This window comes from Populus nigra, chromosome 1 (genome assembly GCF_951802175.1).
Source record: "Populus nigra chromosome 1, ddPopNigr1.1, whole genome shotgun sequence".
Classification (NCBI taxonomy): Eukaryota; Viridiplantae; Streptophyta; class Magnoliopsida; order Malpighiales; family Salicaceae; genus Populus; species Populus nigra.
In genome coordinates this window covers 13137196-13209284 of record NC_084852.1, presented here as the reverse complement: position 1 = coordinate 13209284, position 72089 = coordinate 13137196, and the positions used below count along the sequence as shown (strand labels likewise).

The following is a 72089-nucleotide window of genomic DNA, read 5'->3' as shown; positions in this document are numbered from 1 at the left end:
ACCAAGCCAAACCAGAAAAAATCGAGCCAAGCCGGAAAAAATCGAGCGAAATTGGTTTGAACTGATTTTTTCCCAAAATAACCAAACCAAAACCGGTCAGTTTGAACCGGTTTCTGTTTTTTTTAAACCAATTTTGGTTATTTTTTATATAAAAATCGAACTGGACCGAAAATAATCACCCCTACTTGGAACATACAAGGGAGATAGTGTTTAGGAGGTTGATGAGGGTCTCTATTATAGTTTTCCAAGAGCATGTAAAAAGGGCGACGTTGACACATGATTTGATGATCTTCAAGGAATCAACATCCAATAATATGGATCAGGACTACATTAAAGGACTTGTTTGTTTTTGCGTTTTAAAAACGCTTTTGAAAAAAAAAATTTAATTTTTTTTCTTTACTTCAAATTAATATTTTTTGGTATTTTCAAATCATTTTGATGTGTTGATGTCAAAATTATTTTTAAAAAAATAAAAAAATATTATTTTGATGCATTTCTGAGTGAAAAAGCACTTTAAAAAGCAATCATCACCACAACCACACTCGCAAATACCCTCGTAACACCCTAACATTGTATGTAAAAATAATGTTACACTCTCACTCTTTCTCGATCATGACAAGAGGAGCCATTTCTCTTCTAAAGTATGAATGACATCCTATGTATATACAACACACACACACACACACTCACACAAACTCTCTTTTTCTTTGGTTTGTCCTATCACGTCATCTTATCAAGCTCCTTACACGAGATGAATTTCAAATTAAATTAATTATGAATTGAACTAATATAACCACATCAATCTAGGAGATTCTTTTGTGATATTATTGATCTGATCAAAACCTAATTTGACTTGAAAAAAAAATCAAGACAATGTCATTTTAATGTTGTTTTAATATTAAAATGATATTATTTTGCATTGATCCGGTTCAACCTGAATTAACTTGCTTAACCCATGACCCTAGTCATGGGCTCAACTAAGTTTTATAACTTTTTTTATTGAACCTATTTTTTATTTAATAATACGATAATAAAAACAAATATTTGCAGGAAAGACAATGAATAAAGTTATAGATGAGAAATATGTTTTTTACATCAAAATTGTCTTTTCTAGTTTTTTCTTTTTACAATAAACAACATAGCTCATTGAATATAAAGAAATAGCAATTAGAAAAAAATTGACAATTATATATTTTAATAAAAAACCTAATTTTTTTATTGACGCATTTCTTTTATTATTTTGATGAAACATGTTTTCTCTGTAAGAAACATTGTTTTGAGCAAAAACTTATCATGATTATGAAATCAAGTTTCAATAAAAAAATAATCATAAATTGATCATGTTTACGCACCTATATGAAAAAATGTGAGAATAATAAATTTGAAAAAAATTAAAAATATAAGAAAGTAAGAAAAAATAGATATTTTATTCTCATTCAATTTCAATAAGCAAGTTATTTAAAAAATGTGTATATTGAGCTATTACATAATTATCTGTAAAGCAATTAATAATATCATCATAAAAAAGTCTGAATTTTCTTTAAAGCAATGACATGATTTTTTTTATATGTAGCATGTTTTTTAAATAAAAAGATAGCAATAATTAAAAAAAAGGTTTGTTGAAAATTCAATCATTTGAAATAATTAGAAATTTTTTTTTTAATTTAATGCATCTCTTTATTGTTTAAACAAAAACATGTTTTTTAATCAGAAATAATGTTTTTTAAATATAAATGCATAATCTCAAAAGGAAGTTTTAATAAAAATAAAATATTAAAATAACATCTTAATATTTTGTACATGATTAAAGGGAAAGAAAATTAATTAAAGTGGAACCTAATATAAAATATATATTAAAAATAAGAAAAACAAAAATTTTTATTTTCATTGAATATTCATGAGCATATTTTTATTTTATTTTATTTTATTTGCATATTAGATATATAACAATTAAAAAATAAATTATTAATATTCCCATAAAAACCTATAACATTACTTAAGAATATGGAAAATGTCAAAAAATAATTTAAATATTATAGCATGTTTAACTAAAAATCTAAAAACAAATTGGAAGAATATATAAAAAGAGGATAGGTGCTTGGGCTAAGGAGGTTTGATCATTGAGCCTTATAGGTCCATGCAAGCCACCTTTTTTATTTTGTCAGCCCTTTTATGTTTTTAAAAAATAAAACAAAAAAGATGATATGTTTTTTTAGGAGCAAACAACGCGTTATTTACTGATTTATATTCTACTCACATGAGAAGTAGTTAGAAAATCAGACCCTGTAATTTTTTATAAGATCCCATCTCTTTTGTTTTCGATTTGATTAACGTACCTTATAAGATCTTGTCTTTTTTGTTTTTTGCTTAAAATAATTTTTTTTATGGTTTCAAATCGTTTTGATGTGCTGATATCAAAAAGAATTTTTTAAAAAATAAAAAAAAACTTAATTTTGATCCATTTTTATACAAAAAGCACTTTGAACCGCCATTATTACTACAATCATAAACACACACTTTAGAATCCACTCATATGAGAAGTAGTCAGAAAATCAGACCCTGTATTTTTTTATAAGATCTCGTCTTTTTTGTCTTCGATTTGATCAGCGTGCCTTATAAGATCCTGTCTCTTTTGTTTTTTTTGTTTAAAATGATTTTTTTTTGTTTCAAATTTGTTTAATGTGCTGATATCAAAAAGAATTTTTAAAAAATAAAAAAATTTCATTTTAATCCATTTCTATACGAAAAGCACTTTGAACCGTCACTATTACCACAATCTCAAACACATAGATTCCGCTCAAATGAGAAGTAGTTAGAAAATCAGACCCTGTATTTTTTATAAGATCTCGTCTCTTTTGTCTTTTATTAGGTCATGTTTGTTTTTGTATTTCAAAAATGTTTTTGAAAATTTTTTGAAATTTTGAAATTTTTTTCTTTGCTTTAAATTAATATTTTTTTGGTGCTTTCAGATCATTTTGATGTGCTGAAATAAAAAATAATTTAAAAAAATAAAAAAATTATTTTAATGTATTTACAAGTGAAAAACACTTTAAAAAGCAACCGTAAATCCGTAACCACACTGCCAACCGGGCTCTAAGTATATGAACAGGATTCTCTTTGCAAACAAAATCATCATCTGTCGAGGAAGCTGAACCAAGCAAAACTATATTGCTAGCTGACGATTCAAAACTTCCAGAGCTCACAAGTGAAAAGCCAGACTTGAAGTAGAAATTCAAAAACTAATCAAGAAGAAAGAATCTGTTCTTTCTTAAATAACAGGTGGATTGAAATAACATAACAAAGATTAACAAGTTAGGATTATTTCTAAATTTTAATTTGGGTTTTTTTAAAGTTTTTTAAAAATAACTAATTGTTTTTCAAGAAAACAAAGAGATAACAGAGAGAAATGCCACGTGAAGAAAGAGAAGATTAATACTTTATTTGGTTAATTTTTTTATTTAACATATGGGTAATTTAGTTATTATATTATATTTGAAAATTTATGATGATACAAATCATGATGGGTAAGTGAAAAAATAACCAAATTACAAGATGTTAAATGTACTTTTTTTTTATCCCAAAACTCATTTTTATCTATGAACACTTTAAATTTCAACGAATCAATTTCTAACCCCAAAACATTTTTAATTTTTTGTCAAAAAAAATTAAACCAAATAAAAAATTCTTCATTAATTTCAGTCTAGTTTTATCAACAAGATGGAAATTCAAAAACACCTAGATAACATTTATCCAGTCAAGAAGAATCCATTAACACTAATTTTTATTTATTTTTTGCTAGAATATGGCTAGTCAACTACTTCTTTTTTTTAATAACTTTCTCTTTCTTCTAAAATTTAAAAAACTAAAACATAAAATAAATGAAATATAAAACTAAAACATGAAATTCTCAAAACTCGGGGATCAAAAATGAAAAATATTAAAAATATTAGGGACAAATTGTATTTATGCACGCCTAATAAACAGTAAAAAAAAGGAAAAAGTATTGGTTTTTTGTTTCTATGTTAAATTTGATTTTTGTTGTTTTAGTATTTAACTAAAAAAATTAAATCTAATTATTGAAAAGCAAGCATTTATTAAAAGTATAATAATGTATCATTCGAACCAAAAGGAATAATCAATCTTTAAATCTTTAAATCGTATTAACATTACATGCAAGGATTAAATCAAAAATAAATTAATTGACTGCAACGAATAATTACCAACGAAAAAAAAAACTCAATCAGGCGCACTATAGTAGTCAACCCTACAATCCACCTGGTCTAGAGCAATAAAAAAAGAAGTAAAATGGTATCTTGTCTTGTTTTAATTTATACTAGATGACATGCCTGCACACTGCCGCAAACTTGTGATATGTATGTGCATTGCCGCGAGCTTATAAAAAAATCATAACAAAAAAAATAAAATTTTCAATCAGCTCAATATTAAAAAACTAAGACTGTTGCAATTCACAGTGTTTTCAAGAGAAAAAAAATACAAAACTAAATTCTCAACTAACTCATTATTAAAAAAATAAAATCGACAAAGATAATTTTGGAAAAAATCATAACAAAAAAAATGAAAGAAAAAAAAAACCATGTAGGGAAACTCTGTAGCAAACTATATTGTTTCATGAGGAAATCTACTGTTGTAATTCTCAACCAACTCAATATTAAAAAAATAAAATCAACAAAGACAATTTTGAAAAAAAATTCATAACAAAAAAAATCATATGGGGAAAAACTGTAGCAATCCACAGTGTTTTTTTTAAATACAAAACTAAATTCTCAATCAGCTCAATATGAAAAAGTAAAATCGAGAAAGGCCATTTTGAAAAAAAAAACAAAAAAAACACCATATGGGGAAACATTGTAGCAATCCATAATGTTTTAAAGAAAAAAACTGCAAAACTAAATTCTCAACCAGTTCAATATTAAAAAAATAAAATCGCCAAAGATAATTTTTGAAAAAACACACAAAAAAAACTAAAAAAAGAAGAAGATAATTTTGGAAGAAAACATGCAGGGAAAGCTGAAGTTAAATTCTCAACCAGCTCAATATTAATAAAATAAATTCAACAAAGATAATTTTGGAAAAAAAAAAACATGTGGGAAAACATTATAGTAAAACAAAGACCATGTGAGAAAACATTGTAGCAATTTATAGTGTTTTAAAGAAAAAACTACAAAGCTAAATTCTCAACCAACTCAATATGGAAAAAATAAAATTGACAAAGACCATTTTGGAAGAAAAAAATCATAAAAAAAGGAAAAAAAACCATATGGGGAAATATTATAGTAATCCACAATATTTTAAAGAAAAAAATTACAAAGCTAAATTCTCAACCAGTTTAAAATTAAAAAAATAAAATCAACAAAGATAATTTAAGGAAAAAAAAAGACAATCTTGAGGAAAAAAGAAAAAAGAAAAAAAACATGTGGGGAAAGCTAGAGTGCTTTCCCCACTTGTTTTAAAGTCTTACTTAATTATTATTATAGTGTGCCTGAGTATATCACAACAGTAAAATAAACGTTGAAATGGAACACACTACAATGCAATTACGTGTAGAGCAACAATAAAAAAAGAAGTCAAATAGCATCTTGTTTTAGTTTATACTGCTACGTATTCTGCCTAAAGCAACAATAAAAGGATATAAAAAATAAAAGTGAAATAACCTCTAGCACAGTTGAGAGAGTCACATATATTATTTAGGAAATACGAGTCAAGTCGCAGATGCCATATGTGACTCAACTATCACAAATACCATCTACGACTTGTGTGTCGCGAATGCTATCTATGACTCCTTTAATAAAGGCATCAAGTGGCAGTCTATTTTGCCATTAACTCCCTGTCAAAAAACAACAATTCGCATAATCACAAATAACTAGTTCTCCATTATTAAAACACAATTCACTAAGCAACATATAATATATTAAATCACAAATAACAAATGTACACTGACATTTAAAATAACAAAACATTTATTAAAAATTAAACTAATTATACATCCATCCACAATTATCATAATATATAATAATGTGTAATTATATCTAATAATTTCTCCATCTCATCCAACTCGAGGTCGATTCTATAATATCCATGTAGGTTTGAGGATGACTAATATCATCTCAACTTGTGGATGGACTTGGGACGCTCATGGATGGGCGACGAGCCAACATCCCTAACACTCCCATAATAAGCAATCTCATCTTTTGTTAATGCTGTTTCAAGACGCCTAACCTCTTCAATCTCTTGAAGTCCGTCACAACATAAATTGAGCGTGGTGTTGGCCACAATACATCTCATCTTATCGACACCTTCACAAATAGTCGTTGTTGTCCGAGCTTCTATATCTAGTAATTAATCTATATACATAGATTAAAAGCCAATTAGTAGTCATTATCCATAATAAATTTATTTTGGTATTTAATAAATATAAAACAATATTGCATATCAATCGATTCTGTCTCAGATACCAGTGGCACAAAACATCGGGTTGCATAGATATCTCAAGAAATGCTATCATGTCAGTGTAATGAAACAACACATAATAGACATATACCATGTTATGTATGTATCTATATCAATCGTAAGTTGTCACTCCTTAAAAACACGATCTCTCATAACATCTCAAAGATCAAAGTAAGATGCATGAATTACCTATTAATTCCCTTTGTGCTTACCCTAACAACTAACATTATGCAACTCCTCTCTGGTAGCAACATAATCAGGTATATGTTGAAATAGTTCAAATTGTTACATTATCCGATCTGGACAATGCATCTTAACAATGTTAAAGCAGTGTAGAGGGACTAATGCTAACCAAATATTAGATCTCTCATGGCATATATGCGAAGCTGAAAGTATCAAGTCCTTCGCATATGGCATCCATATAACCTATTATAACACACACACACACACAAACTAAATAATTAACTTTAAAATAACAAAAAATTAAATACATTTGTAATATATACTTGATACGACTGCTATGCATCCAACTCATCCTGATAAAAACTCGTGGACATGAGTGAGATTTACTGTAAAATGTTTAGTCCCACACCATTTGATAAGACAAGCCACAAAGTTAGTAGTACATTTTTTACATTCAATTTATAATTTAACCTAAATCAATAACAACATTTCAAACATATAATTTTGTTAATTCACAATCAACAACAATATAAAATAATTGATAATTAAACAAAATAACATAATTATATCTAATTTACAACTTCAATTACATCTAATTAACCTAATTCCTAATTCAAAACCTTAACATTCAATAAAATCAAATTAACACTAATCAAACATAAATTACATCAAATTAATTAAGGGGGAGTGTTTAATATACCTTTAAGAGTGAAATATGGGTGGTAAGGGTGATCAGCGGTGGTTGGTTTAGTCGAAAAACCCAACAACCGCTGCTGATAGAGAGAGAAAGTTTAGTTGCCGCGAGTTTTGCTAAAGATAGAGAGAGATGAGTGTTTTAGGGTTTTTAGAAGGTGTTTTTGGTGGTGGAGAGAGAGAGAGATCTTGGACGGTTGTCGCGAGGTGATGTTGGGATTGACACACTTTTAAGTTCCTTCTTGATAGGTATGTTGTTGGAAGGGAAAATGGTTTTTGTTTCATCATAAAATTATGATTAAGGTTTAGAAATTGCTACCTAATATCAAGGTTACTAGGAAACTTAATAATTTGTGAAAGTTCAGGTAAGGAACTGGTAGTGTAAGGAGAAGACACATTACCCAGTGCACCCTACCTAAGGTAAGATGCATTGTTGTTTGATTGTTTTTCTACGTCAAGTTTATATTCGTTGGTATTTTTCTAAGGTCCAAGGCAATTCTCCCTTCGTGAGGAAATCTCTTGCCTTATCGGGTTTAATTCTAATCATTCTAAAGTTAAAATTTTTGCATCGCATTTATTTTGCACTTTGTATTTTTAATACTTAAGGATATACTCTATTGCATACTTTTACATCCTTCAAATATTAAAGTCTATATCTAAACCCTAATATAAAATAAACAAAATGATTGGTAAAGAGTTTTTGATATTGTGGTCAAATCCTAACGGATAATCATAAACTGGTTACGATATCTATTGTTTTTTGCTTCTTTTAAAAAAATATTAGAAAGATGCACTTTTTTTATGAAAATATGTTTGGAAAACTTTTTATGATTTGGCCGTATGAATGAAAACAAAATATTTTTTTTGTTTTTTGAAAGGGAAAATTAATTTAAAAGTTTTGAGATTTTTTTAAAATTTTTTAATTTTTTAAAGAAATGTTTAGGAGAAAACCAGATATTTTAATACCGGATCTGTAACTTACAATGTAAAATTGGTAGAAAAACATGCGGAAAAATCAGAAATATTTTGAAATAACCCTTGAATTTTTTTGCATTTTTTAATATATATATATAATTATATTATTATTAAATATATTGGGCTGGGCCGACCCAGCCGGGTTGGGTCAATATTAGCCTAACGTGTCCGGTCTCTTTTTTTCATTTTTTATCTGGATGAGCATGGGTTCGGCCCAAACATGATGGAAAATTAACTGCTCCCCCCGATGTCCAGCATGCAGAATGAATTATCGTTCTACATGCAAAACGATGGTGGGGGGGCGAAGAAGAAGAGAAGGGAGGAAGGGATTACCTGACATGGGGAGCTGTTGGTGGCCTGTCTGATGTGTGACTGGTGGTGGTGATAGTGGAGGAGTTAATGGTCGCGGTTGGTTGTTGGAGGATGAAGAAGAAGGTTTGCAAAAGGGAGAGAGAGAGAGAGAAAGAAGCTTGACAACGCAATCACCACGTTAGGTGGTCAGGCGGTTGCTTGTGGTGGAGATGATGATGGTCAAACCAGTGATAAAGGTGCTGGTGTCTGAAGGCCACGATGGAGAGAGAAAAGAGCTTGACAACGCAGTCACCACGTGAGGTGGTCGGGTGGTTGCTTGTGGTGGAGATGATGGTGGTCAAACCGGTGATGAGGGTGCTAATGTCTGAAGGCCACGATGGAGAGAGAGATATGAGAGAAAGTTCATGGTGGTAGCAAAAATAGGGAGGGAGAGTGATTTTTTATTGACTTTGAACATGATTTTCTCCTCCCTCGAACCATGAAATCCACCCTTATTTATAGGAGGTGGAAGAGGAACATGTTGTCTTTTATGGTGCCAACTCTTGGCCCTAAATTCAGTTGGAAATGATCTTAATCATTGGCTTAAAGTAGGTACCAGGAACTGTCAAATTTGACAGTTAACGGCTGCCCGAGTTGACTTCTTTAGGGCGACATCACAACTATTGTGATGTCAATCGACCAGAAAGGGCTATAGCAGGGTATGGTTAGATGTCAGGTGATCATTTTCATGCAAGTTTTGTCAAATTTGATGGAGAAATGAAGCATTAAATGCCCCTGAAAAGTAGCCTCATAAACAGTCTTTTTAGTGGAAATTTTGAAGAAAAAGATGGACAGTAACCAAAATGACGCCATTTTAGTAAAGTTAATTTTAGTCCTTCAATTTATGATTTTTTTTAATTACACCCCTTACTGGTTTCAAACTTTTAATTTTATGCAATTTTCCCATTGACAAACTTTAATTTTAGTCCGAGATTTTAGCGCCTTTTTCATATTGGTCCTTAATTTTGAATTTCTTTAATTTAGGCCCTAATAGACCATTAAACTTTTAAATCTCTTCAATTTCACCGCAGATTTCATCTAATTGGGTCCTTATGGTTTGATACATTTTTCAGATTGGTCATTAACTGTGAATTTCTTCAATTTAACCCCTAATCAATCCCAAAACTTTGATTTTCTTGCGATTTTACACCTGATTTCGATCATTTAACTTGGTAAAAATTAAATTTGATCTTCTAAAATTTTAATTTTCTTAATTAAGCCCAAATTGAGCTCCCAAACTTAATGTTTCATCAATTAAACCTCTAATAAAATTAATTTGATCCATTTAAAATATAATTAACTCCTTGCATCTAATTAAATCCTTCAATTGGACTCAAATTAATTCTTAAACATAATTAAACTTTAATTTGACCTATGATAAAATCAAATTGAACTATTAAAAATGTAATTATGTCCTGAGACTTAATTTTAAGCAAATTTGTTCAAAAATCATTTAATTTAATCTTGAATCTGCATTGTCTCTCTATTTTTAGGTGTAATAAGGTACATTTAGGCTTGCAATTTGTCCAAAATTGTAGCTTGATCTTCCTATATGTTTGAAATCCTTCCTCAACTAACTTTTCTCACGTTGCCAGTCTTTTTTCTATTATTATTTTATTATTATTTTGGAAAGAAAAATGTGAATTTAGGGAATAAGTGATAAATGAGTTATGACAACGGTGTTGAGAGGGGTGAGAGGGGAGAGGGGGGGGGATTCATATATAACATCTACGATTCAATTAAGTATGCTATTTTTCCAAATATTTTTTTCAATTATGTTACTTTACTAATTTGTTTTACTGCTACATATTATGCCTAAAGCAACAGTAAAAAGGCATTGTGTTTTAGTTTATGGTGTAACGTAACTAGATTGGAGGCCCATAATGTTACGGTTGGGCTAAATTTTTCGTAGTGAAAAAAAATATAAGTAGGTGATGAAAGTGTTTCTAAATAAGCAAAAAAAATCTGGTGAAAAACAATGACTAATTGAAAAAAATAAATGCTTGTCATTATTATATATAAAAAATACCCTCTAAATATTCTTAAAATATCTCGAAGATCTCATTTAATAATAAAACAAAAACTGAATGAGAACGAGATAACCTCATAAAAAAAAGCTTAATTACCAGCAAATCAAACAGACTTGACTCAAATTGCAAAAGGACAAAAGGACTTGACTAAAGTTAGCATGTCAAATCCACGACTCGGTTATTAGGTCGAGATAACCTTGTACAAAAGAAATCGGATAAAATAATGGAGGTCAACTCTCAAGCAAATTAAATAAAGAAAGGAAAGATAGAGAAAAGTTGAAAAAAATCCAAGTTAACCCGGGTTAATTCGACTAACCCCAAGAATGAGATAACCCCTTAAAAAAGATGAAACCAGAAAAAAAAAGCAATTTAAACAAAAAAAAAACTAAAGTCAAATAAGGTTAATTTTTAAAACCCGTTACTTGGAGCATAATAATGGGTGATGTAGCCGAGCTTATAGAAACAAGAGGTTTCAAGCATTCATGAGACGATTTGACACTACTATGTGAAGGTCTGACCCAAACAAACTATGTGAATGACCTAACATATGTTTTTATGAACTGGTGAGATATGTTTAGGCCCAAGATAAGATTTGGTCGCTCCATACCAGGTTAGCACCTTAAAACAAAGATAATAAAAGATTCAACCATTGGATTAGGCTTAATTTTTTTTCATGTGATTCTACATGAATTTTTTCTTATAAAAAGCCACTATGTCACTTATTGAACCATTGAATCTCTCAAAATTAGGCCATAAGTTGCTGTTTGGGATAATTTTATTATGTTTCCTAGGTTTTTTTTTCATATTTATTGTTTTAATTTGGATTTTATTTTAATTTCTCTTATGCTTTTGAATTCCTATTTGTTTCCTAGTACGACTTTTTTGGTCAATTTAAAGGTCTTTGTAAACCTCCTAAGAAGGCAACCACCATACACTTAATTTTTAGAGAATAAAATTGTGAATTTAGGATTTATATTTGCAATCCTTTCTACTTTTTTTTTTTAATGTTTTTAATGTTATTTCTATCCTGTTAGTTTTCACCTATATCAATTGATATCAGAGCCCAACAATACCAAGTTATTTGCTTGTTATGTATCGTAATTCTATGAAAATTTATTGCTTGTTATGTGTTGCTACAAATAGGGATGAGCAAAAAAACCAAAAAATCTATTAAACTGAGAAAACCGGAAAAAAAATAACTGAAAAAACCAAATCGTGACAAAAAAACCGATTAAAATTTTGAAAAAATCGACCGATTCGGTTTTATAAGCCTGAAACCGAAAAAACCAAACCGAACCTAAACCGAAAAAACCGAGCCAAACCAAAAAACCGAAAAAACCAAGCCAAATCAGTTTGAACTGGTTTTTGTCCTAAAAAATTGAATCGAACCGAAACTAGTTGGTTTGACCCTGATATGGATATTTTTTAGGAGAGAAACATCCATGATTTCATTATCGAGAAAGGGGTGACCTTATATCCCTAGCCATTATTGAAAACAACAAAATGCATGATAAGAGGAGATATCTTTTAAAGCAAGAAGAGATTAAATTCATTTATTTTAGTTTAGTGTCAACATTCCAAATACTTTCTAGGTGGTTTTTTTTAATGGTTTTAATATGTAAAAAATAAATTAAAAATATAAAAAATATTATTTTAATATATTTTTAATTAAAATATTTTTTTGTAAAGCATCTTGAATTGTTTACCAAACACACACTAAGACTATTTGATATTGACAGAGCTTCTACTTTTTGCCTAACCATGGAGAAAAAGCAGTTTAGTTATTAAATAGTTTCTACATTTTGCATTGGGCTCGTCATATAATTGTATTTGATTTTACATAAACTAAAATAACATGCTTTTTATTCCTATAGATTTTTTTAATTTATTTTACATATAAAAATTTATCTTAGACTTCAGTTTTAACTTACTGTATATTTTTAAATATATTTTTCTTAAAATTACAATTTTTTTTATTTTTTTTTAAAATCAATACCGCTATGCAAAAACACACTAAGATATTATTGTAACTCTTACTTCCTGTGATAAATATTTATATAATTATTAACTTTAAAATTAGTGAAATTAATCCAGGAATATCTAAACCAACCAATACTCACGTTAATAATAATAAAAAAGATACATCAATTTTTATTTATCAAAAGGCTGACTCTTCATTCTCAAATTCCCTTTGAAGCTGTCTCATATTTTGATTTGTACTCCAGTTCAGATAAAGTCCGGATTTTTCCTCTTGATTTTTTTTATCCTCTTGACTTTTCCATGAAATCTGAGTAATATTTACGTTTCCTTGCTTCTCTTTAATTGTGTCGCATGCATTCTGGAGAGAGATCTGTATCTTTTCAGTTTGGAATTGGATCTCCATTAACCACCAAACTCGCTGACGAATACTAGATCGATCTTGGAAAGCGAAAGTGAAAATGGACAACGGAGATATTGAAGGTGGTGGTGGTTTAGAAGACGAATTCCACACCAACCAGAGTGGTCGCAAATACAGGCCTGTGGTGGCTCACGATCCCGCCGTCCTTGAGATGTCCTCCATTCCTCCCGGATCCTCCTCCTCCAATCACCAATCTATCCTCAAGTAAAAAAAAAATGAAACCCCTTGTTTATTATTAATTACTTTAAACAAATCATTATCGAAATCCCTTTGTTGTTCACTGACAGGAAAATCATACCAGGAGGTTCCACCCAAGCAAAAACAAACACGAATACTGATGGTGTGAATGATAATAGTACAAATGGGTCAGAGAGGGAGCACAAGTTGGAATTGTTTGGTTTTGATTCCCTTGTCAATATTCTTGGTCTTAAGAGGTACCATACCATAGCTACTGACTTCATTCTTTTTAAAAATCTATTGCATTGTCATCTTGTGTTTTTATTGTTTACTTGCTGCTGCTACTTTTTCCCCCCCAGTATGACAGGGGAGCAAGTAGCCGCACCGTCTAGTCCCAGGGATGGTGAAGATGGTTCTATCTCTTTTGATCGAGATCGCCCAAGGGTATATGCTACCTGCTTTTTATTACCAATTTCTTGAATTGCATTGCCTTGCAGGTGGACAACAACTATTAAGTTATGTGTTTCTCTTTAACTGCTTCATTTTCTGCTCATGTATCATGCAGCCCAATGACCTTAAACTGGGAACAATGATGGGTGTTTTCATCCCATGCTTGCAAAACATACTTGGAATTATCTACTACATTCGATTTTCTTGGTAACTCTCTTGCTCGATGCTGTCTTTTAGCTTTCTTTATCTTGTTTTGGTGTGACTTATTATAGGGCCTGTGCAGATGGACATCACCTTGTGTCTTGCTTTTAATTGTTAGCAATGAAGTTTTGAAATTTCAAGGAGAAATCTAGCTGAAATTCCTGTTGAATATTTTTGAATTTCACAAAGTGCTGTAATTATCAGCTCTCTCTTTCATATATTAGGTGCATCATTCAAGTTTCCTTGAGAAATATGCTTGAAATTTCCTTTTAATATATGCAATTCATTGTTTAACTAATGTCAATTTTTTTTTAAAGTTTGTCCATTTATTAAACATGCTAATAGTGCTATTAAAAAGTAGTAGTAACAAATTAAGGGCTCTGAAATGCTCTCATTTTATGATATACCCCCCTTTTTTTCCTTTTTCTGTATAAGCTGTGGTACTAACTGTCAATTGAATAAAGGCCTATGATGTCCGCTCATGAACGTGGTGCTGATTGTAAAGCTCAATGAACCCACGTCATGGACATTCATAAGTTGTGTGTTGGGGTGTTGTTAAGGGTGGGAAGCAATAAATGTGTTAAGAGACCCAAGTTCACAACTTTGTATAAAACTTAAACATCCAGAATGTTCAGTGTTGAAATTGGCTTGATGCTTGTAAAGGTTTGGCCATAAGATAGGGAAAGGGTTGATAAGAGACTACAATTAGCTGGTATTTGAATGGGGTTATTTAGCCAAGTGAGAAGAATTTTTGTTCTTTCTTCCCTATCTGTTTCTCTTTTCTTAGGAACATCTGTAATATCTGGAACAAGTTGCTGGTAGTGCTTCCATCAAATGTTCAACTTTATCTATTCAGTACTGACTGGATGTTGATGATGCACTTTTAGTTTCATGCCTTTGTGTTCTTAACCATACAATAGTGTTTGATTGCTTTCTGTTATTGCAAAAATGGCAGGATTGTTGGCATGGCTGGTATAGGTGAATCTCTAGTGCTGGTAGCTTTTTGTGGATTGTGTACTTTCCTAACAGGAATTTCATTGAGCGCTATTGCAACTAATGGTGCAATGAAGGTACATACAGCATTATTAGATCTCTTCTCACTTATGTTTTGAACAAAGTATTGATGGAGTCTAGTATCGACAAGACTATTTTTACAGCCTTTTCTAACACCAGCTTAATGGCTTGCAAAATGTTAAATAATCTTTTTTGAATGAGAATATGGGATATGTTTACTATGATTGCTCTTTAGCTCTGACTTTGAGCATTTGATGGACATTAGTGAAAGATGATTAATAAATTAGTTCTTGTCAGTAATTATTTTTGGTTTTTTAGGGACTGTTTGTTTCTGCGTTTCAAAAGCGTTTATGAAAAAATTTGAAATTTTTTTATTTTTTTATTTACTTCAAATTAATATATTTTTAGTGTTTTCAAATCATTTTGATGTGTTGGTGTCAAAAATGATTTTTAAAAAATGAAAAAACATCATTGGCATGCATTTTGGCACAAAAAACTATTTGAAAAGCAACCGCAGCTACACTGCCAAACAAAGGAGACCTATTTTAATAGATATTTTTGGTCTTTCCATGCTTTAACCATTTTGTTTTACCACTTTGGCAGTACTATTGTATCTACTAGATATTTGTATGACTATCCTAAATGTCCTTCCTCCTCAAAGGTTGATATAAGCTGTCTAATACTTGTTTGGTCCATAGAAGCATGGTAATATTGTGATTTTTAATTTATTTGGTTCATTTGAGGATTATTTCTGGACAATTTAGTTATGATAGTGAAAACTAAATATGAGTTTGCTCATAGATACACATGCAAGGATATTTAATGTGTGGAGCTAGGGGTGTTAAGAAGAATTGATGAGTCAACAAACTGTGTATTATTTAGTTAGCTGTTTATACTCTGTGACTAGTGGGTAGTTGAATCAAATTGAACTAAATGCTAGGTAATTGACCCCTTGGTTCTTTTCCATAATTTCTTGCTATTCTCCAATATTCCTTTTTGTTACATTCTCATATAGAATTATGTTTCATAATTTATAAACGTTTTAAATAAAAAGCACAAAAAATAATATTATATATCATGTATTCTCTCCATCCCACCCCACAGTTTTAGTTGCTGTTGACTTTCATCTAGATTAAGAATGAACAATTAATTGGATACCATGTCATGTATTCTCACATCATTTTTTTTACCCTTTTATTATATTTTAGAATCAAATACTCATAAGCTTAATGGAATTGGGCTAATGGTGAGAGGTTTGATATACAAGCTAGTTAAACAAGGTTCAAGTTTGTTGAACAATAGAACAAATGTTTTTTTTTAAAAAAAAAAACAGAGGTAAAACACAATTTTATAAGAAACAAAATTTTTGGATCTCACAATATTATTGCCGAGATAAAGAGTACAATTAATTCTTAAAATTTTCATTAAAATTCATGACATTTACTCCCAAAATTCTCATGGATTATATACGAAACTTTTATTTAAATATAAGTTAATAAGGGAGAAAATAGTCGGGTTAAAAGAATTAAAATGGGTTTCAATTAGGGGGTATAATAGGACAATCAAATAGTTAATACTTCGACTTTTTCACAATGGACAACAATTCTGGCCATCCTAAATTGGAGAGGGGGGGGGGGCATGAATAGATTAATTGGTAAGTAATAATAAAACCACCAATGCTATTTTATTTGGTTCAATAGGTTTGTGAAAAGTATCGAATCAAAGATTCATTTTGAATTGAAAATTCAGTTTGGTGCAAGATAGGAGGTCCTAGTTCAAGTAATCAAACAATGAACAACACTTGTGTGGAACACTTTGTGCTGATCAAAGTTGTCAGAATAACATTCGAGATATAAATAACATGTAGTTTTAAGTTAAAACGATACATTCATAACTTAGTTAGCTTGTTCAAGAGATAGGTAAAATTGAGAAGGGGAAGAATACAAAGAACTATCTTGTGACTTTGCCAATTTGCGCTTCAATGCTTAAGCTTCAAAGGCATGTGGTTTCCCTTCCGTAGCACCTGCTTGATCCAATTGTATTATAAGTCCTCCAACTTTTTAATTTTAATTTTTATGCCATTGAGTCGTAAGCCTTTGATTTTTAGGATGGACCAAATCCATGCTATGATATATCTTTGTTCAACTGACATAATCCTTGACTCTTGTGTCTTTAGGTTGTGGAAAGTGGATTCGATCTAATAATCTTATTCAATGTGGTGTCCTTGAATGAAAACACTAACTTAAAAATGCAGTGGTTTTTAATCAATTATGTGTTGTGTTTTTATCATAGTTGTCATACCCGACCCGAGGATTGACCTGGAAAAGGCTTAGTCCACCAGGTCATCTGGTCAAATCCTCAAGTCATTAGGACAACTCGGGTTAACCTTTTTTTTTTATTAAAATAATGTTCTTTGCTTTTTTAAAAAATCCTTGGTATTATTTGGCTCGGTTTTGTCAGGTCAACTAGGTCACGAGTCAAACCGCTTGGTCGAGCTGAGTTTAATAACTATGGTTTTCATTGGTCTTGTATGGTTTTGTTTTTTGTAATGATAAAAAGTAGTCTATTTCTTGTTTTATTTATGTATACTCTGTTTTTTTTTTATTTGAATGTTCTAATAGATGATCATGATATGTACATAAAATATTGGGGATATTTTCATGTGTAAGAGGTGTTTGGTAGAGCATTTGAAAACATCATAGACAATTGTTAGAAATTAGAGGTTTAGGACTAATTAGAAAAGGTACAACTACAATTAATAATACAATTATCTCTTCGATTTAACTAATGATTCAAAGGCAAGTGTCAATGAAGAAAAGCACGAGCTTAGTGTCCAAATTTAAATTTGGAAATCAGTCGCTCAAGTGCAAATGGGCCTAACTAAAGGGTACATTTTCGAATTTACCTAAATTAAGAATTATGCAAAAAGTTCAAGAATTATGCTACTATGTTGGATCACTGTTGTTAAAACCGTGCCATAGGCACATTTTAAAAGCATTCCTTAGGCATATTTGGGGCATAAGGCAGGAACGCTAAAGCCAATGCATTTATTCAACTTGGTGAAGATCCAAAGGCTCAAAGCCATGCCTCAAAAAGAAAAATCTTCTTCTTCTTCTTTTTTCCTGGGAAAAGGTTTCCTTTCTAAATATATCTTTAACTATTTATCCATTCTCTCTCTCCCCTTTCTATCTTTCTCCTCTCTATCTACCACATGTTTTCCTTGGGTGAGGTCCTTGACCATTTTTTGTCCTTTGCTATACCATTTGCGCTAATGCTCTAATTAAAATATTGTTGTACTTTTATACCCTCTCTATTTCTTAGAAATCTTTCCATGCAACTTATCATGCATTCTGTTAAAAAAAAATACATGCCTTTCCCAATCTCACACCTGCTCCATGTAGGCTCCAAGAGCCCTTGATGCATCGGTGCACTTAGCACTCTTAACAACTGATGCAGGACAACTTTGGCATCATGTCCTGCAAAGGGTTTGGTGAATTAGAGTTTGATAAATGTGGATTAGGGGATTGTTTTACAAGAATTAGGATTTGAATTGACGCTGTAAATATTACCTGAGGCACTATAGCAATAAGAAAGTGAAGAAGAAAATAGCACACAGAAAAAAGAGAAGAACACTAAGGCTGCAGCCCTCAAGCAAAACCAAAATACTCATAATCGTGTTATCAAAATTCTTCCTATTACACTGAATATGTGCTACTTTTATATGCACCAAAGCGCTAATAGTTCTAACTTAAATAGTAAATAGAAAACCAAAAAAGAAAAGGAAATCACACTTAATAAAGAACTCCTAATTATTATTCTAATATCCTAAGAGAACAATATTCTTAAATATTACTAATACATTTTTAAAATAGAACTCTGCAATGGACTAGTGCTACAAGAAAATATAAAATATTTGGGTTTTGAAGTTAAATGAAAATGAATTCTAAGCTTCTCTCTTGTTGATTGCATCAACAACACTTATTGAGGTACAGTTTGTTAAGCATGTTGTTTGCATTTAATTTGAGTGTGCTTAAATTACATGCTTGTTTCTTATCACAGGCTGACATTTGTTTGTTTCTCTAATTCTTAATTCTTTCAGAAGTCTATGATAGGTGTCTTTATGATTAGGAAAGCAATAATTAATAACCATTTTAACCTGCAACTTAGTTAATCTTTTAAATTATTTTATGATTATTTGTGTTGTTGCCATCCTGATGCCGGAGTAAGAAATTAAGCTATCTTCCATGGATTAGCAATTCTTGATTCTGAATTTTTTTTTTGTCTATGGTGATCTGCGCTTGAATTTTGTAATGCCATGTTTGCACTTGTGAATGAGTCTTTGATGCTTGAAGTGGTGTGTTGTGTGTATTATTCTTTAATTGCTCACCTTTATGCACTAAGATTGATGACGCAACTGATTTTTTCTCATATTCAGTGTCTTATAGTTATCTTCTGATGAGAAGTTCAGTTTTGCAATTTTGCAAATCACTTGTTGTATGAAATTATGAATGTAACGTACAGGGTGGGGGGCCATATTACCTCATTGGTCGTGCCCTTGGTCCAGAGATTGGAGTGAGTATTGGATTATGTTTCTTCCTTGGGAATGCGGTTGCTGGAGCTCTGTGAGTAAATCTTGTCTTTTTTTCTGATGCCACCATGATATATGTGGTTGATGCCCTTGACCTCAGGTTTTAGGAGTTGAGGCTCCAGTTAGTTTTTATCTTTATAACCTTAATGATGTGTTCTAAGTATTTGTGTAACTTTTTGTTTGCCTTTTCTCATTTGTTTTAGTTATGTACTGGGAGCCGTTGAAACCTTTTTAAAAGCTGTGCCTGCTGCTGGGATATTCAAAGGTAAAGATTCAGAATTTTCTGCTGGTATTATATATAATTGGTAGTTGGTAGCAATAGTCTAACCATAATCATCCCAAGATGTCAAAATGATTAATTGAACACTGCTAATTTATATCTTTGGCTGTTCATGTTTTCCCTGTAGAGACCATAACAAAAGTTAATGGCACAGACATTCCACATCCCATACAAAGTCCAAGTTCACATGACCTCCAAATTTATGGAATCGTTGTTACAATCATCCTATGCTTTATTGTGTTCGGTGGAGTGAAGATGATCAATCGAGTTGCACCTGCTTTCCTCATTCCTGTTCTGTTCTCGCTGCTCTGCATATTTATTGGGATATTTTTGACGAAGAAGGATTACCCTGCCGGTGAGTGTTTAGTTTTATATAGATCCTTCTTCTTCTTCTTCTTCTTCTTCTTCTTCTTTTTCAGAACATGGTCTCTCTCCCTGCAATGTTGTCCTATTACTTGTTATTTCCACTTGGGGTGATGTTATGAGCACTCAAATCTGATAGAAGTCTGGCACTGGAATGGTGTATTTTAGTACATGTTCCAAAATCCATGACACTGCTCTTTGGACTGAATTTAACGTTGATGAGTACATTCTTGGTGTTTTTTTAGATGACACATTTATCCGTTCTAACTTTGGAATAAAATAACTACATATGGTATTTTTTTTTTCAATTCACGGCTGTCTTTTTAAATCTAATTTTGATATATATTTGGCCCATTCAAACCCAAAATCAAAGCTTGGTACTATTAGAATGAGAAAAAAGACCTGCCATATCCATGATTTTTACCTAAATTGGTTTGAGTTTTGAATTGAACTGTTAAAGACATACCTAACAAGAAACTAAATTGGCCTGGGCAGACAGACCAATGAACCAGTCGAACTAGTGAACTATTGTTTTCCAAGTATTTTCAACTTAGCAATAATTCCGTGTTTATGTTTTTAATAATTTGTGAAAGTGAATTTGACAATATAATATTCCATGTTTAAATGTACATATGATCTCAGTTAGTAATAGAGGTGACAAATAGGCGGGTATGAGTTAGATCAAAATGGGTACGGGTAATGTTTTACCCATTGCCATTTAATGACCCATTTATTTTTAAGATGGGTACCCATAGACACTTAAACTCACCTTACCTTGCCCATCAACCCAATTAAATTGTTTAATCAAGTTTACTGTCTGATATGCAAGGACTTAATTATAATAAAAAAATATGGGACTAAATTGTATTTAGTATAGATTATGAGGACATAAAAACTTCCAAATAAGGACTTGTTAAAAAAATGAAATAAATAAAAATCAATAAATCCATGGACTAAATGAACATTAACGAAAATTTCATTTACTCTCACAATGCTTTGAGCTATATCTTTGAATGGGTCACTTGGGTAACCCTTACCCAACCCTTTTAACTTGGGGTATTTTTGGGTCAATCCATTAGTGACCCATTTAAATTATTTACTGACCCTTTTATGACCCATACCCCTTTAAAATAGACAGATACAGGTTGGTTAATGGGTATAGTTGGATTTTTCCACCCTTGGTTAGTAATTATGGAAAACATGTTAATAGTTCTACATGTACTTATGTGTTTTATCTGATTCACTGGTTCAAATAGTGACCTGTTATCTTGACGGCTTCACTATCGAGCTCAGTTTTGATAACTACGAATTGTGGTCCTCAAAATTATGTTTTGACATTAAAAACTTTCTTTAGAATTATCTACAGATACGTGAAAACACTTGATGATTATTGAAAGTGATGGCATGAGATAGGGCTTTAGATCTTACGTGCATCTTTCATAAGGAGGAAATTGAATGCTTTAGTTATCAGCTCTGTGATTACCATAATGTATTTTTCATTCACCAAGGAGCTTTGTTTTGCTGGGATGTTCCACAACATTTAGTTGTCCGTCCATCTTTTGGATGTTTTTTTTGTGTTTTCATGGGAGGAATGAATTTTGTCTTGCCTAAAGGGGATTTACTGTGTCGGTGAAGTTGAAAGCATTTCTTATTTGTTCAGTTGTGCATCTTAATTATCAATCTAGAGGGCTTTGTATGGTATTGATTAACTCACTTAGAATGTTTCCATTAACCATCCTATTGGATCTTTCTTAAGACTCCTCCTACCTTGGGGTTTACCTATGTCTGCGAACATGAGGAGGAGGCCATTTTCATATCTTTGTTTCTCATATAGGGTGGTTTGCAATGAATCTTTATATAATGGATGGTGCTGCATTGTCAAAGAGTTGGAGATTTCTTTAGTGTTTACTGAGCCTTCTTCATATATATATATATCGCTTAGATACATTTAGTCCATGAATAAATTTTTATACCGACTAACAAAATTGTTCAAACTTGCATGATGAATGTTAGTAGTGGTTTAGCTTTATAGGTTGGTGGCATTAGAGCTCTTTGGAACTTGATTATCCACTTGCATCTCTGCATAAAACATGGTGTAGCCAAGTAAAGTTGCAGATTAAAGCTATCAAGGCATACAGTTTCTTTGATTGGCACCTCAGGATTCACTTTTAATCTTAACCTATATGCTAATCACGGTCAATTTTAGTTGTACATGTGTGCATGATGTTTTTATGGCCTTGCTTTCATTCTTGTTCCTTGTTCTTTCTTATTGTTTGGTGGAGGAATAAAACCAATTGCTTCTCTTTCCATGATTATAACAGATGGAGTCACAGGCTTGAGTTTGGAAAGTTTTAAAGAAAACTGGAGTTCTGATTATCAATTTACTAATAATGCTGGAATACCTGATCCTGAAGGAAAGGTCTACTGGAATTTCAAGTAAGCCAGGGCAAGAATTTTCAATCTCATTAATACTTGTTTCTTGTTGAAGTTAATAACGTAAATGGATCTGATTGCAATATTATTAAGCGATATATTTCCCTTTTTATTGTCATACCAGAATACTAGGGGTCTCTGGTCCACATTAATTTCTAACTGTTGAATAAAGTTGCTGGAAGATGTTCCTTATAGTTTTGCAATCTGAACTTTGCTTTCTTTTGGGGGCACTTGCAACTGAATTTGAACAGATGATTTTTTTTGTACGTTGTTTGGATAGAGATATGCATGTTCCTTGTACAGTTCAAGGAATATAGAATAGAAAACCAAATTTGGAGCTTTATAACCATGGAGAAGAAGCTGGTACAATCGATTCTTCTACTTTACACTGGGTTTTTTTTTCCATGTTCAAGTAACTAAACACAAAGTGTGTTCCATCACTAGAAAAAGAGTAATGAACAACATCTAATGGTCCAGAAGTTGCCAATTAACAGATCATTTTTTTGTCTAGTTTGTATCGTCTTAGTTGCCATAGATAATGGATTTGAAAGTTCCTGGAATTAACTTTGAGCTTGATAGACTTTGCTTTTCTGCCACACCCACACCCTCCAAGTTAAACCCACCACTCTCTTTTTAATTACCATCATTGGAACCACTGGACATTATACAATCACGTAAGTTTTCATGTTTCTGTTAGATAATACTTTGTCTAGATCTCAGTTCCTTGCCGAGAACACTTCTATTTCCTACAATGTGTTCCTTTAAAGCATGTAATTGCATTTTCTTGAAATAGGGGGTGAGATGAAATCTTTTTTATGCTTTTTCTATCTTTTTTCTTTACTTCTTTCAGTGCATTGGTTGGCCTATTTTTCCCTGCTGTAACGGGAATTATGGCAGGCTCTAATAGATCAGCATCACTTAAAGACACGCAGCGTTCAATTCCCATTGGTACACTGGCTGCAACTCTTACAACTACCGTTCTATATTTAGTTTCTGTGTTATTCTTTGGAGCACTTGCAACTAGAGACAAGCTCTTGACAGACAGGTATCTATCTGCATGGCCTTCTAAAAAAGTTGCCTTCATACTTGTTGCAACATGTTACATTTTTTTTTCAACTATGGAATGAAATCTCTCAATATTTGCTTGAAACTGTATCACAAACTTCCTTTTTCCCTAGTACCTAACCATATTCATCCTTTAGTCAAGTGATAGGACATATACAAGGCCACCTATAGGTTATATACTAATACTAATAGCTGGCAAAGCATACCTGCAGAAATATATCATCACTTAACTGTCTACTGGAGTACTATTGTCATCTAGTTTCTGTTTATTATATCATTGACTCGCAGAGTGTTCTTCATTCATATGATGGGTTTTCTGACGGGATTGTAGGCTGTGTTCTCTATTTGTATTTTCTTTAGAGGCTTCCACCTATAGCCAGCTTGGATTGCATCTTTATGCTTTGACTCAGGATTCATTATATTCTTATGTGTTACATGCAATAAATGCTTCTACTAAATGCTCTTAATGAATTGTTTGATTTCTAAAGTGTTACTTATCATATTTTAGTTTTAACTGTTTAGGTTTGATGCATTAAATATAGAAAGTGTTTCTAGTCCTATTTACTTCTAAGCCTTTTATCACAAGTACATGCTGATTATTGGATTGTTCAAATAGTATTACTGTAGCATTAATCTCTGTTTTAAAAACTTTACTCATTTATAGAATTGGGGCTGTTGTGAAAATTTAGAGAAAGATGTTGTTACCAATGTCTTAATGCAGATTACCTTTCATTATAATCCATTTTTTCCCATACTTGTATGATTAATAAAAATTGTAAAATGATGCTTGAAATTAATGATTTTATGAAAAAATAAAGTTCATTTTTATAATTAAAGATTTTAAGAATTTTGAATCATACTGATTCATGGATTATGTTGTCATGCTAGAAAAAAAGAAGATATGATGTGAGAATGCATTGTTATGGTTTGGGAATTCCTCAATGCTTTCAAAATGACCAAGTAGCCTTTGTCTTCAATTGCGTTATTAGCAAGTCACTGTTGGTTCTTCTTGTACACTTCCAATAGCATCAATACACCCATGCATGTAGAACTTGTAATACCTTTTCCTTCATTTGGTGATGCTTTCATCCCAGTTCTTTACTGCCTCCTTTTTGCTTTGAATAAAGATTATGCATCATGGTCTACTCACACAATTGGGTGAAAATCTTGAATTAGATTGTGCTGATTTGAAATGCAGTGGTGTTTTTCATAGCAGTCCAAGGAGTTGGTTTGGACATGCCCCATTTGCCCTTCTCGCTGATGAATATGTGTAGCTAATATTCTGATTTGAGTTGTAGAGTTTGAAGGACTACTTCAAAACCCTCTACTATACTTCTGAACTGTACTTTTTATGCAGGCTACTTACAGCTACAATTGCCTGGCCTTTCCCTGCCATCATCTACATTGGTATCATTCTTTCAACCTTGGGTGCTGCTCTTCAAAGCTTGACAGGAGCCCCACGCCTGCTTGCAGCCATAGCCAATGATGACATTCTGCCTATTCTTAACTATTTCAAAGTTGCAGATGGACATGAGCCTCACATTGCTACTCTCTTTACTGCATTTCTCTGTGTTGGGTGTGTCGTTATTGGGAATTTAGATCTTGTCACGCCAACTGTAACTATGTTTTTACTTTTGTGTTATATGGGTGTGAACTTGTCTTGCTTCCTCCTGGATCTTCTAGATGCTCCCAGCTGGCGACCACGGTGGAAATTTCACCATTGGAGCCTTTCTCTTCTTGGAGCATTACTATGCATAGGTATGCCACTTATTTTTCCCTTTTAAGAAAATATATATATAAGGTCAATACTGGTCTTAGCAACAGAGGACTTGGTGTTGCTACACCTTATAGCTTCACCTTTATGAGTTCTTAATAGTGTCCTGAAAGAACAAATATACAGTAATAAGCCTGACATTAACACACTTATCTGATGCTTTTGGAAATGTGATATCCTTTCCAATAGGTGGAAAATGCAGAAAGAGTTCTTTTACAATCTTTTGGCTTTGTTTGTTAAAAGCTGAAATGCTGTCTGTATTAAATTCAGTTAATTTTCTGAAACGTCATGCTAATCAGTGTAGTGTGTGAGGTTAATGCCCACGTGTATTAAAAATGGATTGCTTTAGGTGTATGCGCATATAAATGAACCTCAACCTCAATCCATGCTTTTGGCTGGCTTTGTCAAAATCGTGAATGCTTTGGGCTGGGACAGAACTACTTTGATTGATGGGGAGGCCATGGCACCCCCAATCTTTGAAAAAACATTACATTTTAGTCCTAAAAATTTGAAAATGTTTAATTATACCCTTCAATTTTACATTTTTTGCACCCCCAAAAATCAATTATTTTCTTACCCCCAATACTAAATTTCTAGCTCCACCCCTAGAATTGGGTGCGCTAAATTAAGTGAGATATATGCTGGAATATTATGCTACTCATTATGGTGTGCGATTATCATGCCCACGCCTATAAATAGTAGATTACTTTGATACACATATATGAACACTTGAACCTCAACTTGCAATTGATGGAGTTGTTATGTTATACTCAAAGAACTCTCTCCTCTTTGGAAACTGAGTGGTCCTTCATCAAGCAACAAATTGTTTTGGTCTAAGATTATACCCTCATTGGGAGTGTGGTAGCTTTCTTTTTTAGATGCTTTTCAAAAGTGTTTGTCTTGAAAAAACATCAAATTGAGGCTATTTTTTAGTGTTTTTCGATAATTTTAATGTGTTGATGTCAAAAATAAAAAAAAATATGAAAAAAATCATTTTAATGCATTTTCAAGTGAAAAGCACCCTGCATCACAATACCAAACACGCAAAGTCTGTGGTGGATTTCTTTATTTGGACCTAGTTTTTTGAATCATGGATTATTCTATAAGCAAGGGAAAAATTGTATTTTGCACATTCGTGTAAAACAAGAGTATTTTGGTTATTTTGATATTTGGTAAAAGGTCTAGGAATTAGTGTGTAAGTCTTTAATTGTTTATTCCTATTTAGTTGCTTTCCTCGTCAAGTTGGGATTAGTTATGCCAAGTTTATTTTCATATTCCTATTTTCTAGCCTTAGTTTAGCTAGGAATTCTAAGCAAACACCCTTAGGGGAAAGATCATCATGATGTACAATAACTGTGGTTCACAGACTAGTTTGGTGTCCATAAACTAATTTGCATGCCTAATTTCTGCTCAGGCGCTTGGTTTTATACATTCAATATCATTTTGTATACGAATGCATGCATGCTTGCAAGTTGTTTGTGTTTGTTTCAGGATCTTACCTGCTGTCTTTGATTTGCTGCAGTCATCATGTTCTTGATTTCTTGGTCATTCACTGTTGTGTCTCTGGCACTAGCAAGCCTCATTTATTATTATGTCAGCATTAAAGGAAAGGCTGGGGACTGGGGTGATGGCTTCAAGAGTGCATATTTTCAACTAGCTCTCCGCAGTCTTCGTTCACTGGGAGGTAGATTTCTGTACTAAATTCGCTATACGACAACTTTTAGAGTTTTTGAGTTGTTGCATCTTACTGGTGAATATTGAAAGCATTGTGTGCTGTGTGGTTGGTGGTCTATTATGGCAATTTGCTATGAACAGTGGTACTGCTTCTAGCAAACATCTTGCATCCAAGGAGTTCATTTAATATGTTTTTAGCTGGCTCCACTTCTCTTGTATTTCTTCTCATTACCTATTTTCCCATTTGTGTGCATGCATGCCTTGTCATTGTGATTGACATATCTCACCATTATTTACAGCTAACCAAGTGCACCCAAAGAATTGGTATCCAATCCCCCTTGTATTCTGCCGGCCATGGGGAAAGCTGCCAGAAAATGTTCCTTGCCATCCCAAGCTTGCTGACTTTGCAAACTGCATGAAGAAGAAAGGCCGTGGGATGTCCATATTTGTCTCTATATTAGATGGAGACTACCATGAGCATGCTGAAGATGCTAAGGCAGCTTGTAAGCAACTAAGTACCTACATTGATTACAAGCGTTGTGAAGGTGTCGCAGAGATAGTTGTAGCCCCCAATATGTCTGAAGGTTTTCGTGGAATTGTCCAGACCATGGGCCTTGGCAACCTGAAACCCAACATTGTGGTGATGCGGTATCCTGAAATTTGGCGTCGTGAAAATCTAAAAGAAATACCAGCCACCTTTGTTGGAATAATCAATGACTGCGTTGTTGCAAACAAAGCAGTTGTTATTGTCAAGGGTCTTGATGAGTGGCCCAACGAGTATCAAATGCAGTATGGAACCATTGACTTGTATTGGATTGTAAGAGATGGTGGTCTAATGCTGCTTCTTTCCCAGCTCCTTCGTACAAAGAAGAGTTTTGAGAATTGTAAGATTCAGGTCTTCTGCATTGCAGAGGAGGATTCAGATGCAGAAGAACTCAAAGCTGATGTGAAGAAGTTTCTATATGATCTTCGGATGCAGGCTGAAGTGATTGTAATATCTATGAAATCCTGGGATGCACAAATAGAGGGTGGATCTCAACAAGATGAATGGTTGGAACCACTTACAGCTGCCCAGCAGCGCATTGCTGGTTATTTAGCTGAGAAGAAGAGGTCGGTTCAGGGGGATGGGGATAAGCTGATGGCTGATGGGAAACCTGTAGTCGTGAACGAGCAACAGGTAGAGAAGTTTCTTTACACAACCCTGAAGCTAAATTCTACGATATTGAGATACTCAAGAATGGCTGCTGTTGTGCTGGTGAGTCTACCCCCGCCTCCAGTAAACCAACCTGCTTACTTTTACATGGAGTACATGGATCTATTAGTAGAGAATGTGCCAAGGCTTTTGATTGTAAGAGGATACCGTAGAGATGTTGTAACTCTATTCACATAGTTGCCAGTGGTTTACGTTCTGGATGGTAGATGCAGCATCCCTACTTGTTCATATCTTTGTATCTTTCCAATTTTTGTAGTTTAAATGTCACATTCATTCTTTTTACGGCCATTCTTGCAGAAGTGGCATTTTTTCTGCCTGTGTAATAGTCACGGTAGAAACTTGGTAGTTTTTTCAACCCTTTGGGGACGTGCATTTTAAATATATAAGGTTAAATCGTGGGGTTGAGAGCAATTTTTTTTATTTTGTGAACAGAAAAAAAAAGGGAGTAATCTCAATTTGCCATTCCCATACGCACATATATATGCTTAAATCCATTCCTTAGCTAAAAGAAATGATTGTATTGTAGGAGTGATGCCAAACAGAGCAAACAATCTTTACCCTCATAAATTATAACTTGAAACCCACGAACAACAGAGCAAACAACATAATCATTTCTCTCTAAGTCTCATGAACGAGATCTGCCACTCTCTTTCTTTCTCATATCGAAAACCATTATTTCGCCTACTCCGTAACATATCAAGCTAGATTTTTATTTCATGGGGTGGGAAACTCTTGAAAATCTCATCGGTGTAGCGTGGCTTATAAAACTTCGGTGGTGGAAACATGTCGTTGCTTTCATCGGAGAGTCCAAAAACAAGTAATCTCTAAAACAAAACTGCTTTGATAGCTATTGAAACTTTAATAATTAATTCCACCTGTTGATAAGGAAGAAAAGAGTGAAAAGATTCATCAATTATGATACTTTAGATTATATATATGGTATTGTATAACTTTAGAATTTTATTGTTTTTTTTTCTTAGTGGAAAAATATGTTAACTTTGCTGAAAGTAAATGGATAGCTTTATGCATTTATGTAATCTGGGTATTAGAAAAATGCTTGCTTTATTTTCATCGCAAGGGAAAATCCTTAAATCTGCATTGTGACCCCTTGTTTATTAACATGCTCTATAGGATTGATGCATGTTGTACTTTTTTTTTTTGGTCTAATCTTGCATTCATCCTCGGGGCCGAGGAACATCCTTAAGCTAGATTTACTCATATTTTTTTGGAAATTATTTTTTTAATAAACCCTTATATTTTATCTTGCAAGTTGCAAAATGTCAAGCGTGGGTGATAATGTTGGTGCTTCTAATATAGTTGTTGTTTGTGTTGAATTTAATAAACAAAATTGCTCCTACGGTGAATGGCAAATGAACGATGTACTTTGTAGACATATGGTGCCGTGTGCATCATAAAAGAGTTGACATAGAAGATTTATGCCATTTATACTACATAGTTAAGAAGATTAAAGAAGATATGCTATGAAACTGTTCATTTTTTTACCAAAAGTAGACCTAGATTCTACAAAGAAAGAAAGATGTCATAGTTCTACCACCAGACCTCTAAAGAAGTGTGAGTAGAACAATAAAAAACAAACACATGGAAGAAGAAGAAGAAGAAGAGGAAGAAGAAGATCTATCTGGTAATGTAAGGAAAATGATTGTAACGCTCAGGTGCAACATTTGTATTCAAGAACATGTCATAGGGATATTGCTAAACAGATTGTTGGTTTTAGAGTATCTAGTGGTGGTAAAAAAGAATAAATAGCTTTTGCAAGAGAAAAAAATATTTTTAAAAGATAGATAAAAGGTGAAAAATCTAGCATGGGTGAAAATAGTGGTGCTGACACATCTTCTTTCAATACACAATATAAACACAGGTGATTCATATAAATTCTTAAAGTGATTTACCTTTAATATTCAAAATTTTACATTGACTTATTAATTTTTTTAAAAAACTATAAATTGGCGTATCCTCTTAGCAATTAACCTAATCCGGTTGCATTCCGCGAGGAATATAAATGAACATTGTTGCATTCTGAAATTTAGAATTTGTTAATACTTTATACTATTTAGGATTAAATGATTGTGGATTCTTATTGTGGATGTTTATTGTGTGCATGCTTGTCATTTGCATGCTTATGATATTTACATGTCAATGGTAAATGATTATGCATGCTTTTATATGTTAAATGTTAAGAAGAGATGCTTTTGTTCAATTTTAAATGTGTTTATAGTGTTTCATATGATATATTAGATGAATACATTGAAAATATTGAGGGAAGTGGTTGGAATTTATTGGTTCTAAATGATGTTGATGAATTGTTAATTTGATTGTTATGGTTGGAAATGTTGAGAGAAATTACTAAAATAAAATGTTAGATTGTGGTTGAAAATATTAAGGGAAATGGCTAGAATTTGACAAGGGAAATGTATGTAAATTGTTTGTGATAGTGGCTGGAAAAGGTTTGGGAATGGATAAAATTTATTGGTGAAAAAGGCTGGAAAAGGTTTGGGAAATGGCTATAATTTTTTTACCACAGTGACTGGAATTGAAAGAATGTGCGTTGGTTATGGAAATGTGATATTCGTTGTTGCTAATAGTAAAAGTGTAGGGGGAGTTGGAGTGGAATTTTTGTTATTTTTTTTCTTCAAGGTCTTTTCAGTTATTGTTTAAAAAATAATGGAAATTGATGTAAAGTGTTATTTAGTTACAACTACATGAGAGACAAGGTGCAATTTATACCAAACCATAAAAAATTAAATGTATTTTGTAAAACCAAGCTCCTTCTTCTATACTTCTTGATTGTGTCTTTTTATAGGCGTTGGGTGGGGTTTAATTTTTATAGTCTTGGTGCCTTGATACAGGGTATAATTGTGTCAAGCTCAATAACAAGCATGAATTTAGCTTTTATAGGAATGGTCAATTTGACTATCAGTTTTTGGATCTTTATAGTCACGAGGTTCACATCATTTGGTATAAGAGTAAGTCTCTTAAATTAGATTATATCCCTTTATCTTTTAGTTTTTGTGTTATTTCATCTTTGTTGTTGTCGCACCTGATATCGCGATAACCTTTAAAATATTCAAGTGAAAAGAACAAATATTTAGCATCTTGTTCTTTAGAGGAAAAAATGTATAGTTTAAGAAGTTACCACCTAGTATTATGGTCACTAACAACCCTAACTGGTCAACATAAATTCTATGGTACATGACTAGTTACGTGAAATGAAAGATATCATCAGCCCTTAAGAGTCCTATATGAAGTAGGATGCATTGTTGATTTTGTCTCAAATATCTAAGGGTTTGTTTTATTTTGTTTTCAATTGTCTGTTTATAATATTCCTGACTCTGGCACCAGTGAATATTTGACTACGAATATTTCCAATTCTAGCGTTGGTAAATATTATGTAACCAAAAAAATATGGTATTTTTAACTCTTACGCAAGTGAATAAATCAGTAAAATTTAGATTTAAAAGAAAAACATATATTTTTTTATTATTTTTAGAGAAAAAAAAGGACAAATATGTATTGCATACCAGATTCGCATTTCACAGTAAAAGTCTACAACTCAAATACTCAGTGAAGTTATAAAAACAAAAGTGTGAGGGACCCACAAATAAATCAAAAAGGTCCCCGAATTTTTTCCGAATTTTCTAATATCTAAGCAAAATTTGTTTGGCTAGATATCAATATAAATATAAAAAAAAGTGGAATAAAAAGGAAATGGCATAAGGGTATGTTTTGCCTTAACCCAAAGAAAATTGAGTCGGCTAGGACTAAGGCGTAGCCTGATCTCAACTGTTTTTTTCTTTTTTTTTGGTAAATCTAGCCAAGTCTTATGGGTTAAGCTGGATCCAGCCGACCCAGCCAGAAACCCGGCTGGCCATTATCATTTATCAACACGCGTATTTGAATTGTTCACACGCTCTTCCTACAGGGTCAAGGTAATTAAAATGATAAAGGGTGAAACGAAAAGCTTACTTAGTGTAGCTGGACACAAAGCCAAAGATGATGGTGTATTGGTTGGACGGTGCTCTCTCTATTCCTCTTTTCATTTGTTTTCTCTCTGGTTGCTCTTTTTTTTGGCTCTGTTCTCTGGGTTTTTCTCTGTTTTCTTTTTTTTCTCGTCCCCTGACTCTCTCTATGTTTTTTCGTCTTATGTTCAACCTAGTCCCCCTCTCTCTTTATTTTTGTTCCGCCATGGGTTCTCTGTTTTTGGGTTCTGTCTCTAGTTTCCTCTGTGTTTTCCATCCCCCTCTCATGTTCTCTCTATCTTTTTTCCTCCTTTTTTTTCCTATCCCCCTGTTCTGGCCTTTATAAGACCAAAACAATTGGTCATTCCTCCGCACGTCTCTTCACTCCTGAGAGGAGGATAAGTGTGGCTGGGGAGTGTTAGTTTTTTGTTGGGAGTAAGACACCAAAAGTCTTGCCATGGTCGGACTGTTGGTGATGGGTTTTAATCCGGACACCAGAGATGTGTCGCTAGTTGAAGGAGACAGGATTGACTTGGGAATTGTGGTAGACCAAGGGCAGAGGTATGTTAAGGGCTGGGGTGGGCTGTAGCCCAAGTCAAGATTTTATCAATATTTTTTGACTGGTTTTATGTAAAAAATAATTCGTAATTCTCAATTAAGTTATCAAAAAATTCTGAAAATTTGGATGAAGCTTTCTGATATGATGTTTTAGCTTGGGTTACAATTTCAAAATTTTTTGAGAAATTCAAAAATTTGATGAAAAATCACAATTTGACCAGTTTTACATACGTTATTGGGCGTAATTTTCAATCCGACCATTAGATTGAGCTGAAATTTTATGAAGGATCTTAAAATATATTGAATAAAATCTGGTTAAAATTATAAGATAAACGAAATTTCGTAGTGCTAACAAAAAAAACCATCAAATAAAAGCAAAATGACTCATTAAGAGTAAAATGGTTATTTGCTTTTAAAAAATAAAATAAATCAGCTCTTTCTTCCTTTTATATGTTGCAGACTAGGTAGAAGCAGAATAGAAAAAGAAAGAAAAGAAAAGGTTAGAGAGAAATAGAGAAAAGTAAGGCAAAAACATAAAAAAATCTAAGAAAAAAATAAGAAAAGTGAAAGAATAACTTTGTAAACTTACAAAGTCCAACTTATAAAACAATAATCTAAGAAAGAATCAAGTGAAGGAAGGAGGAATTGAGAGAGGGGGGAAAAATTTAATTACTTTGTTTTCCAGTTGACATGAGATTGTTATTTTATCCCGGTTGAAAGGTTATTACAATATCGATTCAAATTCGATTATAGATGAATTATATTTCACAAAACATCGAAGAATGTAATTTTAATAGTGAGTTTATTTTTATTTTCACTTTAATTTTATGTACTTTCAAAAAAATTTAATGTTTTAAATAATGTATTTGAATTAAACTATACTGTTAACTTTAGAATTTCATGTATATAAGTTAATAATTAATCTTAAAAAATATTTATATATTTATTTAATAGCCCATGACATGAAAAATTCATGGCTCTGCCCTTGTGGTAGACCATTTGGTCTACATTCTGCCTGGATTGAGATGATAGAATCTTAGTTGACCAGTATTTTCTCTCTTGCAGGTGGCTTCCTCTATTCCAGGCGAGGAAGGGGATAAACAATAGGTTTGAAACTGTGCCGTTTTAAGATGGAAAGGGTCACATTTCAATTTGCCCCCTAATATTCTGACATTTAACAATTGGGCCCTTATTAATGAAAATCTTTTTTTTTCCTGGATGAATTGCAATTAGAACCCTGAATTTCAGTGAAATTTACAAAACAGCCATTGGTTTCAAATTTAATCAATTCAGTCCTTAATTAATTATTTCAAAATTACCCCTAGAAAAATCAATTAACCCCCCTGTAGTATCACCGCTTATTCACTTCAGTCCTTGGACTTTAATTTCTTGTAATTTTGACCCAAATCTCCCCCAAACTTTGATATTTCTTTAATTAAACATTTGATTTCATTAATTAAACTAATTAAAAGTTTAATTAAGTTCTCAAACTCATCGATTCTTTCAATTTTCGATCAAATTGACTCTCAAATTTATAATTTCATCCTTATTAATCCTCAAACTTTCAATTGTCTTGATCCAAATTTCAATTTATATTTCATCATTTCATTTTTATTATTATTTTACTTTATTTTTTTATTAAATAAATAAATGGATTACGACAATCACCATCTAGAATTTAGTAATGATAAAAGTTTTTTAAAAATGAAAGATTATTTGCGATCTAGTTGTCTACAATTAAAAAACAAGAAGAAGAAATATCAAAGAAATTATAAAAAGAGAAAATAAGGTTTAGCCGCAAATTGTGTTTCTTGAAAATCTTAAATTCAGCAACTCTGGAAAAAAATTATAAATATAAAATTTTTTTAGTTTTGGGATATAGTAGTGTCAAGTCTTGATTTTGGGATTATTTTGAATATTTTTTTGGTAATTATGATAATTTGACTTAATTCAAATGCAAGATTGTGTGCGTCAAAAATTCTTTTGTTTTTTATTTCGGGTTTTTTACACAAAAATTGGTTCAAATAATGTCTTTTCTTAGTTTAGGTTGCTTAATTCTTATTTTATTATTTTTCTTTTTTTTATTTTTAATTTTTTTGTTTCTTTGTATCGTTCATATTTCACGTGAATTAGTTTTATTGTTTGCTTTTTTTGTATTTGTAGTTTTGTGTTGATAATTTTTATTTTTTATTGCTTCCTAAGTCTATATATTAATTTGAAGTGCGTTACCAAAGTTGTTATTTTATTTAGATTAGTTTCTTGAAGAATTGAAAAGGTGAGTATGAGAGGTAAAATGCAAAAGGGCAAGTGTATTATTGTGAAATGTTAAATTTAAGTGAAACATGAATGGAATGATATCTTACTGATTATAAATACATGAGGAAGTGTGTGATGATATAATTTCTTGCTACTAATATGATCTTTAGATTTTGATGATGGCTTCTGAATGTAATACATCCCTACCAAAAAAGAGGGAAAACTAAGCTTTTATGGTACAAGCCATGAAACAACAACTTTAAAGGATGAATATAAGATTTGATGAGTTGTTTGAACAGGCAAGTAAAAGAGATGTTAAATTACAAAAGAGACAATTCTTAAGGGTTTTTAATGCTAAAAGGTAAAAGAACTAAGGTTCCAAGCTCTAAAGATCGAAGGCGAAAATAGCTTATATAAGCTCAGTAAAGAAGCATAATGAAATTACAATGTTATTTACATAAACAAAAAAAAATATTGATGATTGAGAAGCTTTATATTATCATTGAAAGGATGCAAAATGAGAGAGAGAATCTACGCATTAAAAGGATGCAAAACAAGAGAGAGAAAAGTTGTTATATTCATAATTGTTATTGGAGGTAAAACAAATATTAAAAAAAAAAAAGAGCAGCGAAGGCTTAAACGAGAGGCTAATGAAATTATATAATATACTAAAAGCACTTAGTGTCTCTCTTATTGTTTACCTAGACACAGATTACTGTGGATTGAAGCAGTGTAATGACTGAGTTGTCCTTGCCAAAGAAACTTACTAAGCATGCAGTAAGGGGTGAGATTGTCTTTTCCAAGATATACATTTCGCATTGAAAGAATGATTGGGGATAAAATAATCAGTTCGGATTTTGCTGGGGCATGGTAAGACTATCAAGCCCCATAAGAGGAATATGTCATGATTACCAAACACCTGGCACTGAGGTCACCACTTGGATCAGATGAGTTTATTATTATTATTATTAAATTTGAAAAAAAATATTATTACTATCAAATAAAAATCATAAATTTTATTTTAAGAGATTAAAAACTATAAAAACATGGATCAGATTGACCTAAGGCTTTTGGGTCCGGCATCTGGACCCAAGGTTTCTGGGTTTGGCATTGCAGTCATACCCAAATCCAAAGCTCTTCGATCTCACTTTACAGACGGACCCAATGCTCTTGGATCTTAGTTTTTTTTATATTTTTTATGCCAAAAAAATTAATCCACAAAGTAATGTGGACCACCTAACTAATAGGTGTTATGCTGCTCTGAATCTTACTATTCTTCATATTGGTTATTCGATGATAAATTCTTTTAAAGAGAAGGGAAATGATATGATCCATACAAGGGTTGGACAATGAAATTTGGTTTTTGGCTTAGGGTTTCTTAATGTATAATTTTATGTTAACAAACATAATTCTTAATTTAACAATTTGATCATGTTGAAATTTTATCAGAAGTTTTTAGAGGTTCTATTTTATATTAGATTAAAATTTTAAGTCAATAAAATAGAAAAGCATTGCGATAGAGGCTAATAATTATTATATGAGTTTTGCTATTAGCTCATGTTAAAAATGAAAAAATTAAAAAAATATTATTATTTTTAATTAAGAAATAATTTTTAAAAAATCTCCACACATTACAAAACACACCATCTCAATCCATTAGTCACGAGTCTTCGGTGGACCATAAGCCAAATTGGGTCTTCACGTGTTCTCGTCCTTTCCATGCCAAATAATATTCCGAAATTTTGTCCTTCCTCCACTGAGACATCGTCTAACATTAAATAAGTATATTTTGGGGAAATTTGCCCATAAGCGATTGGCACTCCAAATAACATTATCCATTCCAACACATGGCGATGGCAAGGAGAAAATATGGGAGCAATTACAAGTAAAATGATATTTGGTAAGATATTATCAAATAAGCTATATTTCCAAATACAAGAAATATAAAGAGTGTGTTTGTTTTTGAGATAATTTTTATAGTTGTGGTTTAAAAAAAATAAATTTTTAAAAAATATATTTAATTGTGGTTAGTTGAATTTAAATATGCGTTTAGCAAAAATTATGGTTAAAGTTTATGTGTAGTAAAAAATATGTGTAAGGTGTTTGGATAAAATTGTTGTCTAAATTAATGTTGTTAATTACATTACTAAAAAAACCATGTAATTATTTTTTAATGTTCAATTCATCCCATATTTCTCTCCAGGTTCAGAGCTTGGAGAAGGAAGTTATTTTTTGCCTTTCTTACAAACGATAAGAAGGAAACCAACATGGACTTTCTGGTAACTTCGAACAAACATATCAAAAATATTTATGAACCCCGATTAAAAAGCATGTAGAAACTGCTGCATGAGAACTGTGTTTTAAAAGTCAATTTTTTAGTGGATCCCTAAGCACAAAACTCAATTCTTTTGAAAACCAAAATATTGTTCACTGTGATTCACCGCTAATGTGTAAGCTACTGGAAAACAAACCGAGTCAAACAAACATATTGATATTTTAATCACTTGCTTTATAGGAATACAAACAATCAAGTGATTAACAAGACAACTATTAATATTCTCTAACCATTGATTATCCCAAAAATTAAATATTTTTATCATTGTACGAAGACCATCAAATCCTAGAAACTAAAAAAAAAAAACTAAACTAAAAGAAAAGGAGAAAACATTATTCTTCTAGATACAATTTATTATGGATGGGAACAATGTTTTCTACTTTTTGGCCTTTAAAAACAGCTCTTTGTCATTTGTTTAAGTGTAAAATAGTCTTTGCCTTGAGATAATTTTAGTTTTTTAAAATTAATTGGGGCACGACGAGGATTTTGTGTTTAGATTGTAAAATAAATTTACAACACCATCTTTAAAAGAAATCAATTTTTAAACTTCTACCCGAGGTGAATTTTGTATTTTTAATTAAAAATGTACAATGAAATAAATTTTTTACCCTTAGAATAAGAAAAATAACAACAAATTAAGGGCTTTTTTGTTATTTTTAATATTGTTGCATAGTAAAAAGATCTTGGTGTCAAATAATTTAACTCTCAGGTTAAATGATATTTGTGTCATTTTGTTACTGGGTTTTTCTATGATTAATTGGTCGAGGTGGGGTCATTTGAGTATTTTAATAATTAAAAAGGAATAAAAAAAGGTTGACAGGTGGTGTCAATCGCTCTATTGTTTTTTAACGACACATGCAGCTGATTTCAACGATTAAAAAAGTCATTTCAGGATGGCTTCAATTTCATCTCAGCATCTTCTCCCTGGATATGTGGCGCGTGCACCAATTAAAGGTCTAGTTTGTCATCAACAACCATTTTTTTCTTCTTTCTTTCCTCTCTCTTCCTCGATGTTTGAGCCTTGCCATCCGATTTTTCAAGTCAACCCCCAAACTTCTATTTTTTTAGTCCCTATTTTATTTTTTATAATTTTTTTTGAAATAATTCATGGAGTTAGATTTTTCTTATGATTTTATCCTCATTCAATTTTTTACTTTGTAGAATTTGATCCCTGTTTTTTTATTACTATTTTTTATAGTTTAAGATAATTTTTAGAGTTACTTTTTTTATTCCACCATCTGTAAATTTTTTTTCTGATAGATTTTATTTTCATTCTTTTGATTGTTTTTTTTTCTTTGAAAAATTTTCAAGAGCGGTATTTTTTCACCCAATTTAATTCTTCACTATTTAGTTGGTTTGGACTTAATCTTGTTTAAGCTTGTGTCTAAGATTTTACAAGTTGCAAACTTTGAAAATTAATCTACCTTCTTGAGGGGTTTGTCTTGGATTGCTTTAGTTTTTTTAGCATTTTTTTAAAGTTAATTTTTTTTATTATTTATCATTTAATATTTATTTAATTGGAGGTTGAGCTTTGTTTTTATTTTTTTCATGCTTTATATGAACTTGGTTTTATCATTTTTTTTATTTAATTGGGTTATCTCAAGCATAATTATCATACTCGACCTGGCCTGAAAGGTTGATCCAGGCAAGGGCGGAACTGAAATTATATAAGAGGGAGGGCCGATATAATTTATTATTAGAAAACTTATCTATTTAAAATAAAAATATATTATATTATCTTATATTTAAACACTAAAAATACAAAAAAATAAAATATTGTGCAGGGGCCCGGGGCCCGGGGCCCTGCCCGCCTCCCTCTGGTTTCGCCCCTGGATCCAGGCAACCTAAGGCCTTGACTGGGTTTGAAGAAGGCCAAACTCAAGCATGTAGTTAGCTCAGAGAAACCTGGGTGACCCAACATAACTGGTCAAAGACCTGAATTTTTTTTAAGAAAATAATAAATTAATCTACAAATAACTAGCCTAACATATTGTGTTAGAGGTGGAAGGTATTCGCTTGTGCGCGTGTTCCCCAAAAACAAATTTTTTTTCCCTTAACAAACAAAAAAAAAAACAATTCACAAAACTTAGTTGGTTACTAGCCTATATCAAAATTCACTATATAAACACTAGAAGAATGTTTTATTTTTTTATTGTGGGATTGAAAATCCATTAGTATATATACTTTATGTTCATAAGAAGAAAGTTGTGTTTTTTCAATGTGAAATAATTTTTTTTATTTAAATACTTCAACTTAAAATGAGAAGATAATATCTTTTCAATGTGGGATAAAAAAACCTTTTGAAATAATATTTTAAAATTCATTATTTACAGCATATATAGCTTACATTCACATGAATTATTTCTTAACTTTTCATGTGAACTTCTTTTTATGTCATCGTCCAGAATTTTACGGTTGGGTTTGGATTGTCTTAGTAAGCTTTTTTTATAATGGATGATGTCCACAATGGAGTCACAATAGTTTGCCAATAATCGTTTTTCCCCTTTACTTTTGGGTATAATATCTATAGTTCATTTGTTTTGATTGATTGTTGCCAAATGTTTTTTTTATGGTTCGTCTACCATCATTGTCTGTAGTTTAAATCAAATTATCAGACAATCTGATTTTACTGGGTCCACTATCATGGTTTTCTTGCTTCTTTATAAACATTGTCATCTTCCTAAACATCTTTTTTATATGCTTAAATTTTTTTGACTAGCTTGCAGCGCAACGCGTATCATCAACTAGTAAACCACTAAAAAGCATTATATTGAGGGATGGATTAACCTTTATGCTACCCTTTAAAATGATAGCATAAAAAAAGCCATAGTTATTTTCATAAGACATGAACTCAAAGCTTGTCTATATCATCGATAAGACCTTTGAGTCTTATTCACAACGTTTAATTTTTTTTTAATACATGCTCTATCAATAAATTTTAGTTAACAAGTTTGCTTTCAACTCACTAAATTCACCTGACACTTATCAACTTTATCTTCCCCAAACCAAAATTCATTTACATGATCAATAGCCTCTCATAAGTAGTCTCATGGTCTTTGTTGATTGCTTAAGATATAAAAGAAGGGATGATCAAACAGATTGACAAAGAGTCAATCGACTTGCAAGATATAATTTATCAAATTAAAATATTGTTGAATCCTTTTTCAATTAGATGATCATAGGTTGAATTTAATAAATAAATAAATATTTTTCTTAGTTAATTTTATTTTTTTTCTATTTTAATTTCCTGCTTTTCTAGTTATTTTTTATTTGAAGAAATAATTTTTCTATTTTATTTTTTCATTTCAATATCATTAGGGTTTTCTACTTTTGTATTTATTTATTGTGATAACTTTTTGGGAAGGAATGATATGAATGAATAAAATAGGTATTTTGAGTCTCTCTATAGTTATAATATTCTTAGTTTTTAAAGGTTTTGACTTGTAACAAACTTCATTATCTTTTATTGCCAGCTGTGTCCATTAGTATCAACGCCCAACAGTTTTTTGTGGTTTTGGTTGGGGATCATAGAGGATGTGTATCAGAGTTCAATGATTCTTAGTGATTAATTACTATGTGTTGTTGAATAATCATGGCTAAAAAATATCGTAGAACAAGATGTGCTCATGTAGGAGGGGATAACAAGTTTCTCCCTATATAATGAGATGTATTGGAAACAATGTGTTGTTTTTTTCTATATCAGTTGCTGTTATTTGAAATCCTATTGATGGAATTCATGATAGAGTAACTCGAATAAAGGTGTAGTGTTAGAGAGCCATGACAAGAGATATGCAAGGGTGTTGTGTTAGAGACCCATGATGAGTGGCTTAGAAAAAGATGTTAGACACTCAAAATAGAGTAATCCATATAAAAAAGAATATTTGTGGTGGAGAAAGTTTCCGACTGAGGTCTGAACTCGAGGATGAGTTCTTTCCAACATGAGAAGACTAATGCATGGGCTTTTTTTTTAAAAAAATTAAATATTTTCTTAGTTAATTGTTTTCTATTTAGTTTAAAAAATTAAATTTTATTCATTAGAAAATTAAATAATATGCTTAATAATTTTATTTTTTCTATTTTGTTTAGGGTTTTCTTTATTTTTAGGTTTGTTAGTTTTTGAGCTATTTAAGAAGTTGTAAACCTCTTTGAAGGACAAACAACTAGAAAAGAAAAAATATTCAGTAATAAAATAATAAATTAAATCAATATGTTATCCTTTCTTTTAAAAAATTTATGTTAATTCAGTCTGGGTTAATTGGTATAAAAGAATTGTTTTCCTTAATTTTTTTTCTTGCTTTTCTAGTTTTTTTTTTAAAAAGAATAATTTTTTTATTTAGTTTTTTTTGTAATGGCATTTTAAGAAGCAAAGACATGAATAAATAAAATTAATTTTTATAATTATAATATTTTTAGTATATGAGAATTTTAACGTGTAGCAAATCCGTTATACTTTGTTTCCAACTATATCATTTTTATAATTAGACCATGACTTTATTGGCCAGTGGACATTTAACTAGAGCCCAATTACGAGTAAACCCATTTTCTCTACACATATCGTGAGCTAACTTTCGAAAAACATTAGTAGAGAAGAAAATTTTCGTTTTAGCTGAGCTAACACATTGCTGTACCAACTATGCATCAAATAAATTTAAATAACTAGTTGAATTTGATTAACATAGTTATAGTTATGCGGTAATAGTTATTTTTTAAATAATTTTTTATATTAAAATAAATATTAATAATTTCTTTTATATTTTAAAAATTATTTTTAACATCAGCATATCAAAACAATTTAAAATACATAAATTATATTAAATTTTAATTAAAAAAATTAATTTTTAAAAAACTTAATTTACACGACGTTGCCATCACTTTCTTATTGTCAGCAAAGCAAAAGATTAGACACACCAGGACCCCATCTACTCACGAGTTAATGATTCCGCTTCTTGCATAAGATGAGAACGACGCTCATGGTACAAAACAAATAGGAACACGCTTTGTTATTGGAACACGTTTATTATTTCATAACAACTAATTTTTTAAATGTTTTTTTATTTATAAATATATTAAAATAATATTTTTTTAAAATTTATTTTTAATACCAACATATTAAAATAATCTAAAAATATAAAAAAATTAATTTAAAATAAAAATATTAAAATCTTTTAAAAATATTTTTGAAACACATAAACAAATGGACTTTTACTTTAGTATTGCAAGCTATTTGTTTTTATATTTAAAATTATATTTGAATGCATTTTAAAAATATATTTGGCTTGATAAATCATCAAATTATTATTTTTAATATTTTTTTAATAATTTTAATGTGTTGATATAAAAATAAATATGAAAAAATTAATTTAAAAAATTTTCAAATAAAAAATATTTATAAAAAATACAATGCCATGTAATACATTGTAATTACATAAATGGATATAATTTCAAGAGAAATTATTAGTTATGAACACAATTATTTCTTCTTTTCATTGAGAGATTGGGTAAGAGTTAGGTAGATGTTAGTTTTTAAAAATAATATTTTTTTAATTTTTTATATTATCACATTATAAAAAACATTAATTTAAAATGAAAAAATTAAAAATTCTAAAAGGCACGGTTGGATGCTAAACGAGATTTTAGAACATAAGATCTACCGTCAAACAGCAGTAGCCAAACATACCCTCATTTTCAAACAAATAAACCATCTCCCCCCCCCCCCCTCCCTTCTCTCTCTTACTTTATTCTACTTTTTCAAGAACAAAAAAGACACAAAAAGAAAAAGCAGGAAGGCATTCGTCATTTGTTGTGGGGCGTTTGTAAAGCACTCCACTCCATGTTTTTGAAACGCTGCAGCTGCAATTCCTTCACTAGCTAGATCTACTTGTTTGGCTTTGTACATTCCCTCCACTTGGATCCACAGAGAGGAGAGGAAGCTTGGAGTTTTGCTAAGGAAGTTGCATTTGTTTCTGGATCCAAGCTCCATCATTTGAATCCAAGGATACATGTTTCGCTTTATCTTCTTCTTCGCTTTTAGCATGTAAGTTTCTAGTTTGTCTTTGAGTTCTCTTTGTCGGTGTTTTTTTTTTTTTTTTTTTTTTTGTGTGTGGAAATATTGCGTTATTATTTTAAAGAGGAGTGAAAATGACTCCTTAACCGAAACAAATAATGGCATGACAGCAGGTTTTGCCTGAAATTTGTGATTTTCTCCGTTGTTGTTTCTTTTTTAATTTGCTTACTAACTTTTTGACATTTTCTCAACAACCCAATACAAAACTAATCAATAATTCATTGCCTTTTGTTTTCCTTTCCTTTCCGGGGTCTTAATAGTAGTTTCTTAATCCATGTTGTGTGGTTTTTTTTATAAATTAAATTCGATCATTCTTACAGTATTATGCCTTGTTGTTGTGGTGGTTAATTGAGAAGCAGGCTTGTTTAGCTTAAAAATGGAGGAACCACTAGGTGACGAGGGGGCTAGAAAGGCCCCGACTTCAGAGAGACAGAAGCAGCAGTCCTCTGTTAGCTCAGTGGAAACTTCCATGAAGGTTTCCAAAACCACGAAACCTACCATTTCAGCCACCTCAAATCTCTCGGCACCAAAGAGGAGCAAACCAAAGAACACTTCGGATTCAATTTCAAATGTGACCACCACAACTGCATCCTCCCGCAAAACCAGTTCAGTTCCAGTCACAAGAAGAAACAGCACTGGAGGGGCTCCTGAGAAGCTATCCGTCTCTGCAACGAAACTCCAAAATACTACTACCGGTTCTGGCGGAAAGACGAATGCTGTTTCAGATCCAGTGAAACAGTCCCTTCCACAGCTTAGAAGGAGTTCCTTGCCTTCCGCAAAACCCACGATTCGAACTAGTAGTGTTTCCGAGGCTAGGAAGTCAGTTCCCATGGATAAGAGCTTGAGAACATCAATTGGGTCGGGTGTACGTAAGCCAGATACAGTCAAGAAATCTTCAGTTAAGCCAGCATTGTCAGTCCCTTCTTCTTCGTCTTCGAGAAGGCTTGCTTCTTCATCACTGGACAGTACTGGCAGTAGCATGAGCAGGAAGACAATTTCTAAGCTTTCTTCACCATCTGCTCGCTCGCCTTCCAGTTCTAGTGGTTTGAGAGCCGGTTCCCTGTCAATATCTCTGGACAGGAGTTCTAATTTGTCTGGTCGGAGAAGAGCAGGTACTCCTGAAAGCCGGGATTCTCGCTTCATTATTCTTCCACAGGTGGAGATTAATAAAGCTGGGGATGATGTGGTAAGCATACTATTACTATCACTCTCAAAAGAAAATAAAATGAAAAAGGCATACGTTGTCTATCATGCAAATCTCAAGCAAACCTCAATAAAGTGCAATAACAATATGAAAGCTAAAAATTAATTAAGTTTAATAGAACTTAATCTAAAAATAATTTTATATTTAAGAATTAAAAATATTGATAAGTCAGTATATAATTTTTATTCCTGCAAAGCAAAATAATATTATCACAAACAAATAATAATAAAAAAACTTATATTTATTCTTTAATTTGTTGTTAAAATTTATAGCTAAAAAAAAATGATATAGTTTTCTTTAACTATCCAAATCTAATAAACCAGAATAAACTCAAATTAAAAATAATTATTTAATATTAAATAAATAAATAAAATATAATAATAAAAATAAAGTTTTCATGTTAAAATTCTTTTATGTAGCCTGATTCTTTAATTTTTGCATATTTTGAGTGGATTTTCAATCTTAATTTTAAACATGTCGTTCTCTCTCGTTTAGATGAATTAATAGGTATACTAGTTGAAAAGTTTGAGATGTTTACTTTTCAGACAAACTTTGAATTGCAGAAATATTTTAGTTGTAGCTTCAGATATGTCCCAAACAATATATAGAAAGGTTTAATATGATAAATTTAACAACATTTGTCTAGTAACTTCAACCCTCTAAAATAATATGTTCTTGAATTTTATTTGACCTGAAAATTTACTAGAATATAGTTCTATGAGTCTAATATCTTCCTGTAAAATTTCAATTCATTCTAATGTACAGTTTTAAAAATATACCTGATCTTGTAAAATTAATCCGCAAACAAGTTCAAATTCAAACTTGATTTAGTTTGAATCTTCTCTGTCACATTTATCCTGTAGCATATTTGGAGACAGAGACACATTTTTTTTTCCATTTTGTATTCTATTATTTTGATAGGAAATCAATATGCTTGATCCAGTATGCACAGAGGAGGAGACTGAGACATAGAATGTCTTACATTTCGTTTTCTATTATCTTGTTATATGAAAATCGATCACATGTGAATTAGTTCCAGAAACGAGTCAACCCATTTCCTTATGTCTACTTTTTTACTTCATTTTTTCTCTTTTCTCAGTGAAGAAATGCACCACCATCTTTTTGTATTTTTAGCTGAACAGAAGTGCAAAAAATAAAAAAAAAACTGGAATCATCAATTGTGAATTTTGTTCAACAGACATAAGAATCAATCACTCAGGTTTCATTTTTAGATGCCTGTCCTGTCCAAGCATAACTGTTGAATTTCCTTTCAAGTTATGAGCTGGAATTATTCTTTTGACGTTATGACAATGCTGTTTTTATATTCTAAGGTGTTAAATATGCGTTTAGGATTGGAGGTGAGGCATTTCTGTTCGATAATTATGATTATTAACCAACATTATCTTAGTAGTGCCCCTTGTATCCCGAAAAGATAAGGGAAACTGAAAACACACTGTATTTCATAGCTGCAGGTTGCTATTAAAGGCAAATACACTACAGAACTCCAATCTCCTTTCTTGGTTTATAAATGCTTCTTCACAATATTCTAAAGTCTTGATAGTCATAGTAATCTTGAGAATGGATTTTGAGAAGAAATAAAAGTGTAAATTTGTAGAAAATGGACTGGTTACAGTTCTTTAGTGGAAAAAGAAACAACCATCTTTGGCTGTTCTTTTAATAAACAGTTCAAAACACATAGGGGCATAGTGATGCCAGAGGCTAAATAATTGTGTGACGTTCAAATATTGTGTCTTTAATGTTTTTTTTTTAGCCATACGAAACTGGAGTTGTTTCATGTATTGTTAGAAAAAACTTAGGGTGTTTTTTTTTTTTTGTTGTCGTAAAAAATTTACCATTTTCTGGATCTTATTTTGTTAAAAACTTGACCAAGGTAAAATGTTTCATTGACAGCCTATATGCTTAGTTCAATTGCAAGAAAATATTTTCAATTCATTAATTTCTATTATATGTCATATGAAGAATAATCAACCTATAATTTTCCACTTACAGTTTCATCCAGCTATTTCAATCTCATTGAAACATATGTTCGATGTAAAATATTTTAGTGAAAAAGATTTACATGTAAAATTTTAATTTGTAAAATGTTTTTGAGATGGGAAAATGCTATGCATACGAACAGATCATTTTAAAACTCCATGCAAACATATTGGCAAGTGATAAATGGTGAACTTTGGATCACATAAACATTAGATGATTGGTTAAACTTGAAAAAAAGTAATTGCCACATCAATTGTATGAAAAACTATGTATGATTTGTTTGCATTAAATTGCCATTGCTTTTTGAGATATCAATTAGTCAGATAATTGTGTTTATGTCTTTGTTCTAAAGGTTCAGTAAATATTCGTGTGAAATAGTGGTGTAATGTGGCTGAATGACATTGAGAACTCTAGAAGCTATGAGCATTAGGCATGCTTTTAATGATTCAATGCGTGCTTCACAAGAAGTTTGACTATGGTTGCTTATTTTTCCTTTTCCCCACTTTTTTTGGTCCTAGCCAATTTCTTTGCGATTTTGTTTTGTTGCTTCAGAGATTGGATCTTAGGGGACACAAAATTCGTAGTCTTAATGCGAGTGGGTTGAACTTAACACAAAATCTAGAGGTAAACATGCACTATCTGGATGCATTGGTGCTTATATTTGCTAACCTTAGTGACAGAGAATGTTTAACTGAAACTCCTGTTTTACAGTTTGTTTATCTCAGAGACAATCTCCTTCATACATTGGAAGGAATTGAGATACTGAAGCGTGTGAAGGTGTGTTTCATGTTTCATCATGATTCCATTTCTTATTACAACACTACTTGGCCATTTTCTGTGCATACAACTTTTGAATTAGCAAAATTCAAAACTTGCCAAAGTTCCGCATTAGACATGTCTGTTTGCAAATAAAAGTAGATTAGTTACTGATAGGCAATGCTGCTTTTGCAGGTCCTTGATTTGAGTTTCAATGAGTTCAAGGGGCCTGAGTTTGAACCTCTTGAGAATTGCCAGGCCCTTCAGGTTTGTTTCTCATGTCCATTCATCTCTTAAGTTTCATGATTAGATATACTATAGACCGTGATGGTTCATTTAATAAGGTGATGAAATATCTATTACCTGCAGCAACTCTATCTTGCTGGGAATCAAATCACGTCACTTGTAAGCCTTCCTCAGCTTCCTAACCTGGAGGTAAGCCTTTAAATTGTTTAAGTCTTGCTGCTCAGCTATTGTAATTCATGATTTACAATGGACTTCTATGTCTGCACTCAAAGTAATCAGTGGTTTGATATCTTTCTTTTTATTTCAAGTTTCTTTCGGTTGCTCAAAATAAGTTAAGATCTCTGTCAATGGCTGGCCAACCTCGACTACAGGTGTGCATGTTGTCTAACAATCCTCCAGCATATTACAAAGTCATGATTGAATCATTTTCTTCAACTTTTTCCTGTTTTTTTTTTTTTCTCTAGGTATTAGCTGCCAGCAAAAACAAAATAACAACTCTGAAGAGCTTCCCACATCTACCAGTCCTTGAGGTTAGTTTTAAGTATTCTAATTCTGTTCTTTTAACTTTTGGAGCATGAGACAGGGTTGCTAAAATGGTCTTGTTTTTTCACATTCTTTACTGCCTTGCCAATCCTTCTGTTTCCTTCCATGTAGTTTTGTTTGGGTTCATACAACTGTAGCTAGTTTCAGAGTGCAATTAATTGATTAATACTGACACAAGTAAGTTTGTTTGACAGAAAAATTGATATGATTCTCTTGCTTGACAGAGATAATGCTTTAAATCACTCATGAATATTTCACACTAAGGTTTAGAAATCATGAAGTATTTTGCAATTATTCACGAGTTTGTCTCAAGGCTTTCTTGTGCAATGTGAATAAATATTGGATGATTGGAGGTATATCATTTTCATCGTTAAGATTTCTTTATCTTTTACTTCGTTAAAAAATATAATTCCTCATTTTTAAGAATATTTAAGGTTAGTATTGTGAGATGACAATGCCTAGGGTTATGGACTGTCATGGAATCTTTTGCCGTGGTATTTTGACTTGGGAGTGGTATAAATTACTGAAATATTTTCATTTTCTTTCAGCTTTCTGCCATCAATGTCTGAATTCTTAAAGATCGACATGCAGTTAATATATATATTTTTTTCTTTATCTTCTGAACACTCGTATTTATTTTCCAGTGGTATAAGAGTTGGAGAAAGATTTGATGCATTGATGACAGATGAATGGAAACATGTTGCTCATTTTCTTAAACCCACAAGCAAGAGTACATATGTAACATTCTCAATATTGTGTTGTGTTGCAGCATTTGCGAGTGGAGGAGAATCCTATACTTAAGATGCCCCATTTAGAAGCAGCCTCAATTTTGCTTGTTGGTCCTACCTTGAAAAAGTTTAATGATAGAGGTATTCTGTGTCATATTTCAAATGCCTTTATACTAGATTGAATGATATGTTTGTTCCTCATATACAGAACATGCATCTGCATTTGCTTTCAATTTCCTTTGTGTCTTATTTTTTTCTCCGTCTTAAAATAGGGTTTTTACTTATTAGGTTTTCTTGCTTTTAATATACTTCGTTACTTTTCTTCATTGTCTTCTAAACTTGGAAATTCTGATAGATCTTTCCCGAGAAGAGGTTGCAATTGCAAAACGTTATCCAGCATGCACAGCGTTGTGCATTAGATATGGTTGGGAGCTTTGTCGCCCTGAGAAAGCAGCAGGTATGTATTTTGCAAAACATTCTTTGTTGGTGCATGGTTGGGACTTCAGACACTACATCAAATAATCATCACATCTCTATTGATGTTGATTTTGTCTGGATCAGGGGAGAACCCCCTATGTTAGATACTTGATTTTTATGTACTATTATCATTTTATTGTGCTTAATTTGTTATAGGAGGGTGATTTTTCATACTGCACACATACGCTGTATGCAAGTTTCAACTTCACGAGATATCTAAATGGACAACTAGCTAGGTTTGCATAGTTTTATTAATTAATTGCATGTGTTTTTTGGTGGATATTAGAATTTTTATATTATTTTCTATTTGCTAGCTATTTTTTTTTATTCAATCACCTATTAGATGGTTTTGTTTTTGTTTTTTTTTTATCATTCTTTTGAGGTTACATTAGAGTTTGTTGTTCATATAAAAGCTCGCTGTTCTCCTTTTACTTCTTGGTTTCTTTCCTTTCTTTGTGCTGTTTCTCTCCTCCTTTCTTCTATCATCTCTGCTCTGATTCTCCTATCCTCTTTCTCCATGACCAAATGCTTAATCACAGCAATGATGAAGGCCGTGGCTCTGAAATCAATAACCTAAGGGCTTATTACCTGAATGTGGACGTGCTAACTCATGTGCGTTGTGCATGCCACACGAATTTGTACATGATGAATAAAAGTAAACGGGATCTTTTAAATTAGTTATGAAAGAGGTAATCAATATTTCCAGGTTCAATTAGGTACATGCCATGGTACTTCATTCCACCTTCATCACATGTGAATTTCCAAACAAAATAAATATTCAATAAGGATTCAGTAATATTCCCCACTAACAAAAGACTGTTCCACATGTTAATAGTGCATGGTATTGAAACAAATGCCATTCAAATAGGTGAGAGATGATAAATTTCCCTTAAATGCTCTTTCATGGTGTTTCCTCAAGAGGAACAGAAAGTAGCTGATATGATACAATGCCAAACATCTTTTGCTTCCCTATATGGGAACAATACCTCTCACTATGCATTCATGCCCACCTCAATTATACCTGCAATAAATTTCACAGCTTCATGCTCCAACTCCATAAGCACTCATCTGACGCACGTTAAGCAACAGAAGGCAATTGACAAATGTGGCTGTTACTTTACACAACAAAGACCAGTCCACTCATTGTTGTATTATATTTGTATGAACATGCTGAGCAATCCTTCACTATGTCTGCCTCACTGTCACAAAATCAAGCATAAAAGAACTTATGTCTGATTAACACCTCTATCTAGCTCTTGTTTTGATTCTTTGATTGCTTTGCAAAGGCTACTGAGCAGGCAGTGTAATCAGAATTAATACATAGTTAATGTGTTCACGTTGAGGAAATAGCTGGACCTCTAAAGACTATGAAACATATACCAAGCTATAAGGCAACATAAGCAAGGGTGACTTTGTGGATCTCCACTGCCATGTTACATAACACTATGTGAATATTAGGCTGCTGTGACGTGTGAAGCTATCTTGCAACTAGTATTTATTGTTGACCATGCCAATTCATGAAGGTTCCTTTATGAAACTTTTTGAATTGAACTGTGGTCTGCTGAACAGATTCAACCTTTTGCTTTCTATATGAGCAATGGAAAGAGCATTTCCCTCCAGGCTATCTGCTCAAAGATGCGTTGGTAGATCAACCTTTTGAAGAAGACACTTGCCACTGCCACTTTGTTTTTGTTCAAGACAACAATCTAAGTGCCGATCCACAGTTAGTCTTAAAGTATCAATGGTTTGTGGAAGAAAGAGCACTTTCAAGCTTTTCTGCTATCCCTGATGCCACTGGTGAGGTAATTGATTCCTGCCATATAATGAACTTTTGAGCAGACATCTTCAGTTTTTGCCATGCTGATAACATCATATGATGACCAGGTATACTGGCCAAAGCATGAAGACATTGGTAAATTTCTGAAAGTGGAATGTACTCCCATAATGGGAGAAATAAAGTATCCTCCTGTTTTTGCCATATCTTCACGAGTTTCACCTGGTATGTTTTGTTCCTATTTTCTTTGTAAATTCTTTGTAAATTGATGGTTGATATTGGATAAATTGCATGTTAATTTAGCTTCCAATTTATTAACACGATGTTATTTATTTTTATCTGGATAATTTTGTAATTTGTACTTGTTGATTCACATCAAAGTGGCATCACACTTACTATAGAGAAGCCCTTTTAAAAATGCAGAAACAGACAAACATACATGCAAACATTTGAGAAATTATAGGTTCTGTTATTCTCAGTCAGAAAGAGTATGGTATAAAATACATGATAACTTTTCCTTTAATCTAACGTTTTTTGAATCTTTTCTTCAACCATGTAACTCGCATCGTACTGTCTTTCAACCTCACTTTTCCACCTTATAAAGGAAATGGAATTCCAAAGGTTGTGAACCTTGAAGTGCAAGGAGAGTTGGTGGAAGGAAATGTTATCAAAGGCTATGCTGAGATTGCATGGTGTGGGGGGACTCCGGGGAAAGGTGTTGCAAGGTAAGGTTGATAACTTGGTTGCAGGATATACATACCCAAAGTCAAAATATGCAATTTAAGTATACTATTCCCATTTTTCAGTTGGCTGAGGAGAAGATGGAATAGCAGTCCGACGGTTATTGCTGGAGCAGAAGATGAGGAGTATCGTTTAACTCTAGATGACATTGATTCAAGTGTGGTTTTTATGTACACACCAGTCACAGAAGAAGGAGCCAAAGGGGAACCTCACTATAAATATACTGATTTTGTTAAAGCAGGTGTGTAGGGATATAATTTTTGATTAGTTAGGTGCTTTCTGTTTTCTCTTCTTGTTCTTGTTCTTTTTCTTTTTTTAATTCTAGATTTTTATAAATTCCCTATTTGAATAGATGCTCGGTTCCGTTACCAGGGGAGCATCCCAAAGAAATATCCCATGAGAAAAGATTGACCCACTCCAAGACGTATATTGAATTTAATCAAAATGAGTTTCCTTGGTCAACTATTTTTGGCATCAATGACAATTGATATTCTTTGTTCTGAGAGTTTTTATTGGTGCATGTGAACTTTCTTTATGAAATAAAATCATTTCAAACTTTCCATTTCAGATACACATCTCCTTGCTTAATGTAGGTACACTTAGTACGTTCCTTGAAAAGGCGAGGGAGTATTCTCTCATTTATTCAAATTCATTGAATGAACCTGAAAATCGTAGTATTTCAATCAAGAATGATGAAATATTCTTATATTTTGCATTACCAGCTTTTGTTTTGCTCAACAATTGTAATTAGTTCAATAATGGAAGTGATTCCTCTAGCCTCAAACAGTTGACTTGAGAATTTTAGAAAACACATGCTTGATCTCATCCTCATCCTCATCCTCTTACTTTTGACTCTCTCGAGTAGTCATATCTATAATTGTTAAATAGTTTCTCCATTTATTTTTAAATTCAAATAGTATGGCATTGGATACTGAAAGATTATGTTATGTTTCATTGTGATAGCTCTTCCATCGGTCAGTAATGTTCGAATTATTGGAGATGTTGTTGAAGGAAATATCGTAAAAGGAGTTGGGAATTACTTTGGGGGGAAAGAAGGTCCCAGCAAGTTTGAATGGTTACGTGAGAATAAGAACACTGGGTAAGTGTACTTATTATTTCATACTCTACTCTGCTATTCTTATTCTCTTGATGTTGTATTTTATTCTTGTCGTAAGAGCTCACACTTCAGTTGGTTTTATGCCCACAGCATTTCCTTCTTTCCTCGTTGTCTGTTTCAACTTGGGTTTGGATTATTTCTGTGTATTCTAAGGGATGCACTGCGGTTTCATTTCAAGTTTTGTTTTTTTGGTAGAGGTTATTTCAATCTTCTTGGCTGTTTTTTCTATTCCTAGAGATTTTGTATCCATATCAACTGGTACATCTGAGTATGCTTTGACCAATGAGGATGTTGGGCGACGCTTAGCTTTTGTGTATTCACCCATTAATTTTGAAGGTAGGTCCACTACCTTTTTTGTTGTTGAAGATATAACCAACATGTTTGCTCATCATCTGGATTTGTAATAGATTATATTAAAAAACTTAGCATAATAATTTGCACTCTTTGCAGGACAGGAAGGGGAATCTGTTACAATATTGTCTCTCCCAGTGAAGCGAGGTAGTTTGAAATGATGCTGACAAATTTTGTCATGATTATTTTTATTGCTTTCTTCTGCTGGGGGGTGGGTTGGTCATTCATTCTTAGTGAAAAATGTCTGATAGATCTGAAGTTCATATCAGTTGGCAAGTAATGGGTCTTTTTCTAGAATAAATTCAATTTTGGACCTCTTTTAGTCTGTGGTACCTAATTCAAGATAACTGAAGCTAAAGTGCTAGTTTAAATAAATATAAAAAAGTAGGTTCACTTTTACTCGTGAAAATGGGAACTAATCAATGTCTCAGCATAGTTCAATACAAATGTACGAGTAGTTCTTGATAAGTGTCCTTGGTAAGTATATACTCTTTGAGTTTGGTATGGTTCTCTAGATTCTATTCTTGATAACAACGTTACAATGTGAATTAGCTTTAATGAAGTTCCATGTATAATATAATTTTCTTCCATTGCTAGTAATATTTTTTACAGTATTTTGTTGTTGGGTATCTTTGTTATGTTTTTGCAGTTTATAATGTTGCATAAAGGTTCTAACTTCCATATTCGTAGTGATGGTTTTCTTTTTTCTGATTTCAGCTCCTCCAAAAGTAAAGAATGTGAAGATAACTGGTCATTTACGAGAAAACAGTAAGGTCACTGTAACTGGAACTGTTACTGGAGGAACTGAAAGTTCTAGCAGAGTTCAGTGGTTTAAAACTAGTTCTTCGACGTTGGATGGTGAGAATAGTCTAGATGCATTGAGCACTGCAAAAATTGCAAAGGTGGGTAAATCTGTATGCCTGTATATGCGCACATAAATAATGAATCAGTGTCTTTTTTGGCTTTATTTTTGTTACATGATTATAGTTGAACTTTTGCCTTAATTTAGGCATTCCGCATACCCCTAGGAGCAGTTGGCTATTTCATTGTTGCGAAATATACTCCTATGACTCCAGATGGTGAATCTGGAGAACCAGCATATGCTATATCAGAAAAAGCAGTTGAGAGTAAGTAAAACTCTTTCCTCTGTCTTACAAAAGAATGTTGAATATTGATTTGATACAAGTTAAAGTTCTGTTTTGAAATTCACATCTACTACATATAATTTATTCACTTCTTTCAGCCCTTCCTCCAAGCCTAAATTTCTTATCAATTTCGGGCGACTACATTGAAGGTGGACTATTGACGGCATCATATGGCTATGTAGGTGGTCATGAAGGAAAAAGTGAATATAATTGGTATCTTCATGAGGTAAACACTTAAATCTAAAACATGTGTGGTGCAACCTCAATTTTTTTTGTAATATTGATTTCTTTTTCACTTGTTTGGACCTATGTTCCTAATGATGATTAGATTAGCTTGAAGTTTTGTTAACATGCTTGCTAGAAGAACTTTAGCATATAAGAGAAGTTGCTTTCGTAGTAATAATGCAACTGAAATCATTCTTGTATTTGATGCTCTCGTACCCATGTAAGAAAATCACTTCATGATATCCTTCTTTTATTTCCTTTAATGTATTCTTACATATAAACCAAAATGGAATCATTCATCGATTGAAAGACAAAAAAGAACTTACCTGATTTTCACAATTATTTTGATCTTTATTTTTGTTCAAATAGGTGTCAAATGTTGATACATCTGTTAAGTGATGACATGAACACCGACATCTAAGATACCATTAGGGATGATGTCATTAACGAGATGCCACGTCAGCAAGTAAATGGGAGGGAAAATTTCCTCTAAAAGCTAACTGGAAATTAAAAAATAATAATAATTAAATATGTATGAATTAAAAAATTATTAAATATATATAAATTAGAAAATTTCCTTCCAAAATCTAGCATATATATATATATATATTTAACATTTAGTTTTTTTTATATTTAACAATAATTATTTTCCAATTTTCAACTAGCTTTTGGAAGGAAGTTTTCCACCCATTTACTTATGTGACATCTCATTAGGGATATTAGCCCAAAATGTTATTTTAGTATTAGCGATCATGTTATCATTTTATGAACACGTTAACATTTGCTAACATACATCCACTTAGACATTTTATTATGCAAAATAAAAAGATTGAACACCTATTTAAACAAAATTAAAAATTGGACACTCAATTGTGAAAATCAAATAAGTTCAAACACTCAAAATTGAATTATCCCATTAATTCTTTTTTATTATCTACAACTATACCTATATGTATCCGTTAGTATGTGCATATTTACATGTTGCAGCCTTGGTAGAATTTCAAATTTTTCTTTATTCATATTGACTGGCTGGTATTTTTATTACTTTCGGAAAACAAATGTAGCTATTTATTTTTTCGATGTTGTGTGGATTGGATTGCTTACTAGAAGAATGGGCATTAGAGGTTTCACAAGGCTTTTCTGAAGCTGGTTATAGGTTTTTTTTTCTACCCAGCTTGTAGGTTTACAGCTCATTTTGCAAGGAGTAGCATTTTTTGTTTTGTTTTTAACTATGTGCTATTTGCGATATAAATTTTCAATAGTCTTTTTTGCATCTCTAGAAAAATATCTAAGATATTTGGAATTTAACCATTTGAGTCTGAGCGAACCATGCTTCAATTACTAGTGTTCATTTTTGTTTTGTTTTTGTGCTTATGTGTTCTGGAATATGTATCCTGTAACGTTATTAGGTTTTATGTACTAAATGATTTTTTTGTCTCTTGTTAGCTTTCTTTGTTGTTTTTTTTTTAATTTATTATTTCTTGAAATCCATTTTATTGCTTCGTCTGTTTTAAGAAAATTTGAGTATCTCTTTATTTAGTAACAACAACAATCGAGCCTCAATCTCAAACTAGTTGTGGTTAGCTATTTGGATTCTTTTGCGCCATTCCACACAATTATCCCTTTATTTAGAAACGTTGTCATAATGAGTTGAGCCTTTTGTCTTCTGTTTCCTTTTAGTTGTAAATTATAAAATTACGAAGCGTGTTTGATTCATTTTTTTTCTCAAGAATTACACTTATACTGACTTTAACTGTTGTTTGAAATTTTCAGTTTGAAAGTGATACCGGATCCTTGATACTCGAGGGTTCTGGAGTTCTTCAATGTCGTGTTACTAGAGATGCAATTGGCAAATTCATATCTTTTCAGTGCGTTCCAGTTCGTGATGATGGAATAGTAGGCGAGCCAAGAACTTGCATGGGGATAGAACGTGTTCGACCAGGTAAGTTTCTTGTCTCAGGTTTTGACAATTTTGCTTGCTTGTCCAAGTCTGTGAACCAAGAAGATTAAGCAGAATAATTTTGCAATTAATGTAAATCACAATATGTAAATCAGAATTATTCAGTGAAGTTTTTCCATTAGCAATAAAACTGAAGTTTTTAGGTGAAGGCCAATGGTTTATTTTATTTCTTAGCCTGCACGCTCTCAAAGTTTATTGGCATTTAAGCACAATTCCGCTGCTACTTTTTGTTGAAATTAATCTGTAAATAAATTGAGTTACTAGGATTTGAATTCTTGATATTTAGGTCAAATGAACTTCAATACCATATTAAAAATAATTTAACCTAAAAGTTTAAGCTGAGAAATGACGTTAAAGATAAAATTTTGAATTTTAAGAAAATTGTATTGAAGGTATGTTAGTTTCTTTTGGTTCTAGTTCTATGGATTTAATTATCCGTTGAGAATACTAGCCAAGACTTATGTTTAAACTGATTTATTGTTTCTTTTTCAAACTTATTTCCTTACGCCAAGTTTTCTTTGATGATTAGGAAGTCCAAGACTGCTTTCTCTACAAATAGTTGGAACTGCTATTGAAGGAACTATGCTAACTGTTGACAAAAAATATTGGGGAGGGCAAGAGGGGAATTCAGTTTTCCGTTGGTTTCGGGTACTTATTTCTTGATGCATGTATGAACTTTGTAAATTTCTCATATTTGAAGGGAAATTGCCATATTTCCACGTGACATTGTGTAGCAAAAAGGAGGAACATCACGTCATGGTAGAATTGGCATTTTTCTGCTAGATCTGATTGTCGACTGCTTTATGCTTCATTCACCAAGCTATTGTTTTGCAGACTAGTTCAGATGGCACTCAAATTGAAATTCGAGGTGCCACTACTGCATCATACGTGCTTTTAGTTGATGACATTGGCTGCTTTGTCTCGGTTTCTTGTGAGCCTGTGAGAAGTGATTGGGCCCGTGGTCCTATAGTACTTTCTGAACAGATGGGACCTATTATACCTGGTATGGGATTTATTTCCGTTGTTGCACCCTTTTTTTTGGCAGCATTTTTATAAACTTGTGAAGTATTTAGTTTTGAGGTTTAATGTTCCTCCCCCCTCTAATCCTGTTTACTACTTAATGTCATGAGTGTAATAATTGACTCAACAAGGTCTAGTTTTGTGATTCTATCTTTAAAATCTTGTGCAGGTCCTCCAAATTGCCAATCATTGGAGTTTCTGGGATCAATGTTGGAAGGACAACGTTTGAGCTTTGTTGCATCTTATAGTGGAGGGTGAGACTTCTAGCGAATAATGTCCTTTTTTTTTTTATTGACAGTAGCGAACTATTTGTTTTTATTAGAGTAATATAAATCATATCTTAGGATCTCATCTAACAACTTATGCTTTTGAGTTAAAATAGTTCTTTGATATGATCTCAAAACCTTGTTCACCAAGCAGTCATGAGTTTAAATCTCACTACTTCCATTTTATTTGATAAAATTAAACAAAAAGTAGTGGTGGTTCTGTGCAAGTTTCAAACTTAAAAGACTTTCATTTGAGATGATATATTAAAGAATAATATAAATTATATCTTGAGGTCTCACCTAATAGTTGTCTAAAATTAAAATCTTTTATGTATTTCAGAGAGAAGGGGAACTGCTTCCACGAATGGTTTAGAGTGAAAAGTGGTGATATCAAGGAGAAATTAAGTGAAGATGGTAAGTTTTTGTCGAGCAATACTGAATATGTTTTTTTTTTTTTTTACCAAGTTGATTTGTCTTCTTGAAATCACTCACTATACACTAAATATCTTTTTAACATATTACAGAGTTTCTTGATTTGACTTTAAAGGATGTCGGTAAACACATTGAACTTGTTTACACTCCAATTCGCAAAGATGGTGCAAAAGGAAGCTCTCAGACCATATTATCTAATGTGATTGCACCTGGTGAGTCATACTTTCATAATTTAGGATTTATAAGACACATCTATAATCTTTGTATGGACTTCAACAACTTTGAAATTATTGCCTACAATAAAATAAAAATAGTTGCAGTTTTTGTTCATCTAAAAAGGATCTTTGGCCCTGATTGGACTGCCCAAACTGCTGTTATGATTGCTTGATAATTAGATTACATAAGGGGATGGTATATAGTTCTCTTAAAGGGTTGCATCCTTGCATCAAATTTTTACTTTGTGATCTAAATTAGTTTTGGAAAAGCTACTCCTGAGGGAAAGCTTTGCAAGGACTCATGGACTGAGTTTGAGTTGGGGACCATGGGGTTATTATAAATTATTGTTGCCATGTTTGCATGATATGTAGGTTACATAAAGGGCAATTCATAATTCTCAAGAAGGCATAGATGTTTACATTAATTTTTACTTTCATGAGTATAAATTAACATCGGAAAGGTGCTTTTGATGGAAAGCTTTGGAAGGGCATACATATTGAGTTGGTTGTTATCATACACCAACTTCTCTTCCTGCCATCGGAGTAGCAAAAAACGATTGGAACTAATTTGATAATGTTTCAATCTGCAAACTGATCTGATCAGTTCTCTTGTTTTGCTCCACCCATTGTTCTTGCCACTTGCTTTGTTGATCAGTCATTGATTCATGAAATTCATCGTGAAGGCCTTGCATTCTTTCATCCAACCTCTTGCAATGTTCTTTAACATTTTTCAATTTGTGATTTTCCACCATCATTGAATCTTAAAGCTCTGATATCAATTGTTAGGCTTCAACCTTAACAAGTTACTACTAGAAAGGAATAAGGGAAAAGAAGAAGAGAAGAGTTGATACAGAAATTGTTACTTCATTCATTGCCTGCCCTCACTAATCTCATACAGTCTTATTTATATCTTGAAGCTAACTGGCTTGCCTCAAACTTCCTGTAACTACCTTCCTAATGGCTACTAACTGAATCAGCTAATTTCAATTCACATGCTAATTTCAAGCGAATGTTATACTATAACCAATCTTTTGCTGCAACCACTTCTTTCCAAAGCCAAGGTTCGTAACAAATTAGTTCTTATTGGTTTTCAATGGCATACACTGCTTGGATTGTAGTTCACTTCTTTGTTCTTGTATTGCGACTTCACCTATCCTTATTAACGTTTTGATACAATAAAGGGCATTTGAAATATATACAAAAAAATTGTAACTGTCTTTGCTTTTTGTTAATGTATCTTTAGCCTCTGTCCTCTAACTTGGGCATGCTGCTTCATAACATTCCTGATTTAAGTTATTGAATCTAATTTGATATTTTAGTGTTTTCAGTACCGATTCTTTTTAGCAATCTTGTCATTCTATAAAAATGCTATTGTACTCAAATATATATCTTCTATGTTAATATTTTTAAACAGCTGATCCAGTGGGATTGGAACTTGTGATTCCTTCTTGCTACGAGGATAAGGAAGTTACCCCGCAAAAAACATACTTTGGTGGACAGGAAGGTGCTGGAGAGTATATTTGGTTTCGAACAAGGAACGAGCTAAATAAATCTGAATTGTTGGATATAGCAAATGGTGGTGATCATGTTCTTATATGTGGTAAAACCCTGTAAGTACATATATAAAACACTGGGTTCCAAGAATTGAGAATGTTAGACCCATATTAACCATAAATTTCTGAGATTAATGTGCACTCGTGGTAGGGCATATACTCCATCAATTGAAGATGTGGGAGCTTATTTGGCTCTGTACTGGCTGCCTACTCGTGCAGATGGCAAGTGTGGAAAGCCTTTGGTCTCAATTTCCAACTCTCCAGTTAACCCTGGTACTCATTCATACTTTTAAATTCTTATGTTCCTTGACAATGGTCAACACAAATACCTACCTTTTTATGCAAGGTTACAGATAGTCATAGACCTTCCATAAATTTCATCACAGGTGCATGCATTTTGGTTTTCTGTTAATCATGTGATGAACCTACCATATTTTGGTTACCTTTTGAACTGTAGTACAATTGATTAAATTTTGAATTACATACTCTCCATTCATTATACCAATCCATGCTCTGGCCCAAGTTATGCCAAGATGTTGCATTTATTTAGTTCTTTTCCTTAAATTTTGCTCTTTAACATGTGAAATTGATATCACATGGCAGCTCTTCCGGTAGTTTCTAATGTTCATGTGAAGAAGCTGCCTTCGGGTGTTTATGCTGGAGAAGGAAAGTATTTCGGTGGGCATGAGGGATTGAGCCTCTTCAGCTGGTATAGAGAGACAAACGATGGAGCTATCATTCTTATTGAAGGAGCAGCCTATAGAACTTATGAGGTCACAGATTCAGATTACAATTGCCGTTTATTGTTTGGGTAACTGTTTTTTTTTTTTTTAACCATGGTATCTGCTGGCAGAAAGTGCTTTAAAGTTTAAACTAATTATTTATTGATAAATAATTAGCCAAACCTTTGAATATTTACTCTATAACACTTTTCCCATATTCCTTTGGTTATTAAGCCTATATAACAGTATATCCTTATGTGTCTCACTGTTTTTCTTAGATACACACCTGTTCGTTCAGATTCAGTTGTCGGTGAGCTTAAGTTGTCTGAGCCAACTGGCCTTGTTCTCCCAGGTGTGTATTTTGGGAAAGAATGGGTAACATCATTTTGCATTTACTTGGTAAATTGTGAGCACATTTTTTACTGCAGATGTTGACTAAGTTGGAATTGCTGACCTTATTACTAGTTCATGTGTTCCCCAACTCTTTAGTTGTGTTGTTGTTCCCCACATTTATTACATGAAATCGTGAGCACATTTCATGTAATTGGAAAATAATATTTCAATAAAATTTGATTCTATCAAAATAAGATACTCCATAATTATTTTAAAGATGAAGTGGAAGTGGGATTAACAATTTATGAGTGGAAAAAACATCATAAGAATACCTTTTCTTTTACATTTCTACTTTTTCATTCCTTGCTTGCTTTCTTAGGAGTAGGTGTAACTTAGTATCCTTCAAACCTTGCTCTTGTTCTCGGCAAGACCATTACAAATTTGTGATTCAACTTGTAATGACAATCAAGATTTATCACTATTGTTGTTCAAAAACTTTTGATGGTAACAATTCAGAACCCAACTTTTATACATAGTAAAATCAATTGTCTTGCTAATTTTACGAGCTCTGGTTTCTCGTGAATTATTATTATGATTATTATTTTGCTAAATGGAATAATGAATTAATCTAGAAAAAAATCTATGAGAAAGAAAGGACTAGCTTCTAAACCCTTGCAAAGAGTAATCCACGTGCTTAAGTCATTCATCTTCCCAAAAATACTTATAAAGTTCTTAGTTCAAAGTAATTTTGGTGAATAAGGCCTCTAGTTCTCTTTTGTAGGCAAGTGGAACCTTAGTATCCTATCTGGATCTCTGTTGATATACAGCTGCCTTTTTCCCTAATCATGTCCCCCATCTTTGATTATTTACTTTCCTTGTAGAATGACATTCTTCTCTTCCACTCTATTGCTGATATTGACATGGTTGCTGAACATTATTATAATATGCTCTCTTGGATACTGCTTTGTGGCTTCATCTCATTGGGAGCATCATGTAAATTAAACTATATTTTACTTATTTTCCCCAGAACTTCCAAAAGTGGAGATGGTTTCTCTCACTGGCAAGGCAATCGAAGGTGATGTACTTACTGCTGTTGAAGTGATCCCAAAGAGTGAAACCCAGCAATGTGTTTGGAGCAAGTACAAGAAAGAAGTCAGATATCAATGGTGAAATGCTAAATTCTCTTATCAGAGTTAGGCATTCTAACAAGTACAAGAAAGAAGTCAGATATGATTTTAGTCATTCTAACAATAACCCTTACTGTTAGGCATTCTTTTTCTAAATCATAAGCAAAAATATAGAAAAAATCATAGAAGTGTTTTAAACTTCTAACAATAACCAATAAAAGTTGGATTTTTATGAATGGTAAATACAATTGAAGTGTTTTAAACGTGTTCAACTTACATGAGCAACATGAATTTAATTTGATTTTTCTTTTTATTGGAACCAAAATTCTTATCTAGACATGTTTAAATCAAGTTATTTCTGTTGTGAATCTACGTAAATAGCTGCCAAAATTGCTATGGCATAATTTCTGGTTATTTGTGAAATGGCTTGCATAACAATTGATGGCTGGTTTCTGTTTCAAAATTTGGCATTTATGCAATGAAGTCACAAATGTTTCTAGTCTTTTGAATTTCATCATAGGTCCTTGTCTATTGTCATTCTCGTATTTGACACAGATGCTGCAGGTTCTGCTCATCAGTGACAGGGGATAGCAACTCTTTTGAGCACTTGCCTGCACAACGCTCCTGCTCTTACAAGTTGCGGCTAGAGGACATTGGTAGATGCTTCAAATGTGAATGTGTTGTGACTGATGTCTTTGGAAGGTCAAGTGAGCCAGCATATGCTGAGATTGGTCCTGTATTGCCAGGTTTGAAGTGCAATCACTTGACTTGAAACTATGTTTTTTCTCAGTCAGTGGAAATAATTTTAATTTTTAATCTCTTGTCATTGATTTGATTTCAAACTTGTGTTATCACTCCATGAAATGTGTGTACGTGCTTATTCTGATTGCTTGTGAATTTTAAGCAACACAATCCAATTTCTTGATTTAATTGCTCCAATTGTACTTTTCTGACAGTTTTGGCTAGCTAGTGAATGTCTACAAGAATTGACTATTAATCACATATATATATATATATATATATTGCAATTATTTCAACATGCATGGATGTCTTTCTATTCAGGTTAAAGTGCTATCACTTAATTCAAACACTGTAAAAGTAATGTTATTCATCTATCTCTGTGTTTAATTAAAAGTGAAATCCTATCATATATATATATATATATGTGTGTGTGCTAGTGTGTATTTCAAAATTCAAACTATCCCGTTATTTTGTAAAGCATTCACCCGTGAACCTTTTATGTCTTTTTATATCTTTCTTGGTTTTACAAGTAGTTTTTCTTGGATTTTAGTCACATGTAAGCTGGATATAATTCTAAATTTTCAATGCCAGATCTTTACTGGTGAAAGTTTCTGGTCTTTTTTTTCTTGTTGATGTTTTCTTTGCTAAGATTTGATTGTACTGCTGTTGGCTATGTTCTCTGCATGCTAAAAACTTGATTGCATTCTTATATTTTGGATTATGAAGTATTTGTTGTTTAAGTTACTGAATTATTGTTTGATTTTAGGGATACCTAGAATAGCTAAGTTGGAGATTGAGGGAAGAGGTTTTCACACCAATTTATATGCTGTTCGAGGCGTTTACAGTGGAGGAAAAGAAGGAAAAAGTAGAATTCAATGGCTTAGATCGATGGTTGGTAGTCCTGATTTGATTTCCATTCCAGGTATGACAGCTGAAAAAGCATTAAATTGTTCAGTAAAATGATGGAATCTCACAAACAAAAATCTCATCATAAACATGTTCGTAGACAATATTCTCTTTTGTTTAGTTACATCACTGGTTTTGCGTTCCACTGGAGTACAGGTAATTATATTGATGTAAACATGTATCTGACTTGAAAATTATTTGATCTTGCAGGGGAGGTGGGAAGGATGTACGAAGCTAATGTGGATGATGTGGGGTACAGGTTGGTGGCAATTTATACTCCTGTGAGAGAAGATGGTGTTGAGGGGCAACCTGTGTCTGCCTCAACAGAGGCAACTGCAGTTGGTAACCACGAATTCCATCTGCTACTTATTCTTTCCTTTTCACACTATTTATTTTAACCGTGTAAGCGAGTTATTTTATATATATATATATATATACCAGGTCACTTATACAGGTTCAGCGAGATTTGAATTTTTTCAGTCGTATAATTCTTCTGATTCTAGCCTAAACCTTAGAAGGAACCGTGGAACAATGCATGACCAAAAAAATACTAGCGTATGTGTGAAACAATGTCTGATTAACTATTTGACTATATACTCTAATGAAATTTTGAGAAAGGAAAATAGGAAGCCTTAGGTTTGTTGAATCTAGGATTTGGTTCTGGCTATATCTAGGCTTAATTTTTAGGATGGCTTAGATTTATTTTTATTATGATTGATGGAAAACTATTTCATATGAAATAGTTTTCTGTTTCTCATAGTAAACATCAAGCGCAATAACAATCATTCTTTAGACTTGTGAAGAAATTATTTTTATTTAGATGAAATGATTAGCAGTTAAAAGAAGAAAAGAACGTTCCTTGAATAGTAAATTGATGCTTGCGATAATTGAGATTGCCATAATACTGATGAAATTGTTGATTTTGGGTTTGGTATGAATCATAGCATTTATCTTTCAATAATTGTTGAAGGTTGAGCTTTATGATTGGGTATTTAGGTGGGGGAGTAAGGGACTTTCCTGGAATTTTGCAAAATGAAAAGCTGTTGAACTTGAAAAGAAAAGAGTTTTAAGGAAAATAAAGTGAAGAAATGCTGAGGGTTTTTTTTTTTTTTTAGTTTGTATATTTGCTAGCAGATTACTTATGCGTTGTTGGGGTTTATTATTAATAAAACAATTTTTACTTGTTAGAAAATATAGATTTAATTCAATAAATCAATGGATTAGCACTACTTGTAATTAAAAATGAATAAAAAATTCCACAGTACTTGTAATTAAAAGGAGTGGGTATGAATTCTTAAGAAAATTTGAAAAAAATTGCACTAAATTGTATGTTAAATAAAATTTATGAAGAAAAATAAAGAAGAGAGGAAGTGGCATTGAGAAAAATGTCATAAGTAGAGAATATTATATGCATACATATAGCTATTTTTCCATGTTTTTAAGGAGATTCTAAATAGGCAACTGATTAGTAGAATTATCATTGTCATAGGAGTTTGTGTTTACTAATAATAATAATAATAATAATTAATTTGATATTTATTTAAATACTAATTTGTTATTAATCTTCATATTATTATCAATTAAAAAAAATAAAAAGTTACTTAAATATCCTACATGGGAGCACCAGAATTGAGGATAAATACTTAAAGCTTATCCAAAAGCTTGAGATTTAATATATATAGATAGATAGATATATAGATACTCTTCTAAATTTGTTAGAAAACAAAATTGACTTGCCTTGCTCTTTTGGAGAAAAATGTAGAAAGTGCCTTAATTAACCAAAAAAAAAAAACTGGTTGAACTCAGCTGGACACCCATCTCATAAAATTTCTGATTTGTTCCCTGGCATATCAATCATGTGCCATGAAATTGTGACCAAAGTTTAACTGAAACCTGCTAGGTTATGGCTTGTTCTAGTCATTGCTGAATTAAAAAAAGAAAACTTTTTTATTTTGAACAAGAGGTCTGAAGGCTTTGGACTACACCATAGGAAGTGTCCCTCTCACATCCTTAAATCCACTGTCCCTCCCATTGCCTGGACTTAAGTACTCCAAGTAGAAATGGCTAGTCTTAACTGAGCGGTCCTCCAGGGACAAATTGCTGCAAGCTTTAAGATACTGAAATAATGTATTGATCAAGAAATGAGATGTGTGCATTAAATTTGATTTATGACCAGACAAGATTTGACTTGCCAATTCTTTTGTCCCACTCCAAGAGCGAAACCTATGACAAACTTTATGTGTGATGTTTCCTGTCCATGTCATACCATTGTTTTGCTTATATTTTTTCTCACATCTGTATAATCTCTCAATTCTGTGATAGTCTGTCTTCTATTTTTCTAATTTTGACATGACTAACTTTCAGAGCCTGATGTTTTAAAAGAAGTAAAGCAGAAGCTTGAACTTGGATCTGTGAAATTTGAGGTGTGTATATTTTGAGTATTATGCTGAATTTAATTCCTTCTAAACTAGTTGATTGTTGCTGCGTTTCTTGTACATCTACACTTCTGCATTTGGTAAAACATGCATCTAAGGACGTGTTAACTTCATGAAAAGAATAGTATCTCAAGAGTTTCTTGTATACTATGTTCTATTATTGGAGATTTCCCCCCCTCTTTACTGTTGAGTTGTAAAGGCTTGGTAAAGGTGCATTTTAAGTTTTGCCACACATCTCATGTTCTAGAACTCTTTTAATTTGAGGGGAGAATGACAGGAGGATGAAATCCGGACAATGTTTTTTTTTCTGTTGGCGGGGGGTGGGGTGGGGAGGTTGTTCTCTGTGAGAGAAAAAAAGAGGCATTGCCTGAATTACCATTTTTACTATTATTGTTTGGTTTTGATCAAATATATTATTGCTCATCATGAAAGGACCGCTTGAAGTGGACAGTTGCAGTAGTCTCAACTGTGCAAAGCAGTTACACACACACACACACACACACACACACACACACTTTTCTTTTACTACATGGTTCCTTAACTGACTGCAAGTCTTTGAATACAGGTATTATACAACAAAGACTGTTCTCCAAAAAAGGTCTCTCCATTTCATTGCAATTTTGTGCTTAAATTTGAGAATGGTAAAAAATAAACTAGCATTTTAATGTCATTGTTAATAATGCAGATTCTCGGAGAGGGTAGTCTTGAGAGAAGAATACTAGAAGTTAATAGAAAACGAGTGAAAGTTGTGAAGCCAGGTTCTAAGACTTCATTTCCAACAACTGAAATTCGTGGAAGTTATGCTCCTCCCTTTCATGTGAGTTTGTGTCAAAACTTCATTAGTTTTGTTTACATCCTGCTTAGTTTGTTCCGTGGCACAGAGTATTGTTCCAAACTTGTTTGCTATCATGGTTTGAAGGAGGAATTCATTTAAGTTTTTCATCCAGTCAAATTGGGTACAGATTATAGATGCAATATATAGATTGCATCTCCACACGTTTTGCAGATGATAGGATACAACCATTTCAGGTGGAGGTTTTTTTTCCAATAAACCATACTTTCTTGTTGTTATTTATCAAAATAGGGTACTTTTAACCCAATCCAAGATAACTTTGTCATGTAGGGCTCACCTTGCCATATCATTATTTTTCTTTCAATAACTAATAATGTGTTAATAAAATAAATGGTATCTTGAAAATTCATCCACCCTTGTTGATCTTGATACTCGTGTGCTTTTGGATGTCTATTAGAAGATTTAGTTAAAGAAAGACTGCGTAGGCCTGTAGAGTATCTATGCAATGATTTTGTGGATCAGTTGTAAGGACTAAGGAAGTTAATGATGGGATAGCTTTGAAGGTATGTGGTTATATATCTAAAGTTCATGTAGGGACTTTCGGTTATAAGGATTGTTAGGAATTCCGGCACTGAATGATAGATGGAAGCAAGAGAGAATAATTTTTTATTGCAACAAAGAAAAAAGGAAAATGTTTCCATGTTTATGTTAAGGTTACTGGGAATTCAAGCACAAGCTAAGGGACAAAAAACATGTTTGGGAAGTATGATGGCTGGGAATCCAAGATCTGGAAGCAGCGTGTGTGTGTGTGTGTGTGTGTGTGTAAAAGTTCTGTTGTTTAAAACAAGATGTTTACCTAGTCATGTATATAAAAACCTAGGTTACAAACAAAATCAACTAGTCTAACGTAATGTTTATTGTATTGTTTTTATTAATATCTTAGGAAAAAAAAAGATGACATGGATTGTCGAGGTAGAATCTACGTGCTTCAAAGTACCGCAGTTTGGTAAATAAATTTAGGAACACTTTATTATGGTAAAAAAATATTTAAAAAATTGCCCCTATTAAAAATAATAATAATAAAAAGAACTGATTCTAGGTGACGCATCTCATTTTATGTTGCCCTCTTTCCACATGAAAAAAACAGTTTTTGTACTGAGTTTTAGCTTCATACACTTCTCCTTGCTATCTCAATAATACAGAAAAGCTAAGGCTAAAAGAATTTGCAGGTGGATCTTTTCCGAAATGATCAACATCGGCTTAGGATTGTTGTGGATAGTGAGAATGAAGTAGACCTGATGGTCCCCTCCCGACATTTACGGGATGTCATCGTGCTTGTGATCCGAGGCTTTGCTCAACGATTCAATAGCACATCCCTCAATTCTCTGCTCAAAATAGAGACATAACTAATATGTAGAGTGACTGGTATTCATGCAGGCCTCCACTCTTATTCCTCCACGCTCATTTCTTATTCCTATTTGTGGTGCTTTGGTTTCTTGGAGCCTCTTTGTGTGTAACTTGTGGTTTGCAGTAATGGAAGGATGAGGTGTTGAGAGATTTCATGCTTTAATCACAGTGTCAACTATGAAATCAAGCTATTTGAGAATACGGTGTATGCTCTCTCTCTATTTTTTTAACCCTTTTTGATATTAATGTATGGCTGGATGCGGGTAAGGCTTCACATATCTCCGGGGGGAAATTTTAGGTTGACACCCTCCCACCATGATGATGAGCCTACTAACATGAAATATCTGGGATATCATGAAGTAGGAGAAATCTCTTCCTAATTCACTGGTGTTTCATTGGTTGTTTGAGCTTCCAACTTCGAGCAGATTACTTGTGTTAGAATTTTGTATGTTGCACTAGGGTTATTTCGTGTGCTTTATGATGTATAGCGGAGAAAATTGTTCTGTAGCTTTCTTTTGCTCTTTCGTTTTCTTCTCTCCTCTTTCTTTTGTTTTTTGTTTTTTTTTAATTCCTAGCACTTGCCAATTACGTCTTTTTTGCAATAATAAGGGCATGTTTGAAAATGCTATGTTATTTAGGTGTTAGCCGGTGTTTGGGAGCATTTTAATTGTAGTTTTTAAATTATTTTTTTTTTTATGTTTTTGTATTGTTTTAATTCGTTGATATTAAAAATAAATTTTAAAAAGTAAAAAAATATTATTTTAATAATTTTTTTTTAAATATATTAAGTGCTTGAATGGCAACATCTCGAATGAGGTGGACTAGCATCTCTTATTATACTATTCTCGTAATCCCTTGTTTTTTTAAAGAATGTCATTGAAAAAAATCCTAGTAGGTTACAACTAGGATGTCAAAATATAATATTATAATTACATAATAATTATGTGATTAATACATTCATCATTAAAACATGCATAGACAGCTTCAGGGAAATTGTTGAATAAGGAGAAAATAACAAGGTAAAAGATTGTACAGCACTGCAAATTCTAAGGTTATGTTTTGTTTAGTAACATGTTTGTTAAAAGTATGAGAGTTAAATGAAATAATTATATTTTAAATTAAACTGAATAGTTGATATTTAGTTTTATTTCACTAATATTAAAATTAATTATGAAAATCAAAGAAATTAATTCAAAAATAAATTAATTTTACTGATATATTAAGTTGTAAGTGTTAAATTTTATATTTTATATTATAAATATCTATATAATAACATTAGAAAGCTTATTAGGAGAGCTCATTTACTATGACTTTCACTTAATTTATTATACAATAGAAACCTACAATTATAAATACTTAGGAGGGAGTGTTTTTTTTTTTCCTTTTTTAATATGAGATATAAATTTTTTTCTTGTTTATTCATTTACAAACTACACCAACAATCCCTCACTAGTTTGTAATGAATGTCTTTTCATTTGACAAAATTATATTTACAAGAAGGTATTTTGCAATTTAAACATTTATTAGTGTTATAACTTAAATCCTACTAAAGTTATTGATGTTCTTACATGAAATTAAAACTTTTGCTATAGAATCAAAGATACTACATACATAATACTCTCCAAACTTTTAAAAGGTTTACAATTGTTTAACAATATTATGACCATGTGTTAAAATCTTATTTTTATGAATATTTACAAGAAAAAAAACCTAACTCTTGTAAAAAACAACACTACTTCTATATTCATATGGGTGGAATTATACATCTTTCTATTACATTAGACACGAACTTTAAATTTTATTAAGAGTTTACACTCATCCTCTTTTATGTAATAGAATGCACTGAATACTATCAGAATAAGGTCCAAAATTAATTATTAATGTCCAATAGATATTAAACAATAATTTGTTATTACCTATTAAACTTAAAGATAAGCTTCTTATTAATCCGAAGTTGGGTTTTTATTATCGGTATCTTTAATAAACGAGTTTCAACCTCATTCCACCAGTTGTTTTCCTTATCATATCTCTAGATAGTTTTTTTATGAGCGGATCCGCTAAATATGTCAAAGAACCATCTCAACCCAATAGCTTAAGCTGTTAGGTAATGTTCCAAGATATGATTTATATTATTCTCTAACACACCCCCTCAAGTGAAAGCCATTTGGACTTAAAACTTGCACAGACCCACACTGCCTTGTGCTTATTTTTTTATCAAATAAATGGAGATGGTGAGATTCGAACTCGTGATCGCTTGGTCATCAAGGCTCTGATACCATGTTAAATAACCATTTCAACCCAATAGCTTAAGCTGTTAGATAAGGACCCAAGATATGATTTATATTATTCTCTAACAAATTATACACAGATTTCATATAGATAATATGATTATCCCATTTATAATCAACTTTCGAATATATCCATATTAAATGCGTACATGTCTTGATTTACTATTGTAAATCTTATTGTAAGCTCGAGACATAGTTGCTTTACTATCATAGTATAAAGAAATAGCTTATATAGATTGTTACCACAACTTAATATCTAACAACATATTTCTTAACCATTTTGCTTCTTTACTTGTAGTAGCCATAGCAATAAATTTCACGGGCTTGATCCATGATTGGCTTGTTGTCAATAATCTCATACTCAAAAACTTTTAAAGTAAACAAACGATCAGAACCTAATTTTTCTGCTTGTAGTGTGTCTTCAAGATAGCTAAATTTTTTTGGCGACTTTAATTTGGAGAAGATGTGATTCAAAATATGCTCTCAACAAAACACTTTATTTTCCTCATGTTTCAGTCTTTTAGTCCTAACAACAACAAATTCATCTTCTTGTGGTTCAGGTAGTACAAACAGGTTTGGGTAAAAAATGTAGTAAATCTTTAATAAAGTAAGCATGAATACCATTATGTCCATCCACCTTGTGTAATTCATACCATCAAAACGATCTAGTTGAATTTAAAATCCTTAGCAATCGTGACACTTCAATTTAGATTTGTCTTCATCATAAAAATAGCTTAAAATTTTAAATAAATTATTTAATATGAAACCAAATAAACGTTGGCTTAGAGGCATGAAAACACTGTCTTTAAGGTGTCTATTTGTCTCACACAGAGACAACACTTCTAGTATACAACTAAGTCATCTAAACCTCTAAAAGAATAAAAAGGGAAAACAAATGAAAGAAAATATGTTTTTTTTTGTTTGTGTTCTCTATGTAGTAACATATTTATTAGACTTGAAATATTATGTTTGTTAATATTTTAACTATTAATGAAACAATTATGTTTTAAGTTAAATTGAATAGTTGTTATTAAGTTTGATCCAATAGTCATAAATTTTAAAATTA

The 72089-nt window shown here is 32.0% G+C and overlaps 2 protein-coding genes across 4 annotated transcripts; both read left to right on the top strand.

Annotated features, from left to right (window-relative positions):
* The first annotated feature begins 12866 nt into the window (after nt 1-12866).
* LOC133667886 (cation-chloride cotransporter 1-like) lies at nt 12867-28741 on the top strand. The gene is made up of 13 exons (XM_062087580.1): nt 12867-13302; nt 13386-13532; nt 13635-13719; nt 13841-13932; nt 14882-14996; nt 19462-19562; nt 19732-19793; nt 19936-20163; nt 22493-22607; nt 23455-23649; nt 25027-25427; nt 26966-27127; nt 27417-28741. The coding sequence occupies exons 1-13, from the start codon at nt 13139-13141 to the stop codon at nt 28505-28507; spliced, it is 2958 nt and encodes a 985-aa protein (XP_061943564.1). The 5' UTR covers nt 12867-13138; the 3' UTR covers nt 28508-28741.
* Nucleotides 28742-43179: 14438 nt separating this feature from the next.
* On the top strand, nt 43180-69242 carry LOC133705864 (187-kDa microtubule-associated protein AIR9). Of its 3 annotated transcripts, none has more exons than XM_062131272.1 (38): nt 43186-43490; nt 43880-44706; nt 47275-47346; nt 47434-47499; nt 47674-47745; nt 47848-47913; nt 48033-48095; nt 48189-48254; nt 49037-49136; nt 49351-49452; nt 51042-51274; nt 51357-51471; nt 51851-51971; nt 52053-52228; nt 52951-53086; nt 53340-53440; nt 53555-53602; nt 54173-54357; nt 54465-54582; nt 54699-54826; nt 56599-56767; nt 57315-57433; nt 57620-57788; nt 57975-58059; nt 58412-58485; nt 58596-58715; nt 60133-60328; nt 60423-60544; nt 60875-61082; nt 61272-61345; nt 62354-62492; nt 63018-63199; nt 63961-64116; nt 64311-64442; nt 66465-66523; nt 67101-67133; nt 67221-67352; nt 68558-69242. In XM_062131272.1, exons 2-38 carry the CDS (start codon nt 43897-43899, stop codon nt 68732-68734), a joined length of 5124 nt encoding a protein of 1707 aa, XP_061987256.1. In that variant the 5' UTR covers nt 43186-43490; nt 43880-43896; the 3' UTR covers nt 68735-69242. The 3 variants fall into 3 exon arrangements, with proteins under 3 accessions (XP_061987274.1, XP_061987256.1, XP_061987265.1); XM_062131281.1 differs by having other exon boundaries at nt 43877-44706; XM_062131290.1 differs by lacking the exons at nt 63961-64116; nt 64311-64442; nt 66465-66523; ... (1 more) ...; nt 67221-67352; nt 68558-69242 and having other exon boundaries at nt 43180-43490; nt 63009-63147.
* Nucleotides 69243-72089: the final 2847 nt, after the last annotated feature.

Coding starts and splice junctions, on each gene's coding strand:
- LOC133705864 (XM_062131272.1), top strand. CDS start 43,897: ATGGAGGAACCACTAGGTGACGAGGGGGCTAGAAAGGCCCCGACTTCA. Junction 56,768..57,314: donor GATAGAACGTGTTCGACCAG/GTAAGTTTCTTG, acceptor TTTGATGATTAG/GAAGTCCAAGACTGCTTTCT. Junction 64,117..64,310: donor TGATTTGATTTCCATTCCAG/GTATGACAGCTG, acceptor TTGATCTTGCAG/GGGAGGTGGGAAGGATGTAC.
- LOC133667886 (XM_062087580.1), top strand. CDS start 13,139: ATGGACAACGGAGATATTGAAGGTGGTGGTGGTTTAGAAGACGAATTC. Junction 13,720..13,840: donor TTGATCGAGATCGCCCAAGG/GTATATGCTACC, acceptor TGTATCATGCAG/CCCAATGACCTTAAACTGGG. Junction 27,128..27,416: donor CAGTCTTCGTTCACTGGGAG/GTAGATTTCTGT, acceptor CATTATTTACAG/CTAACCAAGTGCACCCAAAG.